At 38.9% G+C, this 72,089-nt stretch overlaps 2 protein-coding genes across 2 annotated transcripts in view; both read left to right on the top strand.

Annotated features, from left to right (window-relative positions):
* The window catches only part of CTSC (cathepsin C), a 16,494-nt gene extending 4,371 nt beyond the window's left edge, over positions 1-12,123 (top strand). The window contains exons 3-7 of the mRNA XM_062514218.1: positions 4,940-5,106; positions 5,518-5,673; positions 7,640-7,755; positions 10,262-10,393; positions 11,134-12,123. Coding sequence (XP_062370202.1) covers positions 4,940-5,106; positions 5,518-5,673; positions 7,640-7,755; positions 10,262-10,393; positions 11,134-11,636 — 1,074 coding nt within the window. The 3' untranslated portion in view covers positions 11,637-12,123. The remainder of the gene's footprint in view (positions 1-4,939; positions 5,107-5,517; positions 5,674-7,639; positions 7,756-10,261; positions 10,394-11,133) is intronic.
* A 14,865-nt stretch (positions 12,124-26,988) lies between these two features.
* Positions 26,989-45,483, top strand: RAB38 (RAB38, member RAS oncogene family). Its single transcript, XM_062514211.1, has 3 exons — positions 26,989-27,208; positions 34,829-35,109; positions 44,924-45,483. The coding sequence occupies exons 1-3, from the start codon at positions 27,004-27,006 to the stop codon at positions 45,074-45,076; spliced, it is 639 nt and encodes a 212-aa protein (XP_062370195.1). The 5' UTR covers positions 26,989-27,003; the 3' UTR covers positions 45,077-45,483.
* Positions 45,484-72,089: the final 26,606 nt, after the last annotated feature.

Raw genomic sequence — 72,089 nt, 5'->3', positions numbered from 1 at the left:
AAGTGCCACTTCTGCTACTTGAACTCTCAGTGTATTTTTTTCTAGTATTAATGAATTAAGCTGTTAGTTACTGACAGGAATGCTGTGGACTTGTCTAAGTGGTGGCTTTATCAGAGGTACTGTACTGTGTAGATACAGACACAGCCCATTTGGCTATGCATGTTTCAGTGAGTTTTTAATAGCTTTTTGTTCCTGTGGCTTACTAAACAAACACCCACTGAAACATTTGTAAGGTCTTATTGCCTTTACAAGGTATTTGGTCTTTCACCTGAGGCCTGTGGGGAAATGACTTTATATATCAGAGTAGTGGATTGGGTGAGCTTATCAATTCTATTTTTTTCCTCAGTTTACTTTAGTATCTGAAGTAAAGGTGCTCTAACAGCGTTTTGTTGTACGTAGAATTAAAGTTTGCCAAATTAAATACAGCATCCTTCTGCATTTGTGCATTCTGCTTCTAGCACAAAATAACTTGTTTCATGTGTGCTTCTGAAACATCCCTCTACTGAACTTGGATGTGAAATTAGTGTACTTACTGTTGGCAGAAGCTTGATCATGTGCTTCTGCTGGATGATACAAGGATTCTTTAGGATTATGCAATATATAAAGCTTTGAAGAGATGGTGGTTTTTTTTGTTGTTGGTTTTTTTGTTTTTTTTTTTTTTTGTCCCAAGGGATGGCAAGAGAAATAGGAACAGCACAACATAAAAAGCTAGAGTGAGGCTGGAAGTAAAATTGAGGCTAACTTGTTTCAATTACTTGATGTATTTGAGGTATTTATTTATTGTTAAGACTACCACTTGAAGATGACAGTCTCATAAGTTTCTCACTGTTTGTCCCTTAAGCGAAGTGATTCTACTTCTGACTCCTGAGATGTGCTTTAGCAAAACACCAGAAGTCTCACACTTTTTCATATTGAAACATTACAACTACTTCAGAAAAAAAATAAAAAGGGTAGATTTTAGAATATTTCACCACTCAAGTTATTAATCTTTTCCAAACTGACTTGGTGACATCTTTGTCATATCTTTTTCTCTCTTCCCTGATGCTCCTAAATTTGGTTAAAATCAGGAATGCTGTTCTGAAACAGCCTAGATAAGTAATAGCAGTTGATGTTGAAATTTTCATGATATGGAAAAAAACCCCACAAACCTGGATGCATTTTATTTCATGTTGCTAAAGTAGAAGTGCTACAGTAGTTAATGCTATTTAATCATCCTGCAAATCAATTGAAAGTTAGCTTTAAACCTAATTTGGGCTTGCTTAACTGGCAGTGAGCAACTGCTGCTTTCCTAAAGTGTAAATCTGACACCACAAAACTCAGAATTGCAGAATGCTTCCTAGAGTAAAGAAAATTTACCTGAAGTTGATACGTGCTTGCATTTTGTAATGGGTAGCAAGATGCAGTAGTTTGTTCTGATATCATCTACTGTGTCTTTGTGTAGTAGGTCATCTGCAAGTCTGCAGCTCTGATCTCATTCAATGTGTAAAATGCATAGGCACACTTGTAAATTTGAGAGATAAGTCTTTCCACCAGGTTTAATATGTAGAGTAGTCTTGGAATACAAGTTGGATTATTGCCCAGACATTGCATAAATTAAGCACAGTAGATTTCAAAGAGGTTGGGATGGCTGTCTCTCCATGACACTGCTGAATTCCTGTCAAAATGCTGTGACTAAAAAGGTCTTCATCCTTTCTTGCTTTCCTCTTGGTGACATTAAAGATTTTTAAAGAGGTTTAAACAATTATGGTTTTTACTAGGACTAGAATTGAACATGCAGTTAGATTATGTCATGATGACCAGCACAGGAAAGACTTTATTAAAAGTGTGCTTTACTGAAAACCTTACCTGGGTTCAGACATCTAAAAACAAGCTTTGAAGTTGAGCTGTGTGACGTCTTTTAAGGTTAATGTTGGCATGGCTTGGCTAAATTTTGGCATTAGGCAAAACTGCATGAGTTGTCAGGATTGAGAAAAATATACTTTTGAGATAGAATTAAACTTTGCTGTTTTCAAAGCTCAGAATTGGAGCCACGGATATAGTTTGGGTACCTTTCTAGAGGAGTTATCCTAGATTGGTCAAGTCACTGGATGCAGTTAATGCTGCAGATGTGAGCATTGGCTGATGAAATTATCAGGTGACAGAGCTGCTGTGGTCTTAACTCAAAAGTGAAAACCATCCTTAAAGTCTGCAGAGAAATGTGTGCAAGCAGTTATCTAGCAGTTGCTGGTGATCACAGCTGTATGGCTGTTATCCTCCATGAAGGATGCTGTTCTGGGGTGGGCTCTGGATGTTTTGGGTACTGTGCTGGCAGCTTCTGTTGAGTCTCACCTTGTAATTCACATCCACCTGAGTCAGCTGTTGCTTGGTGTAATGGTGCCATATCCCTGCCTATGACTGGCTGTTAGTTGGGCAGATGTACTCGCAGTTGGTCCTCTAAAACTGGTACAGTCCAATTTCTTAGCAAAGTTGTTTTAGCAATTATTTTATGATGTACCTTCTGGTAAACAGTGGACATGACTTTGTGGCATTGATGAGGTTTTTTTAAAGGCTTGTCTGCCACTTGTCTGCATCAGTGGCTCTCGATTAAAAGTTGAGAGGGATAGCAAATTGTGACTTTATGTAAGTATATTTTAATTTCTTAGATACATTTTTTTTTTTAGTTGAAATTCCCTTTATCCAAATGTTATTTGTGTGTTATGGTCTCAAAGTCTCCATGTCCACTTTTCAAAGTTATTTCAGTAGTAGCTAGCAGCTGTTACTCTGCAAAAAGATAGATACAGAGGACTTGAATTGTCTAATTTTAGGCTTCTATACAGACTGTCTGAAATTGGCTTGTGTCTTGTTTATGTTGAAGCACTGCTACTGGCTGTCCCTTTACCTCCGTTCTATTTTGTTGATACATGTGAACTGAAAGAACATAGCAAGAAATTCACTACATTCACTTTTCCAAAAGAGAAGTTGCACAGATGGTGTGAGTGCTGTTTTGGTTATCTCTTTGCATCTTTAGAAAAGCAATTAATTTTATATCTGGGAAGGGAGAGGGATTTCTTGGAGAAAACCAAATTTTTTGTTGTTTTAATTTGCTAGTTAGCAGATAACTCATTGCCTTTTATTTTTCTGTGAAGATAAGCCCTGAATCTGTGTTACTTCTTTTAATTCAGAATAACACTATGTAAGGCAGGATTGTTGCAGAAAACAGGCCTGGTCCTCTGATAATCTTCAGGTATTCAGATTGAAGGCCTATGCTTATTGAGAGTGGCTGTACTGTTTTAATCTATGGCAGCTTTTAGATAGGAAAGACCAGGTATTAATTTATATGGTCACATAGAGCCAGAAAAGTGATCTCACAGTAAATTAGATGTAAAGTCAGTACCTGTTGCTTTTGGAAGTGCCTGGATTTCTAGTTCTGCTGTTGTGAAGAGGGTATTTCTCAAAAGTCATCTCTGGACTTTGCCCTTGGTATTTGGCCAAGTGTGGTTATTTCCCACATTGCACAATCTTGCATAGTAAGAAAGGAAGACTAAAACAAGGCAACAGCTCAGCCTTCTAGTGCCCTCACCCTGCTCCAGTCAGCAAACACACTTGCTGGGTGTAGATGATGCCTCTGCATCCTCTGGGCTGGGGACAAAGCAAATTCCCAATGTTCCAAAACAGTCAGAGGATTAACCTTTCATTTTATTCCGCTGATTGATAAACCTAATTATTTCACTGTAAGTTCTCCTTCAGATTTCTCACAAAACCTCAAACCTCCCAGTCTCTTTAATAATCTTTTCCATCTTGGGGTATTTCCATGACTGTAAGCCACCACCTTCTTCAGTAAAGAAGTCGAGTAAACATTTTGTTGAAACATAGTTACAGAATCCCTCTAGGACTGTACATGTGCAGCTCAAATATGATGAGATTTAATGAGGTTTTCTTGGAGTAGAAAACTTGAATTCTGCATAAGTGATTTTTTTTTTTTTTTGTGATTAGAAGAGTAAAGTTAAAGCCTTTGTTGCATGGGGTTTTCAGGTGCCTTTGTAGTGTGACACAAAACACTACAACCTTACACAAAACACTTTAAGAGATGAGTAATGAGTAAAGAGCCACACACACCCCCACAGTGAGACATTGTTGTCAGAAAATTGCTAATCCAGAAAATTTATGTAGCTGTTAGTGGTTACCTGTTGTATGAAGACACATTTTGCTGAGTATATTGAATTACTGCTTCTCTTCAGTGGTAAAATGAAGATGTGTGTGTCTGAACAAGGAAGTATTAGGACTCAGGACTTGAGGCTTTCGTAGCAGTCTCTGCTGTCAACTTCAAATGAGCTCTTGTCAAGGGATCATAATTTCTTAGTCTCATTTTGATAGCCCCTGTGAAATTGTTTCTTGATGCTTGGCCATCACAGCTCAAACCTAAAAAAGTGGCTGGAGGTTTCATGTTTGGTTTTGACTTGTGAAACAATAAACATAAAGCATAAACAGTACATACATTTTAAAATAGAAATAGCACATGTCTTCCCGTGAGATTCCTCTGACAGGCTTGCCATTCTCCCCGTGTTTGAGTCTTAGTTTCTCAAACTTCTGTGGCAATCCAAAGTTAACTTGACTGATCACATATTTGGCATAAGAAATCTCAGGGCCTTGAGGAAGAGTTTGAGTACTAAGAGGTCTTTTGCATCTTGCTGAGAAAGGAACTGTTGAACCCAAATGATTAGCACAGGTTAGTTGATACTGATACGAATGCATACTTTGTTGCTAAAAGTGCAAGTCACAACTCAGGTTACTTTTGCACCTGTTTGGTAAATAGCAATTTCTTCCATCTTCTTAACCTCTGGAGTGTGTTTGACCACTTCCTGTGAAACACAGGGAGGAAGCAGCTGTGAGTGGGTGGGGAACTGTGCCTATGCTAACAAATGCATCTGCTCAGTACAAGCATAACTTCTTCACATTACAGTACAAAAAGGAAGGCCAGAATGTGACCAGCTACTGTAATGAGACCCTACCAGGATGGGTGCATGATGTACTTGGCCACAACTGGGCTTGTTTCACAGGACACAAGATTTCTTCATCTCCATCTGATGTTCACATCAACGAGCTACCTCTCCAGAAGCTTGGGGGAAGGTAAGCAACAGATAAGTAACCTTTTATTGGAATAAAATATTTCATAAAAATGCTTGAGGCTTTAGCTAAAATTGTAAGAACCAATTCCAATACCGAAGGCAAAATTAATGCCAGTGATAATGTTAGAAATAAACCTGAATGCACAAGAGCAGAGGAGGGTTTGCTTGTTTCATCACAGTTTCTCCTTCAGTCTGTGGTGAAGCCCTGTTATAAATCTGGCATGTCTAAGGAAGATGGTTACATCTAGTCTGTCTCAAGTTTTAGAAACCTTGCCTTGATCCAATAATTCCATGTTTCTTTATCAGTACCTGTCAGAAGACACATCCAGAGTTACATCCTAAATTTAGAGAACACCTGTAGTTTCAATCCCAGTCCTTTCTTACTGTTTTATTTGGTTCCTTTTGTTTGCAGCCTCTCCCAAAGACGTTATGTGCACAACTTCGACTTTGTAAATGCTATCAATGCTCACCAGAAGTCATGGAGAGCAACAAGATACAAGGAGTATGAGAATTTTGCCCTGGAAGAACTGACTAGAAGAGCTGGGGGTCTCTATTCCAGAGCTTCAAGGTAATAAGATGCTTTGTTCAGCAGCAAACCCCGCTGCTGCCAAGAGACTGCTTGTATTTGTCCTGGCTCTTAGCTGTGTTTAGTTCAGATGTTTAATCAAGTTTCAAGGCCTTCCAGTTCATGTTCATGGGGTGCAAACATATTTTTCATTTGAAGTATTTTTCTGAGCATCTGTTGTCCCAAGCAGCTGGGACAAATAGAGTCACCTCCCATTTAGTCTTGTCCAGTTATCTCACTGTCCTGTCTGCTCATCAGGTGCTTGCCATAGTCAGGAGTTTCTGCTTGTGCATCATCTTGGTTCTGCTAGTTCACAATTGCAGTTGAAAAGCTGTGAACTGCTTTCTGCTCCTAAATATGAATATCAAAGATTTCTGAGGGAATTCCCTGGTTACTTTGATAGTTTGTCATGCCTGCAACAAGAGTCCTCTAGCAGGAGTAGAGTGTCTCAGTGAAGAAACATGAAAGTAGCTCTGAGAATGCCTTCAGGGTCTTGCAGATCACTTAGCTGAGAGTGGGTAATGGGATGGGTACATCATCCGCTACAAAATTTGAGAACTAGAGTTTTTTGATCTAAAGAATCCCTTCTTTATAGCTATCTTACCTGCTGCATAGTTTTGCTTTCTCAGTGCTTGGTATTTCTGTGAGTAGGAATGCTACTTACTTTTCCAAACTGTAGCAATTGTATGTTGAAGAAGGTCCTACTATAGAACAAAAATGCTGATTTGTGTGGCAATACCATGCATATGTGGTTTCATTGTATAGCTAAAGCCACCTTGTAGATGATTTTAAATATAGTAGTAACCTATTTGGAAGCTCTCTTCCACCCATGCAGTACCTAGACAGTATTTGGTTGGCCCTCTCCTGCTTTCAAAACAGACTCCAGTGTCTGGTGTCTCTGAATAGCACCTGAGGACAAACTTAAGTTTATGTGAAAATTGAATGCAGGAAGAATTGAATGCTTGTCTCACTGATACAAGCGTCACTTGGCTGCAGGTGGTAGGTAAGGACAGGTAACATTCAATACTTCTTCAAAAGTCATAGCAAAAACTTGCTTCAGAGAAGTCTCCAAGGCAAATGGGACTGCAGTTAGTGAGCTATCTGTGTAAGCCATGCCCGTGCCTGAAGTGAAACTGCAGTTGCTGTCAGTGCATGCTGCCAAGGCGAGATGGTTTCTCAGATATTCTAGATACTTTGCGATTGCAGTGAAGCAACTGTTGCAGAATTGCGTTGCTACAATCTGAGAGTTACCTCAACACTTCAGATTGGTGCAAAAGTACTTGGCCTCAGCAGCTTGTGGATGTTAAGAAAACTCCCCCGTTGGACCACCCAGGAGCTGCTCTAGCACTTGCACCACCTGACCTGGGACCGAGGCCCCACACCCACAGTCACACTGGGGTTCCTTACCTGCTCCACCCCATGGGTCCCATAGCAGAGTCTCAGATATCTAGACCCCTAAAATAATTTAATCTTGGTGCAATAACTAAATAATGAAAAGGCAGCTTGAACTGGGTCCCTCTGAGGAGGGACCCCAAACAAAGGACCCCTTGGGCTTTTATACCCCCAGCATTAATAGTGGGAAAGTCTGGGATCCTCTCTGAGTGTCCTGTCACCTAGCTGAGCCAAAGGTCTCTGCTCTCTTTGTTATATACAAAAGGATTTTGCCACCCAGAGCTCACTTTGAAGTTCACACTGCAACTTGCAGACTGAACTACCTGCATAGAATGTATTCCTCAACAGTGGATAGTTAATAGAACAGTTCCCTCAGGGAGCAATTTGAGTAGGTCTTGAATCCTGCTCAAGCTTATCTCTTTATATAAACGCTCACTCGGTTTAGATGGAGACTGTTTTAAATTGCAATGTGAAGCAAGTCCAACTAGTAGAAGCCAAAGATGAAAACTGAGTGTTATGTAATTGTTTCCTTGCCTAGAGTATGATACATTTCTCAAAAGCATTTTCTCCTCTATAGATCAAAGCCCGCCCCTCTGACATCTGAGTTACTCAAGAAAGTTTCAAGCTTGCCAGAATCCTGGGACTGGAGAAATGTGAATGGTGTCAATTATGTCAGCCCTGTTCGGAATCAAGGTAAAAATTAATAAATAAAACCTCTGAATTCAGTGTTCTAGAGCTCCTTTGATGTAGTTTGCAATTTGCTGCTAACCAGAACGTTTAGCCTAGTGTCTGGTAGCTGACAGATTGCACCTTTACCGTGAAAACGTGGAAACGTTATCTGTTTATCTGTGGAAACTGGGTGGAGTTGTGGCTAACAATGCTGTACCGAAATAGGTGGTGGTACTGGCTTGTCCCAACAGCACTGACTTGCTGAAGTGAAAGCCAATTACCACAGTATCCTGCATAAACACAGCTGTCAGGTTTTGCCCAAACAATCTTAGCCATGGTTTTCTGCACACTGACTAAACTTACATACATTTAATTTTTTATTTAATTTTTTTTCCCCTGATTTCTTTAATGGCAAATTATCATGTAGCTTTAATAAATCCTTACAAATTTTTTTACTGCCTCCAAATCTTATAACCCTGATAAATTCAGGTGTTATTAACTGGCTAATTGTAAGGGGGAAATATTAATCACTATGAAAGTTGCAGACAATGACAAGTATAAAATTCTGGTAAGAACCTAAAAGGATACCATGCTGATATGTGTTGACTCTGTAGGGAGTATTTATAGCACTGTGGTGTGAGATTCCCGAATTAGATGTTTATATAATGGAGGCTAGGAGTGACTTCCATTAATGTGTCCCTTCCCTGTGCCACCATTTGCAGATAAACTTACATCTGTTGGTATGTACCTGGTGGCAGCTTTTGGGGGAAAGAAACATAACATTAGCATGTTATGGTGGGGAAGGGATGACTTAAATCACCAAACCCTCATTTATGGCTTAGTTATTCTGACAAATTCTGCCAGCTGTACTCGTGATAGCAGAAGCAGCATAAGAAGTCTTGTGGAATTTCTAGCTATGTGGAAGCACTAAAAGATGGCAACAGGAAATTATATGGTCCTCTGTAGGTGTGAGTCATGTGTTTTCTCCTGATGTGAACTATGAATGTCCCAAGGGCTTTATCTTCCAAACAATTGGACACTTGGTTCCAGACTTACCCTTTCTCTGTTGTGTTGCTTCAAAATTTCTCTAAATGAAAATAAGCCTGTTGTTTCTAATAAAAGATCTTCCTACACTTCTTATGTAATCTCAGGGTCCATGCTGAGTATGTTAAATGTCTGTGGAACATACATTCTGCTCCATCAAATTAGAATTCTAGCTTTCAGGCTTAAAAAAAAAGCCAAACAAAACCTACAAAAGAGGTCCTTTTATGGACTTTATAAATACCACTGTGGTAACAGGAAGGAAATTTAGTAGTGAATCCAACAGACTTCAGACTGAAATGATTGTGTGAATTGTGTTTTTCATGTTTCTGCACACATAATGCAACAAAGTGTTCTGCAGTGTGGCCCATCTCAGATGCTGAAACTGTACAGTGAGTGGGAGGCATATTTCACTGCTTCACTTTGCCCTGCTGGGAAGAATGTTCCTGTTCAGGCTGATTTTGTCCCTTCTCTTCAGAGATGCATCTAACTGAGTGAAGGTGCAATTTCATGAAGTCTTGCTGTTGTAATAGCTCTGCTTTTGTACGCCTACACAGTTCAAGAGAAAGTATGTTGTCTTGTTCCTCAAGGCTCCCTCCTTTTCATAGCTCTGCAATATTTGGATTTTCCGTTGTCGGGAAACAAAAGGAAATCAGGCATCTTGATGAAAATCAGTAGATAAAATAGGACATCATCCAAGTAATTGTTCTTCCTGTGAGGCTTGTCATTCCATTTCCAAAGGCTTTTAATGAGTGAAAGGAAGGTTCTAGAGAGTGAAGAGGCCTAAAGCCAGAAGCGATACTAAATTTTGATGCGAAAGTAAGGAGACTTAACTCTGCCAGGAAGCAGAAGGGAAATTAAGGTGCTTCTGAAAAGCCAGTGTACAATTACATACCCTTGAGAAGCCAGGAGAGCATGGATGAATCCACTATATCAAACGTGTTATTTATACCACTATTCTGTTAATAGTCAGTTATTTTAAGGGTAGCTAAAATAGTAGTAGAGGTGGAATGTATTTTTTCAACTGGAAATTACAGGACTAAATCTGTTGGTAGGTTGAAATAAGAACAATATTGTCAGCATTCACTTCAAATACTTCATTGCCTCATAGCATATGTGCTCCATAAAGGGTAGATAGAACCTTCTCAGCCCTGTTTAATGCAGTGTCCCTGAAGGTTCATTCTGAAGGAATAGGGTAATTGGATAGCTCTTAAATGCTACTGCTGGAAAACACTGGAGCGGTACTTTGCCTCTTATTCTTGAATAAGCTCAGTGTTCCCTGAGAAGTTCTTAGAAGTGAGTTTTGAACTGCATGCATAAAAGTTAAATGAATATTTAATGTTTTTCATTCTGTTGGTGTTCAAGTTCTAATCACTGTCTGGTAGGTTTTAACTCTTTTCATTGGACTTGAGGAATAGATGTACCTGATGGCAGGTGATGGCCTTGGTTGTTACTGACTGCTCCTTGTTCCTTTTTCTCCCCTTCCCAGGCTCATGTGGCAGCTGTTACGCGTTTTCTTCCATGGGTATGCTGGAAGCAAGGATACGTATCCTCACAAACAACACTCAGAAACCAGTGTTCAGTCCCCAGCAGGTTGTGTCTTGCAGCCAATATTCTCAGGGTAAGGACCCTGGTAAAGACATTTTTCAAGTAGTGATAATGCTAGAGAAGGAGATTGATTTGAAAATTTCCATTCCTTCCCCATCACACACAGGTTGCTGTTTTTGTTAAATATATGTCAGGCTATACTTCAGTGTACTTCAGTACTTCATTTGAAATTAAAGAATAATAAAACCAGAGTTGTCAGCCCACCTCACTGCAGCAATGGGATTGAACAAGGAGAAGTCGCCTTGTGCTCAGGATGTAACTGAATTTTACATCTACCTGTGAGATGGGAAATACTTAAGGAGTAGGGTTCAAAATGTAGCTGATTACAGTGCTTACCTAGAAAGAATGGAAATAAATATTCTCCCAATGGTATATTCAGCAGGAGGGAGAGATGAGCAAAAGCAGTGACTCAAGTTTCCTAGAGGACTGTATCTTTATTAAGACAGATCCTTGTGCTGCATATAACTAGCTGTTCTTTCTGACAGGAATTCTCAGGAGCAATTGGATGATAAAGGGTCCAAGTACTAGTGTTCCCAATATAGCTCCCACAAATGTGGATTTTGCCTTGTGTGTTTTAGAAAGCTGACTAGTTAACTGGAGTATTAGGATGATCTGGGTCACTGAAGTGTGTTCAATACTGTGTTTGAAAGAATTATGAAAGATTTAAGTGGGAGAGTCTCCCGCCTCAAATAATGGAATTTCCAAGGGAAGAATTAATTTTTTTTCTTTTCTTTCTTTCTTTCTTTTGTTCAGGTTGTGATGGTGGTTTCCCATATCTCATTGGTGGAAAGTATGTCCAAGACTTCGGTGTGGTGGAAGAGGACTGCTTCCCTTACACAGCCCAAGACTCTCCATGCCTTTTCAAGCGCAGCTGTTACCACTACTACACGTCTGAGTACCACTATGTTGGTGGTTTCTATGGAGGCTGTAATGAAGCCCTGATGAAACTTGAACTTGTTCTGCATGGGCCACTGACTGTTGCCTTTGAGGTTTATAATGATTTCATGCTTTATAAAGAGGGGATCTACCATCACACTGGGCTGCGGGATGATTTGAATCCGTTTGAATTGACCAATCATGCTGTCTTACTGGTGGGCTATGGTAAAGACCCAGAAAGTGGTGAGAAATTCTGGATTGTGAAGAACAGCTGGGGCACCTCATGGGGAGAAGATGGCTACTTCAGAATCCGCCGTGGCACTGATGAATGTGCAATTGAAAGCATTGCAGTGGCTGCAACTCCTATTCCAAAGTTATGATGTAAAGATCTTCATCCAGTGCCTTGTCCTGAGCCATAAGAATGTACTAATGATTCAAGATTCTGATTAAAATTTGTCCCCTAGCATGAAAGAAAAGCTTTAAGGAATTTTTCCACGCTAGAGCAGTTTCCATATGTGAGAAGATGAACACTGTTAATTCTACTCTGTGCACTGGAGGCTTCCTCTCAAGTCTGACAGTAGATCACCCAGAAGGGTTGTTTTGGTAACAATGGTGATTAGTTACTCATCACTGGATATACCTTCAGTCACCAGTTACATTTTTTCCATGGGAAATCCTGACCTTTAGATGTCAGAGGGAAGTGTCTGCTGTGATAATCTGTAACTGTTTTGAAGGGACACTGTAGTGCCTTACTTCTCATAAATCAGGAAGTCACTGCAATTTGGAACCTAAGTGCGTATTGGGCAGGGAATAAGCAATTATGCTGATGAAAATAAAATTCTAAAGCTCTAAGTGTCTTGCAAAAACTGCTTGTCAAATCCTAATGACAATAAAAATCAATTTTAAGTTTCAGGCTGTTACTAAATGTTCTAGTTCTGGATTTTATTGCTATGCTTCACAGTTGATCATTTCAGTGTTCAGTAAAAAATACCCCACTCCTTTAGGAGTTTATATTTGTGGAAAAAGTTAGTTCTTTTGGTGACCTGGCTATGAGTTTTGAGATTCCTGTCAAGAACTTTTTACTTCAGCAGAATCTAAACTAATGGGAAAGAAGGATGAGAGGGCAGAAGAGCTACTAATCTTGCATCTGAAGCTGAGATTATCACAGCAGCATCCAGTAAGTTGTCCCGAAGTCCAGTAGTCCTTGCTGTGGATGTAGGACAATTCATTGAGTAAATTTGCTAATTCCCTGGTAAGCCTGTTTAAATCCTTTCTGTTAATCTGTTGCCCTAATTCTTACAAATATACAAGGTAGAAACACAGAGTTGAGAGGGGGGGATCACAGCACTTAGAATTAACCATTTTAACACAGTAATTTGTTAGCACAGCACTGTTAACACAGCGTAGGTCCTTGCTGTTCACCTGAGGAAACAAAAATGGCGTAAAGGTGAGTGTCAATTTTATGTGTAGAAGGTAACTAGTGAAGTTCTTCTATTAAAATGTGACCAAAGTCTAGTATTTTTCTGTGTAAAATACAGTCTCATGGGTGGTTTTTTTAAGTGTAGGGAAATCCAAAAAATGCAGAATAATGGAGCAGTTGTCTGTGATTAAACTCCCATTTAACTTAGGAGGGAAAGCTCACTTTTACTTCAGTAGCAGAATTCCACAAGAAATCTTGTACTCTAGTTTGCTCAGGTTGAGGGGCAGAGAAAGAATAGCTTCATGGCTTTTTCAATCTCCTCCCAAAAAATATTAAGACTGTTTGATAGCATGTTGACTATGAGTCAGCAGTGCTCTGACAGCCTGGAGTGCCAGCCCTGTCCTGGGGGGCATCAGGGACAGCATCACAGCTGGGCAAGGGAGGGGATTGTCCTGCTCTGCTCTGAGCTGGGGCAGCCTCACCTGCAGTGCTGGGGGCAGTCCTGTTTGCTACAGTATAAGATACAAAGCTATTGAGAAAGAGGGCCATGAGGATGGTGAATATGAGGAGTGTCTGGGGTCACTTGTTCTGTTCAGCCTCGAGGAGACTGAGGGGCAACCTCACTGCAGTTACAGTTTCTTTACAAGGGGAAGAGGCGGGGCAGGCACTGATTGGTGACCAGTGCCAGGACCCAAGGGGATGGCCTGAAGTTGTGTCAGGGGAGGTTTAGGCTGGGTATCAGAGAGAAACTCTTCACCCAGAGGGTGGTTGGGCACTGGAACAGGCTCCCCAGGGAAGTGGTCACAGCACCAAGCCTGAGAGAGTTCAAGAAGTGTTTGGATAATGCTCTCAGGCACATGGTATGACTCTTGGGGATGTCCTGTGCAGGGACAGGAGTTGGACTTAATGATCCTTGTGGGTCCTTTCCAACTCTCCTTGTTCTGTGAAGATGTGTTTGGAAATTTAGAATTTGTGTTTTGCCAGAAATGGAACAAGTACTTCTGAAATAGCTCGTATTGTGCATTGGATTGTTTAAGCTTAGGGAGTATGGGAGTGAAGGGATGAGCTAGGTTCCTGGATTTTTTTTTTTTTTTATAGCTGTAGAACATGATATTAGTTTGAGAATAAGAATGTAAAAGCTAGATGTTTCTTTTTGCTATCTTTCAGCCATTAGGAAATTGATTCCTCATCACCAAAATGTTGCTGACACTACGGTACTATGAGTATACAAACACTTGCTGTTCACTGTGTGTTGTATCATGTTAACTACATGTGTTTTGCATAACATTCTATGTTATTTTCTTAGCAATTCCCTCATCAGTCTGTCACTGCTTGTGTGTGGCAGCTGCACCGGTGCTAATAGGAAGATGGGAGTGTTCCCAGAGTGGTCTGTCACTGTCACTGCCCCCAGTGATTGTCATCAGATGATTTTTGCCTCTGGCTGACTGCAGTGTGTGAATGTCCCCGTTTCCTGTATTCCAGAGTTGCACAGAAGAATGTCAGTCATCCTGATGAGCTGCTATGTGGATGTGGACATTTTATGTGGCTTCTTCCTATAAACAGTGCATTAGCTGAAATGGAAAACATGTCATCGCTCAGAAGAATAACTGTAGGGTTGGCAGATGCATCTTGTAGTGAACATATAAAGCCCTAATATATTTGACTTATCATGCAAGGTTAATAGATAATGTCATGACTGATAAGTATTTACAGGGGAAATAAAGCTTATCATCAGCCCAGCAAACAGAGATATTGGAAGTCTGGTGTTTTGAAAATTAGTCCATATGGAGGACAGGATACATGTGTTTCAAAGTGAGTGCAATAAAACTTTAAAAATTATTAAAAGCTGTGGTGGAGTCTCCATCACTGGAGTGGGATGATTTTCCAGTTTGAGGTCTGCCCCTGACACCAGAATTGCTCAGAGACTCATGCAATTGGTTTATGAAGGAGAGTTGGCAGGGTCGTTATGACTCCTCCTGAGAACTTGAAACACAAGGTGACATTTAACTTCCAAAGTTGTCAGTCTGACTTGGAGTGTAAATAAAATTCATGTAAAGCAACAGCAGAGATTTTTTTTTCTAGATTGTTCAAAGTGCTGAATTTATGACAGAATAATTTTAAAGTTGTGTTGTTCCAGGAAAACCAGGGTACCAATGGAGTTTATTTAAATGTCAAGCTAGGGAGAATATTATAGCTTGGTATCTTCTTGCCTTTTTTTTTTTAAATGACTCATAGTTTATCCACTGCTTTCTTGTCCATTGCTGGAGCTTTAAAAGTAGCTTGTAAAATGGAGCTAAGAACATTAGACTACTTTTTAAAGTTCTGCTAGCATCAGACTTCCTATGATCTCTGAAAATACTAAGATATATTTCTGAACTACTTCAATCGAGATGTGATTAAAACAAGGCTGTAAGTTATTGTATTGTTAATGGGAAATTTCCAAGGATGTCAAATGCAGAATTTTGAAAAGCATTTTTTCCTCAGTTTTTGTATTTTAAATGGGACATATGCTGGGGGAGGGGTGTTGTTTATTTTAGAAGACAAAGAGGAAGATGGACCAAGGAAGCATTTTCTCAGTGGTTTCAGTCTACAAAAGAGCATCTTTTACCAAGATTTTTAGTTTTTAATTCATTCTCTTTTAGGAAAAACAAACCACCCATCATAGCATTCCCCCCCCCCCCCCCCCCCCCCCAATCAAACTATTAATTTCTTCAGAAAAGCCATTTCTGTTATGTGTTTAAAATCCTGGTAAAACATCAAAGCCATGACTGATTTTACTTTTCAGCTGAATGGGTGAGACTGATTTTACTCTAGATGGCCTGCAAGGATGGAGCTGCCTGATACCACTGGAACTGTCTCACTTTGGGTTGACATAACTTAGGAAATGGTGTGGTCTCCACAGTGTAATGAAGAGCATGATACAATGCCAGGAGCCTCTCAGGTGCAACAGTGGGTGAGGAGGGAAGATTTTGGGGGGGTTTGCCCCCATCTGCTAGTGACTGTGGGAATTTCAGGGCATTGCAGGAGTGGTGCAGGGACAGCTGGGGAGGATCCAGGCTGTGCAGAAGGGGTCTATCCTCACCATGTGTCTGGCAACACAGCTTTACTAATGTTCTCATTTGCACCATGAGAGCAAAATAGCACTTGAGTTGTAAAGTAAAATGTGTCCGTGAAGTCCAAAAGCCTCTGTGTGTGAACACTCTTGTACCCAGAACAATTCATGGCTGACTCTCATTTTCCTTACTGCAGTCCATTCATTACACATGTAGATGTATGGAGTTACTTTAAAAGAAGTTGATCTCAATTTGGACGTTGAATCTGAAATTTTGAGGGTGAGCCTAAGCATATTTAAAAGAAAACACGAGTCCTTTCCATATCCTGAGCAATTTGGGCAGCATGTCATAAAAAAACAAAAGGTGGAAGCTTTGACTGCAGTATGAAATCACACAACCTACTTGACTACCCCTTGTGAAAAATGAGTTTTAAGTGAAATACTTCTGTTCCACTGAGACCCACAGTATCTTATGTGCTGAGGAGAAGGTATTGGAGACTTCAGCTCAAGCAAGCTGAAATTTCTCTGCTGGTTGCTATGGCTTCTGGATGAAGCAGTGTGAGCATGTGTATTTGTATGTTTAGGTTTCCAAAAAAAGTATGAAGCATTTAATGGCAGTAAATTATATTAATAACCTGCAACTTTAGGAGGTGATCAGGTACAGGATATTAACAGAGCATCAGTTTTTATCAGTTCCTGCTGAATGACAGGTGGTGTAGGAAGAGGAGAGGTTGAAGCCTTTCTGCCTAGCCTAGAGAGAAAAAGGCATGTGCATATGCAGACTTTTTCTATATCTGTAATAGGAAAGGCACTGACATGTACTTCTGCCAATTATTCCTAATTGTTTCATTTGGATCAGCTGGCTTGATCCAGCAGATGCTATTTAGCATGAGATGCACAAGCTAAATTAAACTCTCTCATGGTAACATTTTACTAGACTGATAGTTTAGCTCACTCCTCTTCAAGCACATTTTGCTATTTGCACTTTAAGATACTTGTGCATGTTTATGCTTGAAGTGATCCTTGGGACCTCTGACTTACCTCATTAAATAGAGAATACTTTTAAGGGCTGTGTAGAAAGGCTGGTATCACTTTAGCGATATGACAGGTGATAAATTATAAGTAATTTCGTAATCACCAAAGATATTAAAAGGGATGTCTTTGCCCTAGGAGTACTTCAGAATCTTGAAAAACATTGAACATTCCTAAATGTCTAGCAGTTCTAACCTTGAGGCTCTTTGTGTTAGATGGGAAAAACTTGCCAAAACCATTAACTAACTGTAAAGAACCCTTATAATGATATTTAGCAAAGGATATATAAAGATACAGTATGTGGATTTTTAAAAATTTCATATAATTAACTTTTACACTACTCTTTTATTTAACGCTTGTAACACTAATATAAAATGATGGGCCCTTCTACCATTCTGTTTAGCATTTTGCTGGAATAAATAGGATTTTTGGTCTGGACTATACGTGGGATTCCTTAAGGTTTTTCTTGTCATTAGCTCTGATGACTGAAGGAAGCTGAATATCTCAGAAGGCAAATCTTCCTGAAAGTACACAGTCCATGATCTCTGGGAGGCCTTTACTTCACCTGGGAATGGTGATAGCCAAACCAACTCTTTCCTGACTTTTGAGTCACTACTCTGCTCTGACTGCACCACTTCTTGCTCCCAGACTTATCTCTGCATCACAGTTCAGGAAAATCTGGAGCCCACTTAAAATCCTGATCCTATTTTGGGATTCTCAATTTTCCCTGTAGGTGTTTAGGCGTAATCAGGAATACTCCAAAAGTTTGACATTTGAGTGACTAATTCTGCAGTCTATACTATATTTTGCTTTCATGAAGATTTCCTTCTAAATCACATACATTAATAAGGCTGCTGAATTTTGTCACTCAGTTACATTTCTCTCTGCTTTTCTGAAACCCTCTATTAACCCTGAGATTATCTGCACGGTTTAAATTTCAGCAGGATAATACCTGTATCCAATTATGGGAGGGGAAAAAAAATCTATTGCAACAAATGGACTAAAAGGCCAAATCAAACACATAAAACTCAGTAGTGGGATGATAAAATAAATATAAACAAGTAAATGTTCTTTTGACAGAACGTACTTATTTTCTATCTGCTGCTTTGAGGAAAAGTAGAAATAGGTTGATTGCATTTCCCTGATTGTTGGGGACTGATTGTTAAGCTGTAACATTGAAAGGATGACTTCTCTTTTTTAATTAAAGAGGCTGGCAAACCAGAACTTGAGCTCCATCTTTTAGGACTGTAGAGGTTTGTAATAGCAGCATTAAAACTTCTCCAAATGGAAAATGAATGGGATCATCAGAGTGTGTAAGAACCAGAAGGGATGACAGCAGATTAGTTATAGGAAAGGCAGGTGCTGATGGCACCTGGGTTGACAGCAAATTAATTTCCCAGCACATCTGCATGAAGTACATTGAGACAGCCAGAGCAGGAAACAAAGAGTAAACTAAATAAAGCAAGGGACATCCTTAAAAACAGACGATCTGAAGAAAAATAATCTTTCAGTGGTTTGGATTGGTAGGGACCTTAAAGGTCCAACCTAAAGGTCCCTCCTCTCCTGCCTTAAGCATGTATACCACTTGATACCCCCGGTGGCACAGGGCCTCATCCAACCTGGCCTTGAACATTTCTAGGGATGGAACATCCACAACTTCCCTGGACAAAATGTGCCAGTGCCTCACCACTCTCACAGAAAATAATTTCTTCCTAAATGTGAATCTCTTTTTTAAATTTAAAACTCTTCTCCCTTGTCCTATGGTTATTTACCCATGAAAAAGTCCCTCTCCCTCTTTTTTATAAGGCTACTTAAAGTACTGGAAGGCTGCAGAAAAGTCTCCCCAAAGTCTTCTCTTCTCCAGGCTGAACAGCCCAACTCTCTCAGCCTGTCTTCGTAGCAGAGGTTCTCCAGGCCCCGATCATCTTTGTGGCCTATTCTGGGCTCACTTCAAGACATGGTCCTTGTTTAGAGGACTCCAGAACTGGACACAATGATCCAGGTGGAGTCTCTCAAGGGCAGAGTAGAGAGGCAGAATCCCCTCCCTTGCCCTGCTGGCCACACAGCCAAGGACATGGCTGGCTTTCTGCACTGTGAGCACACATTGTCAGGTTATGTCCAGTTTTTCTTACATGGGAACCCCCAAATGCCAATAAGAGGTGATGGTAAGAAGGAGGAACCCTCTTCAACAGTTTCTAGGTGAGAAGGCTAGATGCTCTAATAAGCAAAACCTAATGGTTCATGGAAGTGGAACAGATATGAAGCAGTACAAGGTTCCTACAAAAGCAGCACCTGAAGACTTACCTAGGGATGACGAGATGGTGTATTCTAAGTAGCTGGCTTTCATTTCCTTCCTGTTACTGCAAGAAAACTTGGCTAAAGCACTGTGATATATGTGGGTATAGATAAGCAAGATAATTTAACACAGAGCATAGCACTTGTGAGATGCTGGGTGTCAAAAATGTTGATGTATGTTTTAAAATAGTTACTTTCCACTTCTCTAGGTGCTGGATTGAGTTTTGTTGCATTGCTGCTAGAGGGAAGCAATGTTAATTACCACAAAATCTCTGGCTTAAGAGTTCAGCTACAGGTCTCCAAGTAGGTCTTCCTTTCCTCAGTGTTCATTTATATGCTGTCTTGAGCCCATGAACAATCACATATGGCAAAGCCCATGTTTACCCTCTAATCTGTTTACACCCTTCCCTTCAATCCCACTTCCACAAGGAAAAGAAATGCTGTCTCTACTAGGACAGGTGATGGCCTCTTCTGTTACGTATCAGGTAAAAAATTCATAGCTGGAAGTCTGGTTACCAGTTGGGAAGGCAGCTGTCTCACTGCTGAGATAACTTGCAGAATGGGAAGGGTGTTTTTTGTTTGTTTGTTTTTTATTTTGTTTCAAAAGAGTGCTAAAACCTGGATAAAAGTATTCAAAATTGTGAGAAAATTAAATTTTCCTAGTATTTCTGAATTACTTAGGGATTTTTTTCCTATTTTGAAATGTATTAACAAAAAAGCTCCAAAAAGACAAGATTTGAGAAAAATGCAAAGTTTCAGCTGCATATGCAAACAGAAAGGACTGGAGCTTATTTTACTTTCTTGCAGTTGAGAACACTGACAAAAATCCCAGTCTGGAAACCCTTTCCCAGAGGAGCTGAGATGCACACAGTGTTACTTATCCTCCTTATGTCTGTTTTTTGTTTGTCTTTCCTGCTGAGATAAGGCTTCCAGAAGCCTGGCCACCGTCCAGGGCTGGAGCAGTGTTCAGCACACAGGAGCCTTTCTCACTGAGCCCCAAAGCGCTTCTCCAAGAGCAGGCTAAATAACAACTAGTGAAAGGTGGAAGGAACCCAAGCACAACACTGTCTCTATAAACACCCTTATTGTGTCTTCCTTGTGTCTTGGGTGATTTCTGGAGTGTGTTGGTGGCACCTTATGTGCTGATGAATGGGCTGATGAGGAAAGATGCTCTGCTGGACCACATACTTACAAACAAGGGAGTGCTGTACAGGGATGTGAAAACTGGGGGCAGGTTTGGCTGAGCAACCCTGAGAGAGTGGAGTTCACGTTCCTGAGAAGAGGGGAAAAGGAAAAATTCAGGGTTCAAGCCTTGATTTCAGGAGAACAGGCTTCAGCCTATTCCTGCTTGGGAAAATCCTCTGGAAGGCCCTGAACTGAAGAGGCGTCAGGGAGAACCAATTGATTTTCAAGAATAGCCTCCTCCAAGTTCAAGTGTGGTTTATCACCACATGTAGGAAATCAAGCAAAGGCAGCAGGAGACCTCCAAGGATAAATAAGGAGCTGACTAAACTCAAAATTTAAAAAGAAATATTTAAAAGAGATGGAAGGGATAGGTGACTGCAGATGGATATATACACACTGTCTGAGCCTTGGTAAGGTCTGATTATTAAAACTATTAGAGAGATACTTTTCTCTGCCCAAATTAAAATGCAAATGAGACCATATGCTGAAGAAAATAGTATGAAATTTATTTAACAGTAAATGTGAGGCAGAGAGAGAAAAGGGTATAAAAAGAGACGAGAAGGGAGAGAAAGTGAGTGACAGAGAGACAGATTAAGCAGAAAAATGTCACCACTCCATGGATTCCAAGAGCATCCCATTGGTCTCCTTCTTGTCCTCTCAATCATATAGTCCCACAAAACATAAATTCAATGGACTAACATAGGTTCAGCCTGGGTGGGAGCACCTAGGTTCCTCCCCTGTTATCTTCAGAAAGAGAAAGAAGGAGAATCCATGGAACTACAGGCTGGTAAGCATCACCTTGATCACAGGAAAGGTGATGGAGCAAATCCTCCTGGGAGTAATTTCAAAACACAGGAAAGAGAAGGTGATTTGGAGTAGTCAGTGTAGGTTTATGAAGGATCTATTATGTCTTACCAAATGGATAGCCACTATGATGAAATCACTGGGTGTGGATAAAGGGAGAACAGTGGATGATGAGTGTCCTGTCCAGTTCTGGGCTCCTGAGTAAAACAAATGAGGATAACTGAGTCCAGCAATGGAATGCAAAGATGATTAAGAGCTTGGAGCACCAAGGAGGGACAAGAGAGCTGGGATGGTTCATCTGGAGTAGAGAAGGCTCATGGAGATCTTAAAGAATCTGTAAAGAATACTGAAAAAATGAAAATTCTTTTTAAACATAAAAAAAAATAAATATTTTTATTGTCAAACACTGAAACACATTGCCCAGAGATTTTGATGTCTTCATGCATGCCTTTACCTGCCCTGCTTTGAGCAGGGTATTAAGTTCAGTGCCTCAGTGCTTCTGTCATATTTGAAACGACAATGAATACAACTTACAAATAAACTCCTGATGAACTTTTATCAGGTAAAGATAGCATCTTCTGTTGTTTTGTTCCATGGTTTCAATTTACATTTACAAGGGAAATTATGTAAGCCAATGCATATTAATTTAGGATCTACTTTTACAAATTTCCCTGCACATGAAGTTGGTGCTTCTGTGTGAGAACCATTAAAGGTTGATAGTCTTCAAGAACCAGACTTAAATCTATATGAATTGGACACAAGTTTCACTGATGTGATTCAGCCCTGTTCTTAAAGAAGATTTTCTCTGTGGAGGACAGAGACTACTACGGTAGACTATTCTCTAAATTCCTCTTGTGAGGATTTCAAATTTCCCCTCATGTGCGCGGCATAACGCAGGTTACTAATTATCAGGAATATTCTAGCTTGACTTAGACATGCCTGTGTATAGCACTGTAACTGTTTGGCTCTCACCACACAAATACTCTTCAGTACCTGAAGAGGGTTAAAACTGCTGCACTGTCAGTTTGGTCCAGGCTTTTGTTGGTAGCTCCATAGTAGCATTCCTGCAATGAGTGCGATACTTCCATCTGCAGCCTCAGAGAGTGCTCTTACACTTCACTCATTGAATCTGAGGTACAACCAATTTCCTTTGGAACTGGCACATTTCAGACTAAATCTGTGCTGTCTGGCCTCGGGGACAAGCCGTTTTACTTTTCCTGGAGTGTTACTGACCCCCCTGTTATTAGATTTTACCCTTGGCAGACATTCTGGTCCTTGCCTTATTGCTTTCTGAGTTTCACTGTGTTCATGTATTCTCAGGTGACTGTTCAAATACACTTACTGTAAAATGCACTGCAGTCCATCTAAGATTTTTGCTGCAGGCTCCAAAGGATAGAGTTTGACTTGGATTTTATTAGGCTGTATGGATCTATATAAAAAATTATCCTTGAGAGAGGGAATTATATCAAATTATTATTAACTTTTGAACTTGTTGGAGTAGAAATGTATTTGCATCTGAGCACTGACCGTGTTCACACAAGGCTGATGGATATGGAAGCTCTGTTGGAATATGCAATAAGTAGTCAAACCAGGTCCCTTTATCAGACTAAGGGTTACAATTGTGTGAGAGCCACAAACTCCCACTCTTTTAACACAATGATTCGTACACCACTGGGCTGTTAACTGTGTAGCTGACAACATTGCATTTATTCCATACTCCAGAAATAACTGGAATAAAACAGTCCAGCAAAAATCTCTGTGAATAATGTCAATGTTTTGTATTTTTTTAAGTAGTATATAAAATTATCTTATGATCTGTGATATTGATTTATATGTATGTATGTATATATGTATATATACATGCATACACATAGAGAGAGGTGTATTAGCATATCTCTGGATTATACTGTCATTTGTATCATATTAGGTAAGATCAATATGATGGTGTAGGTCACTCTCTGTAAGACATTCAAAGCTACCAGATATAACAATAGATGTGGTGTGAAAACCCTACATCAATTTAGAGGACAATCTTTTGAATACATGCATTTCTAAGAATCTGAATTTTTCTCACCAAAATACAAGAAAAGATGTAAAACTATTAGAGAGTATCCAAAGGAGGGCAACAAATATGGTGAAGGGCCTTGAGGGGAAACTGTAAGAGGAGCAGCTGAGGTGACTTGTTCTGTTCAGCCTGGAGGAGACTGAGGGGCGACCTCACTGCAGTTACAGCTTCCTTACAAGGGGAAGGGGGGGGCAGGCACTGATTGGTGACCAGTGCCAGGACCCAAGGGGATGGCCTGAAGTTGTGTCAGGGGAGGTTTAGATTGGATATCAGGTAAAGTTTCTTCCCCCAGAGAGTGACTGGGCACTGGAACAGGCTCCCCAGGGAAGTGGTCACAGCACCAAGCCTGAGAGAGTTCAAGAAGTGTTTGTACAATGCTCTCAGGCACATGGTGTGACTCTTGGGGATGTCCTGTGCAGAGCCAGGATCTGGACTCAATGATCCTGATGGATCCCTTCCAACTCAGAGTCTCCCATGATTCTGTGGATGTCTTTCTTTTGACAAAAACTATTGCCTTGCTGTTTCATTATCTCCGACAACATTTACGTTTTTAAAACATATGTTGATAACAAGTCTGGTGCTCAAGGTTGATGTCCTTTGCTGTGGTATGTGCCACACAAAGAGGAGTGGTAGAATCCAGGATGCAGTTATGCTTCCCTTGATTCTTGTCAATGTAATTGCACTTCAATTTTATCACTTCTCTCAGAGAAGAAGGTTACCACTAATGACAGAGAAATAGTGAGGAATTTCTGAAAATTATTACTGTAAAATGAGTTTCACTTTTATGTGGAGCACAACATGGCTTGTTATGCCTTAATTTGATGGAATTTTTAAAAATGTTATTATTTACAATTGAGATGTATACATTTATCATCAATTCTGACAATTAAAATAGAATTTTAATAGACTCTATTATTATTAGTATAGCATTAAAATAGAATAATGGATAGGCAGAAAATACAAAAAATAAAACGGCGTAGATATACACAATGTCACATGGAATTTCAATTATCTTTTACTATGATTTTATAAGCTTTAAAATGTATGCATACCAGAGAAAATACAGGCAAATGGAACACAAACACAAGTATCAACCAAATTTCTGCCATGCTTTCATCTTCTTATTGCCTGGACAGCAGAAGGGTAAGGTCTGGGAGGCACCACCTGGTTCACCCAGCCTAACAAGTTACATGGTGTCAGCTGAGCCCTGCTAACCACCTACCTGTGGGTGGCAAATTCAAGCTGGTATGGTTTGTATTTCCTGTCCTTAAGTGTGGTCTCAGCTGGGTGCACTTCCCTGGGCACCTCTGCCTGCAGGAGATCGCGGAGTTGCAATCCTGTTTGCGTGCATGAAGGGATCAGCTGGCACCATCAAACAAACCTTGCGGTGATTCTCTAAGCCATAACCAGCTCAAATTATCTGCCTTCCCCCATGACAGTGCTGCAGCAGGGCTGCAAATTAATGATAGGTCCACACCTCCCCACCCCAGTGCCTTCGGATGGCAAGGAGGCTAAGCCAGTACAGATACGTAGTTCCAAAAAGGTGGAGCAAGGCAGGACATTTCAGGAGCATTTTAGCAGATGGTGTCTATAAAAGCCAGCTCACAGTGAAGTTAGGAGTTCTGGGTACAGCTTTCCATCTGTAAGATGCTTCAGTGCATACTTCACTTTAGCTCAGCAAATCGTCCCTCCTAACTGCAGTGATCCCTCCTCCGTGCTCACCCCGTGTCTGACCCCCTCACTGAAGGTCTCGCTGGTCACCCTACTGCCAGCCCAGGGTGACCTTGGCTAAGCCTGTGAGGAGTTCGTTGTACCAGGGTGCTGCTGGGGCCAAGAATTTAGCCACATTCAGAGAAGAATTGGAGATTTAAACAAGTAACACGATTATCCAGAGCTATTATAGCTAATGCTAACAAAAACTTTGGAAGAGAGATAAAGCTTCATGCTTCTGGGTGTAGGCCAGCCTCTAACTACACTTACTGATAGCCCAAGACCTCCAGTTACCAAACACCTGCTTTCAGGAACCTTCCACACACTGTTCTCTGAGCAATGGCCATCATCAAAGAAGGATGAAACATCAGATGTAATTTAAACCTCTTAGCCTGTTCTTTGTTTAAGCTCTAAAAGGGAAAGTCTTCAACTTTAGAGGGTAATGGTGAATGCTTAGAAGTACTCAAGTATTGGATCCTCTCAGGTAACAGTGGTCCTGTAAAGTCTTGAACAGCATGCCAGAACTACCAGTAATAACAAAAATAGGCTTGAATCATGCAAATATGCTAACTGATCAAACTGGTTTGCCTGTCAAGTTGTTGTCCATACCTAACAAGGCTAAGCCCTTTGAAATTTCTCTCCAAACAGGATACAAATGACAGTTTGTTTTTGGAAGGACAGTTTATCTTATAGAAAAACAACAAAAAAATCCTCTTAGTAAAAAAAGGTTCAAGGAAAATAAGACATTTTTCCTCTCATGTTGCATATTTCCACTTTGCATGTGTGTGTATGTAATATATATATGTGTGTATATATATATACATATAAATTCAAAATTTGAGTTTAAAGACCAATTATAAAAGATTGCATAATATGAATGTTCTGGTTTCTTTGTCGACAAAAATCCACATTTTTTGATAAATAACAAAATTCTAATGCCATTTCAGTCCACACTTGTATAAGAACTTTATCAAATAATATTACAATAAGTAAAAAATATGGTTTCATTTTATCAAGAACATCAATAAATATAAAAATTATTCACTGATAAGTTGTGCACAATATTAAAATCTGTGGATTTGCTTTCAAAGCTGTTAAAGAAATCAAACACCTCTAGGTAATGGGTAAAGTTCTCTAGCTAAGCAGCCTAGGTAAATTTCACTGGGTTCTTCATTCAAAATATCGGGACAATCATGTCAGTGGAATGATTTACTCAAATGAGTTCTTTGCAGGTTTTATACCACTTGTTTTGGAAAAAAGATGACTGTTGAGACATTGGCATTCATATGCTCTAATGCTGTTACGCTTTCATAACTTCTGATTATCGGAGTAATGAGATAAAACTGAAGTGTTTGCATTTTGGAGTCCAGCTGTATGAAAACAACAAAGCATGAGCTACATGCTGCATTCAGATGGGACCATGCTTATAGGCATAGAGAGAATCACAATTATGGTACCAAAATTTAAAAATATCTATCTGCTACAATTAAATTTGTACAGCCCTCCTAGTATCAGGTCACAGGTAAAGCTGCTGTATATTGTTATAACTGTTATAACTGCCCCTTCTAGTGATGTAACTGCCTTCACACTAATTTACACGGATTGGAACCTAATTAAATTCCAAGGCTAAAATCATACTGGTTTAATTTTTGCACTTTAGTGGAGACATGAAACCTCTGAAGGGGGTTTTCTGATTTCTGGGGTTTTTTTGGTTTTTAATTTATTTTTTTTTTTTTTTGTCGTAAAGACATCCGGAAACAAACATAGGGTGATTTATTATCACCAAGGCAGTGATTCCAAATTTAGTGTGTGCAAAACTAGTGCACAACAGAAACACTGTCCTTTCAGCAAGGAGCAAAACAGAGTGCAGGACTGCTGCATGAATTTTCCTGCAAAGTCCTTAGCAGCCAGTCTAATCCCAGACACACCTCGTGCTGACCTTTACACACATACGCACAAAACTTTCTGGGAGACTTCCTTCCCCCAGTCCTTATTTACTCCATCTCCCAGCAGGGCTGCCTGCTGGACCTGGTGATCCTGCTTCCGTACGAAGGGAGAGAGCCTCCACCTACCTTGCTCTCCTTCCTTCCCTCCCCAGTCCCTCACCCCCTCTCTTCCCCTCAAGCTGGCAGGATTCCTCGGGCAGAGCATGCAATCAGTTTGCAGGGAGCAGCCGCAGGAAAGATGCAGAAGCACAACCAGAAGGAGCACCTCTACAAGCTGCTGGTGATCGGCGACCTGGGAGTGGGCAAAACCAGCATCATCAAGCGCTATGTCCACCAGAACTTCTCCCCCCACTACCGGGCCACCATCGGGGTGGACTTTGCTTTGAAGGTGCTGAACTGGGATGCTGAGACTGTGGTAAGGCTGCAGCTCTGGGATATTGCGGGTGAGTACAAAGGGGAGCCCCTTGGCCCATTACAGTGTTCATTTGTACTGATCCGAAAGCTGGGAATTGCCACTGCCTGTGCAGTGAGGGAGAGCAGATTGAGGAGAGAAAACTTCAAGGGCAGGTTGACATTTTGGAGGCTCCCTAAAACCAGCAGACTCCCAAACTAGGGAAGTCAGAGAACCAGAGTGGAACCTCTTCTAGCTGATTTTTGTCCCAAGCCCTTAGACGTATTCAGGGACCCAGGCACCTCTCTCCAAATGCCCCATTTGTTTCCCTGCAGCTGGCAGTGCTCGGTTTTGGCTCTTTGGACTAACAGATCTCTGCGACAAGAGGAAGAATAACAAGAATGTCCTGTTAAATCTTTTTAATTTGGTGGAATAGATGAGGCATTCAGTAAGATGATTAAAATTACTTTTATAGTTAAAAAATAAAGAAAATGCAAATCTGAGTTAGTTTATCTGAATATCTTCCTTCTCCCTCTCTCTCCTACCTTCTCTCCTTCAGTCCAATGAAAGCAAAGTCTTACATGTTTTCAAAAGAAAAATGTTTCTGTTTGGCAATAATTCTGGTGGTTAAAATATAATTACTCATATTTAAATACCCTTGTTTCAACATCAAGTAAAACAAAAGACAATTTACCCTCTGCAAGGAGAAAAGAGTACAGAAGTCCAGATATCCCCACATGCTAACATCATTAAAACCCACACAATTTGACATTGTTGCTGTCAGTGCTTCAGACATTTTCAGTTTGGCTTCAAATCAAACACACAGCACTTTTTCCCCCACCCCCTTTCTGAAAATCAATCATATTTGTTTCAGTCCACAAAATAAGTTTATCTTGATAGCATATATCCTATGATGTAAATAATATTTTTTCATTTAGTGAATGCAAGAATCAAATGCAACTGTAACAATAGATTACTGCATAAAGGATGGCATTTGAAAACTCAATTAATTAATAAGTTACTTTCATTAAGTGGAGAATAAAGGTGAACATCATATCAGCTTTTAGACAACTGTACCAGCCTGTGGCCTGAGCTGTGGGCTCATTGATTGAGTCTGGAACAGCACTGGGCGAAACTGGTGAAATGAAAAAATTCTTGACATTCTTATCAGTGGAGGGAGTGCTTTTCTTCTGCACTGAGCTGTCTCATGTCTGAGCTCTGAATTTGGCACTGAGGTACTAAAACTTATGCAACAACACCGCTTTATGCAAAACATATAAACTCTGCTTTTTCACACACTAATACAGTCTTGTGTGTGGTTTTGTGCTTTTAAAATTTTAAATACATATATTCTCAGTTTTCTTTATTAAAAGATGGAATAATGGGGAAAACATTTATTTTTCTGTTCACCAGTGGCTGATTGTTACAACAAATGCATACACTGCCGGAAAAACTTTTCTGCGTGAGAAAAAAAGCATTTAATAGTAAATTCTGAATGTATCAGGGCCTTAAAGAATGTATTTTGCATGCCTTGTTTCAGAGATTTATTGCACTACTAATCATGTGCTGGCAGATCATATGATGTAGCTTTCAGTCAGGCAGCAGAAGCAATTACACCTAGTTGTAGGACTGAATGACTAGCATGCTTTCTGAGTTATCACACATGACAGAGAGAATTGCAGCACAGTACTAAATTTCATATGAATTGCCCAATTCTAAGCATCATTGTGAAGGTCAAGACAGTGGTCTGTAATAAAAAGAGTTGCTGTTTTAGCTTTAGTGACTTCTGCGTAAGGAGCTTTAGCTGTTGCTGGCTGTACACAGAGAGCAAGTTCTGTAAGCAGCACACCAAATTCAGATGATCATGGTGCAGGCATAAAAGTTATCACACATAAAGCATTTGGCTGGTGAGAGAAAAAGAGGTTCAAAACTGAAAGAGAAGTAAAACTGATTGGAAATATGGAGAGAATGGAATTGGTTTCTCCTGGCTGTGGCTGATCATGTATCATCATTTGCAAAATACAAATGAGCCATGAGAACAGGGAGGAAAATAAAATCTCTGGTCTAAGAACATCTTTCTCTTTTGGTGCACTCTCTGTTATCAGGTCAGGTTTATCTTTCAGGGTAAGGAAATAAACTTTCAGTCTCTGAGCAAGTGGAGGGATGTTGGCTTAGTATGCAGGACTCCTTGAATTGAAGCAAATTCTGCAAATACACCAATAATATTTCATATCAGTAATTACATATGAATGCATCTTTATATATGTATGTATATGTAGATACCAGGTAATATTTTAGCTCTTATATCCCCTTCCCCTCTCCATTAAAAAGGCAGTGAACCAGTACCAAGCATGTGCATATTCCTCCTTGCTTTTCACGCTGTGGATCAGTGGGTAGTAAACGGTTTAACAATATAGAAATAATTTTCTTAAAAATATTGTGAGTAAAGCCAGTGTCAAGCTTATCTAGATTATTAGGAGGATTTATGTTCATGGTGATTTCATTGGAGGAGCAACATTCCAGCTGTGGTAGGACCAAGCAGTTTAGCCTGATTTACCCTTACCATACATAAGAAGAAAACATAAATTTGGTTCATCTGGTGCTATCTAATTAAATGTAGCTGATATTTGTGTAACATATTTTTCTGTGGTTTTTAGTTTTGTAAGCAAAACTATAGTACGATCTAACAGCTAAATGCTGAAACTGCTTTTATTTAGATGAGAGAGTAATGCCAAAAAACCAAGGATAACTAAGTATTACAAAAATTAATTCAGGGATAATGTAGGCCCTGTGTCACACATTGTTGCATTAAGACAGTGGTTTTAACACAAATTATATTCTTGAAACTGTGGGTGTTAGGCAGGAATAGTAAGATTAACCTTTATGCTATATGATGTTATGGTGTTCGTAACAACACACTGTCTTTAAAATCTATGAACTTGTATCTGATTCAGTGAAGTGCCTAAGTTTGAGATGACTGAATGCTTAGTGTTGAGTGTGGGAGGAGATATGCATGATAAAATTCTGCTTGTCTTTCTTCACAACAATTCCATTTTGTTTCACCTTATGTCACAAATTATCAGTTTTGGTGCTCCTATTAAAGTGTGCCATCACCTCTACTGCTGTGTCATACAACATTAAATCTTGCTCCTCAGTCAGTTTCTGTCTTTATTTCTTTATCTTTTCTGATGTCTTTGTGGGGATAGCCTTTAAATTCATTAAAAAATTGTTAGAAGGAAAACTTTAAAGAAACTGAATCATACTTTGCAGAAGGTTACTGTGGATGGGGTTGTCCCCACAGATGCAGGCTGGCACACGGCTTCTGAAGAAAACAGCTGCTGCAGACAGCACATCTGGGTGTGCTTGCTATTCCCTTCTCTGCAAGGCTGCTCTCTGTGCTACTGTCTGTGTTTTGTGCCCAAACAGCCCAGAGATTTCTCTGAAGACCAGCTTTAGCCATAGATTTTCTGCATGGAAAAGCTTTGAGCATCAGAGAGCAGAGAGCACCACATCGGATCCTGCTCCCCGCTCCTTTTCCACAGCTGTCTCAGCATCCTTCTTATGACTCCTGCATTTGAGTGAGCTGGATTATTCATTGCTACCAAAAAGATTTTGGTTTGTGTTTAAAAGTCTGGTTCTCATCTCATACAGATCTGGGTTGATGCTTTGGGGAAAGAACAGTTCCCTTTCCTTTCCCTGTCACTTTCACTTTCAGAAGCAGCAGTCTTCCCACAGTTACAGGCGACCGTCTCTGCAGTTGTAAAGTTTTTAGGATTGCTATGCAGCAGAGGGAGTAAGTGGAAACCTGTTCACTAATGCCAGACACAGCACATCCTCAGCATTTTAGGCTTTTGGCAGCTGCTAAGCATTGAAGCACATATGCATAAATAAGATAGTCATGGTGATTTCTAGGCTAACTTACCTTGAAATTACTGTTCTGCAAACATAAATAAGTCTCTTTCTGTGAGGGTTTTATTTCAGTAGAGGTTGGTCGAATCTGTGGGCCAGATCCTGCTGACAGTCTGCTTTTCCTCATTCTGGGGTGGTGAACATCAGCTCAAGGGTTGCTTAAGCTTCAGTCCATGAAGACAATTATTTGAATTCAAGTGTGAAAATTCTGAAAGGTATTTTGAAGTGAAAGATAAAAAAAAAAAATTGCTTAAATCTTCAGAATTTCCAGCTTCTCAGTGTTGGCTAAAGGATATCTGTAAAGCAAGGTGGTTCCCAAAAGCATTGTCTCTTAGGACAGTGGCAAGAAGTAGAATGCATCATAAAACTCAGCACTGGAAAGTTTTAATCAATTTTGAATTTCAATTTTTGTGCCACATTTCAGATGCAGTGGTCAAGATGGTGAAAAATATCTGAGTTTCAGCACTACATCCTTACTTTTTATACCTTTATTGGAGATGATAGTGGTTAGTGAAAATTGTAGATTACTGTACAAATTTATGTGGGGTAAATTTTTTTAAACTATGTAAGTTCACATGCTGGTTGCTTTAAATCCCTGAACTGATAGCTTTTCCTGCTACAGAGGTGCCACTGAGATTAGGATAAATATGAAGGCAGCAGCCATTCAGGCAGGGAGTGCTTCCCTTTAGTAGAAATCTTGCTGCTTTGTTACCTTGATCTCACTGGGTTCACTTCCAAGTAGAGTAGGATTCATCTGAATTAACAATTAGACATTTCTTCTCAGTCTTCAACTACAAAGGGACCCTAACCTTCAGTGCTCCCAGTTAATTTTTTTTATATCTAATTTAGGGCTGATAATCCCAGCATATAGTACCATCTCAGTGGGCAAAGGCCATCAGAATTGCAGGGTTTGATGCCAAATGCCTTGTAAGGGATGCAGTAAAGTAAAATGAGCCAGATCAAATATTTGCCAGGCTTCTGACCCTTCCAGTGAAAAGCAAAACCAATCTTCCCCAGTCGCTCTTGCAGTAAAGCAGTTTCTAATGTTCAAGGCTGCCTGCGAGATACCACTGAATACCTAATGGCTGATCTATTTTTGGCCTAATTCCTGCCTAAGACCTTGTGTTGCTGAAAACCTAAGGCCAATTTTGACATCTTTAATACATCAAAAAGTGCCTATTTTTATGAGTAATTCTGCTAAATGAAAAGGTTTTAGGAACCCCATCTATTAATATGAGATTTTGTTCTTATGAACGAGAATCTGTGAAAACAAGAGTACTTCTGCATCCTTAGACGTATTATCTAGTTCTCCAAGCTCAATGCAAATACTAGAGATCACTTTTTCCACAACTTAAAGTCATTATGAAAATGTCATAAAACTAAAACTCTGATTTATAAAGCTCCTCTTTCTTTCTCCATTCACACTTGCTTAATGTCTTTCTGTCAAGTATATTGATACATTAATCATAACAATGGAGAAAAAGACCACTTCAAAAACAGTTTAGACAGTTAATCCAGCAGCTGTATTCTTTCTCTTTCTTTCAAGTGGTTGGTGATGGAAATTGGTTATCCCTGTCTTCCTGCAAATGTTGCTTTTACAAACGCATTGGCTTTTCTGTGCAGTGAAAATCCTGTCTATCTGAAAAAGCAGCTGGAAGCCAGAGCAAGAATCAGTGTCACACAATTTGTCAGAAATCTGTGGGCCACTACGAGGCAGAAGATCACAACTTAGGAACCTTTAGCCTTTTATTCCTTCAGTAACTTCCTTCATGGTAAATAATTTCATGCTGCAAAAGAATAATTTAGTTGATGTTCTGTGACACCATGTCCCACCTGTCTTAGTGATCTGTGTCCCAATAAACGTGTTTGAGGCCTGAGTTGAGCTGCTCTTATACCTCCTAGAGTGTAAGCAACTCAAGAACTTTGTATGAGAAGTACAAAGCATCAGTGAAATACAATATCCATCAAAAAACTATTTGTATATGTTGCTGCTTACCTCACTGCTATGTTTCTAATCAGACCATGGCTTTTGGTGGAAGGCACCTTCTTGCAGATGAAAAGAAGAAATTCCCAACAAGGAGATTATTGAATATCACATGATTTAGCTATTCATCTGATTAGCTGACTGATAGGAATCATAAGACATTTGAATAAAATATAGATGAAAGAAATTTGAATATGACCTCTTCTTTCCCAGAAATAATCTATTTCTATCTTGCTTTATCAATAAGACACAGTGTTTCTTTAAGATAAAAAAAGTTTGACATTAATTTGGAGAAGACAGGCTTCTTCTTTGGTTTCTTATCATGTGAATGACTTTCTCCTTGCTGCCACAGTGCTTAAAACCAAAGATAAACATCATGGACTGATGGTGTTGACCCCCTAAGTGGTTTCAGTGCTATTTCCATTAAATGAAAGCGTATGGTCTAGAAGCCCAGCAATCAGCACTTTTCCCTTCTCTGCCCTCCTTTACATTTGACAACACAATTTCCATCAGATAAATTCTCCACAGGTAACCTTCCTGGGGTTGGAGGCAGACTGCCAATCTTCTTGTCTTCCTAACCTACTCAAAATTGCTCATGTTGAGAAAGTAAGGCTAGAAACAGGCTTGCATTCAATGCTTCTATTTCTACAGCGCTTTTTCCCAGTTATGTAAGCACGTACAGGAGTTATCTTGCTTAAAAACTGCTATTGTTGTGAAATGTTTCAGGAGCTTATAATTCTTCTTTGGATCAAAGCTCTGCTGTAGACATTAGTAGAAAAATCTATTTTTTATTTTCAAGAAAGGTTCTGTGTAATTTATTTTTTCAGAGTTCCCATGAAAACAACAGATATATTAACAAATCCACAGCTGATCAACTTACCACATCCTGATGTCATGTGTTAATTTGTTCACACTTTTAATCATATGAAATGATTTACATATATTTACAAAAGTCCATGTTTGAATGTACTAATGTACTGTTACCTCACAAAACTTCTGTCCCTTCTCAGAAGGCACTTTGAATTCAGCAAATAAAATGATGAAGCTTTTGAAGAGATCTAGTATGAAATTCTCCTCACAGATCTTTTTGCTGGAGCAATGCAGCTCTTTATATTGCTACTGCTGTGCTACGTAGAGCACTTTTCATGTTTGTAAAGCTTTAAATTCACCCTCCTCACCTCTTTGTTTTAGTCTGCCAGTAAAAGTAAACTTGTAATTACTCTGATGCCTGGTATGGCTCCAGAGTTATATTATGTTACTGGTGGTTATTATGATTTGCATGAGAACATGCAGGATCCTGTTCATGCTTGAGCAGTTTGGTTGTGTTAGGTGTTTTAGACAAAAGACCATAGTACCAAGGAGCTCCCAATCTGGTACCTATATTTTTTTGTGACTCTTGTTGGGAGTCCTATAATCTACCCAAAGACTCTTGGTACTGTTCACGGACTGAGAAATCTGGAAGCCTAATAGGACCATAGACTTATTATTCGCTTATTACACTTATTATTCACTTATAGTGAACTTCATTAAACTTCCTTGGTTGTTGAGCTGAAAATTCTTTTTTTCATGCAATACTCTCCTGCATTTTAATACAAATTATTCTAGCATGGTACTTACAGTTATTGAGGAAAAGAGTAGTTTCCCAGGGATTTATAAAATGAAGTCCTGCACCCATTAATGTTATCTTAGAAAACCTGCTATGTGAAATACAGACCTAGACTGGAAGCAATGATTTTTAAAGGTCATGTTTTTTCCCCCCTCCTACTTTCTTCATTACAGGACAGGAAAGATTTGGAAACATGACCAGGGTGTATTACAGAGAGGCTATGGGGGCGTTTATTGTCTTTGATGTTACAAGACCTGCGACGTTTGAAGCAGTGACAAAATGGAAGGAGGATTTGGACTCAAAGTTGGTTCTTCCAAATGGCAAACCTGTGCCAGCAGTCCTATTAGCAAACAAATGCGACCAGGGAATAGATGTTCTTATGAACAACGGCATCAAAATGGATCAGTTCTGCAAAGAGAATGGGTTCGTGGGCTGGTTTGAAACATCAGCCAAGGTAATGTTTCCGTTTCTTTTCAAATATTTCTAAGGACAGAGAAATCAGTTCCTAAAATAGTTCATTTGGTCTAAATGTGCACCTTGAAAAGCTCCTCTGTTGGTGGTATTAAAGATGGATTTTTACATATATAGTATGCATTTCTATTTCTTCCAGGTCTTTTATTGCAACATTCTGAAATGCAGCTGCTGTAATATGATAGGTCAGCAGTAAATATGTACCCAGTCAACAGGTTACTGTACAAGAGCCTGAGGAGGAAGATGACCCTAGGCAAGGCATAAAAGCTACGTCTTGTGAATGATATGAGGATGTTTTTCATCACTCTTAACACTGAATATTATCTCTGAATATTTATATAGCCACTTTGCCCAAGAAATGCTGATTTGAGACTATAGCTTCATTGCCTCAGATTTCAGAAATTAAGTCAGTCTATTGTAGTGCTTTTACAATGTTCGCTGTTAAAAGCCCTCATTCTCAAAAGCCTTTTCAAAAGAATCACAGATCTGGGGAGGAAGGAAATACCAGTGGTCAAAGTGTTGAATGAACTGCTCTGAGGTTCAATTCTTTACTTTGGTACAGATTTCCTCAGTGCATGGAATATTGAGATAAAAATCAGACAGGGCACTTAGACTTTCAAATTATAAAGGCCAAAAGTACATTGGTACTGTAGATCAGTTTGAGATGTCTCAGATAATTTCACTTCATGCAAGATTTGGAGAGCTGGCATGTGAAATATTGATTTGAACACAGCAATTCAGTGGATATTATGTTGATTGTATCCTCCTATTATGAAACCTGGTGTCATCATTTGTATCTCTGGGGAACTTTTGGATGTATGAAATGTGAACAGTTTGGTTCTGGTTTAACCTAGATTTTTAGTAGTCTGAAAACCAAAATGCTCCATTTGATTGTTTAATTCCTTTTAAACCTATAAGGTACTTAAGATCTTTTACAGTGTTTTTTTGTTGTTTTACTTTTCTAGTCTTGACACCTTCTTTAAGCATTAATATTTAAAAGATGTTTTACTTGTAATCAACAGAAGTAACAGCAGGGGAATAGCAGCATGTCCCAGACTGCTTCAAGCACTGCATGAGCTCTGGGCTGAGACTGCAGATTTACAGCACTTAAAGGGAGCTTATAACAAAGATGGGGATAAACCTATTATGAGGGCCTATTTTGATAGGGCAAGGGGTAGTGGCTTTAAACTAAAAGATGGTGGATTTACACTAGAGATAAGGATTTTTTTTTTTTCCTGACATGGGTGGTGAAACACTGGAACAAGTTGCCCAGACGTGATGGATGCTCCATCCCTGAGAACATTCAAAGCTAAATTGGATTTGGCTCTGAGCAACCTGATCTAGCTGAGGATGTCCCTGCCCTGGCAGGCAGGTCGGACAAGATGACATGAAGAGGTCCCTTCCAACGCAAACCACTCTATGATTCTATGATTCTATGTCTTTGTAATGAATGTCTTTGCTTTCTTACTGAATGTGTCTCAAATCTAGCCACTGTTTCTTGAAGATGCTATTTGTAGGTGAAATTTTGGTCTAGGTAAGTGTGTAAACTATCCTGCTGCACAACAGGGTACATCCTATTCCTTCATGTGCAGCGCCTGGTTTGTATTCAGGTCTGTGGTCCATCTGCTGATTTGTGTTGGGTGAGGCCAAGAGAATCCAGTGCTCCTCTTTATGATAAACTAAATTTTACTGTAAGAATGGAAGCTGTACCATGAATTCCATACATCAGTCCCCAGCAAGCACATGTCCACCACTCAGAAATGACAGCCACATTTATTATGCAAAGGGCCACTGCACATCATGACAGAAAATTAATATGCAAACAATTTCAATTATCACAGAGAGGTTTTATGATGATGATGGAGCCAGTCTGGGGCAGAACTATAGAAGTATAAAGGACATAAATTTTTTAAAAGTCACAGCAGAGAAAATTTTTCCAAGTTTCTCTAAGGTGCATAGAATTAAGATTTTCTGTTACTTTAGACATGGTAAATATCTACATTCTTCTTATGTTATTTAACTCCAAAACCCAAGAAGTCCTCAAATTGCCAATGTAATAATGTAAGAACTGAAAAAGAATCCAGCTATGACAGGACTTATTTTCAAACACCACCCTGAAGGGAATGGTGAGAGTTGAGGGCACACAGCTGCTATCAGACTGTCCTCTGCTGCTATACACCAGAGGCTAGGACCTGTTCTGAAATCTACACACCTGATTTCCACCCATAATTGGAGGCTCCTGACTTTAAAATTATACAAAGAGTCATTCCCGTAAAGATGGTAGAATCAAAACATTTGAACTAAGTTAGATCAAAATAATTTCTCCACTTGGTCTAAGTTCTAATGTAAACCCTACATTTCCCTTTCTAAACAAAAGTTATTATTACTACTATTTTAGAATTATGGATATTATACTTACCTGGTATCCTTTCAGCCTAGGCCATCATAAGTAATTGAACTTGGGTCTGGGAAAAATAAATTATTAACTCTGTTTGCTTCAGAGAATAGAAACTCCTCTGAAGCAGAATAACACAGACAAAGGAGTCATCATGTTGCAGCTAGAAGTTTTAGCAGTTAAAAAAAGTAATACCCTGGAATAATTAGATCTCCAGAGGTTTTCTGGAGATGTGCTTGGAAATATTAAAGCCTTGAGAGCAAACTGAATATGATTTATGCATTTTGGAAAAACAAAGGTGATTACTTATAAAAATAATATCTTTTCATTCTGGTTGCCTTGTAGAAAGTAGCATGCTATATATGTACCTACCATATTTCAAGCTGTCAATGGTTTTAAGCTTTTGGCTGTAGCACTGAAAGATTACACAAAAAAAAAAAAAATCACTGTATTATTCCCTGGTGCTATTTTTGTAGATTAACAGCTCCAATATAAGACACTTGAGCCACCTAATGCAGTCCTATGTGTTATTTTTGATTCTTACATTAATCTGAAGGAAATAACCCTCTTTCAGGCTTCTCACTACAAAGACAGAAGATTTTGTTTGGATAGTTTTCCATGTGAGAAAGGCCTTATTGGGCAGCACCACTCACAGTATAGTCACAAGTTAGACTGTTGCCATATATCCGGTGGTGAGTCTGGTCTCTTTTACATCTGCATATTTACTTCACTCATATTGATTGCTGTCTAAGAGCCACATCCCCAGATAGTCACCAAATAACCCTTAATAGTAAATTCTTTAACAAACTTCATGACCACAACTAATGCCAAAGATTCATTCTTTTAAAGGAAGGAAATTTCTTCTTTCTGTCACACGTTTAATTATCCTGCACATGGCCAGAGCAGCTGAGAGCTCCACTCACATTTCCAAGACTTTAAACTGTTTTCACCACCATTCCTAGTTCAAAGAGGTGAGCTTTTGACTTGGATTAGAAAGGAGCAATTTCAAGCTTATTATCACTTTATAATGAAAATGGAACTTGTGCAACAAAACAGACAAGTCAGGCAAAACTAAATGTGCTTGAAAGTGCCTAATTCAAAAATAACTTGAAATACTTTATGACTGGCCATGGCTGTGCTGTGATTATGCCTGAGTTCCTCTTTTCCCTGCTGTAATTCTGCTGTCAGTTACACAGAATTAAATGAAAAGACATTCATGTTTTGTCCAAATTGCCTGGAAAGGCTGGTAGCTGTGCTTTTCAGAGCATTACAAAACTAGGTTAAGCACACAGCTCCTTGTCTCCTGAGCAACATGACCTGGAGACTGATGTGCAGTCTGAGTCTCTGGGCTATTTGGATACATCTTATTTGGACCAGGACAGTGTTCCAGAACATTTCTGCCTCTAAGAAATGTAGATAATAAGATGTCCTTTATTCAGCTTTTGTTTGACAAGCAGTCCATGGTGTGTCACCATAGACTCAGAATGAGTTGATTTGGAAGGGACATTAAAAATCATTTAGTTCCAACCCCCTACAGGGCCCAAATGCTGGACTGACAATCAAAAGTCCTCTTTGCCATTGATCCTCTGTGTTACCTTCAGAAAGTCATTCTCTCCACTGTTCCAGCCTTTCTTTCAAAAAGCAAGGACAATAATTCTTCCTATCTTACCTGGGAATTATGTGAATAATCCAAGCTCTACTGGACCTTGTTTAAATCACAGATTCTTCAGTTCTTTTGACTGGGCAACTATTCTGAAAGATGAAAAAAGCAAACTATGCAGTAGACTTGCAGAGGAACGGGATAAGCAGTTCTGGTTTCCATAAAGAAAAACAAGGTTTGGACATTAATTTGAATTAGGCTGACACTCTAAACTAATCTGCTGATCTGGTAACTTAAATCCAAGCAATCCATTTGAGACTGCCAGACCCAGTTAGGTGTGTGTGGCTCCCTAGACTGTCTTTTTAATTCACTCAGAAAAGTCCAAGCAATCTCACTGTATAGTCTTAGAAAATATTTCAGATTCTGTCATAAAGCAAGAAATAAAGCTGACACTTAAGGCAGGAGATTTCATTTCAGATATACAGTCACTCTATGCAGTGTACTCTGCAGAGTTTGTTTCCTGTAATTAAAAGGATTTGATTCTGATTGTCCTATATTAGAGCTGTCCTGTATCTCTCTGGGTCATTGTTATGAAATGCATTATTTAATGCTGTCCCAAATCTGGAAATTCAGAGAAACACAATTTTTTTTTGATCAGTAAGTCATTAAATGAAATAATTTTGTTGCAAGATATTCAACCAGCTGTAAGAATTCAATCACATCAATTATCTTATTTTCAGAGTTGCAGTCATAGCAGTTCACATCCATGAATTTCATGTTCATGCAACCAGATATCTTTTAACTTGTATAGCTGCATTTTCCTAGAAAAAACACTGAGGAGTACAGCACACCATCTTAATAAGGCTCTGTTCCCAGTAGCTTCCAGGGAGTTCTGCTAAGGGAGCATGTGGAGCCTTTCCCTCAGAGTGCTAGCTTGAGGGGAATGCAGGTTAAAGCATTTTTCAAGTAATTTACTTGCTCCCGGATTTTAGTGCAGTTTGGAAATAAAATGTGGAAGCTATGAGCTTCTCATAGGCTCCCATCTAATACCTGAATATTTCACAATTTGCAAATGTTTGCTTATGGGAAGTCAATTTCCTTCATCTGCAGTAGTAGTCTAAGGTCATATCTCTAGGCAGCACTGATTGAGAGCTCCCCAAGTGCTCTGTGCCTGTGTACACACTGTTCTTCACCCTGCTTTTCAAGGTAAGACTCAGAAGAATCAGATTCAGTAACAGGAAAAAACTGTCAATGTAAAAAGGGAAAAGCATTCTATCAGAAAATGACCAGATAGTCAAATCTAAGATATGCTCATGGTAAAGAAACAAAGAGTTCTTTCCTCTGAAAGTGAGACAGGCCCTTAAAACTTGCCAGGGCCTTCATTCTTCTACAAAGAACTAAGAGCCAGTCTAGTCTGTGGGAACTTATTTCATATATTAAAATGGAATGCCCTAAATGTTAATGTTCTGTGTCTGCAGCGGAGAAGGCAGATAAGGTAATCCACTATGCAAAAATGATTGCTGAGCTTGTGTACAGCTTTGAGTCACATTCGATATTGTATTTATTTTTCCTTTAGTTAATTGTTGCTTACAAGACATTATTTCCAACAGCAATGAGTTCAAGGGTTTTAAGTAATGCAGCTCTCATTCCCTGCCCTCTGTTGCTATCCTTTCCATAAAACTACCCTTTGAAAGGATATATTTTAATGAGATCGATCTACAAAGCAAACACTAATTTTGTTTATGTCCTCCCATGTTCCTTTTTGGATATCAGAGATCACTCAGAGTTATTTTCTTTGCCTTGTTTTGTTTGGTGATTGAATAAAGAGTAGCATGTTCTGATTTTCACCTTTTGCATTCCATTTTTACAAGACCAGGAGAAAGACTGGAACATGTAGTAGTAGGCATTGTCACAGAAGCAGGGTTCAGGTCCTTGCTGTGGCAGATTTTGGCAGGTTGATGTAGGATAAATCACTTAGGTATGGATTCACAACTCATCTCTTGCACTGACTGGGATAGTGTCTCAGATGCTGGGGCTTCCTGAGCCACACAGAAATGGGCCAGGCACCTCAGTGGACAGGGCAAGGCAAGATACTTGGAAAGGCTTTTATAAAGGCTGACACATTGAATCAGGAATACAGGACTGATAGACACGATAATATGGGTAAGATTCTTTTTGGTCTTGCAGTAAAAGCTCTCTCTTGGGAGAGAGCTTTTCTTGAGAAAGGAAAGTGTTGCATTCTTACCTTATCATGTGAAGACTTCATCCTATGCCATCTCCCACATTCCAACTAGCCACCACATGCTGGACCAAGTTTTATGTAGCTCTGCATTTTCTCCTTTTGACAAATGGCCTTACCAGCACTTCCCTATCACAGAAAGCTGCTGTCCAGATAAACACATCAAAGATGCAGTGCTGAATAATACCAGGCTTAAAAGCAATACAGGGAGACAGAGTGTCCCCCGTGTTTGGAGAACTGTGAAAGTGGCCTCAAAGGAGTCTGGATAACAGGCACTACAGGTGTGAGAAAAAGAGAATAGAGAAAGAAAGAGAATAAAGAAAAAAAAGGAGAGGAGAGGAGAGGAGAGGAGAGGAGAGGAGAGGAGAGGAGAGGAGAGGAGAGGAGAGGAGAGGAGAGGAGAGGAGAGGAGAGGAGAGGAGAGGAGAGGAGAGGAGAGGAGAGGAGAGGAGAGGAGAGGAGAGGAGAGGAGAGGAGAGGAGAGGAGAGGAGAGGAGAGGAGAGGAGAAAAATAAAAATAAATCTGAAATTCTGTAATCATCACAATTCCTGTGGTGTTCTTTTATAGGACAAAGCCATATAGGAGGTGACAGTTATGGCATTTCAACACTGAAAGATATTTTTTTCACTCCACCTTTATTTTCTTGCTTTTTTTAAAACGTAATTAATTCCATTTTTAGGTATAACTGGTGCAGTTTCCATGTCTCAGTACCATTAGTAGGGTGTCTGTGATTATTCCTCTCTGTCCAATCTTGCACTCTGATTGTTGGTTTCTTTGTGTTTGAGTGGATTTTCACTTTTTCTTTTTTCTCTTTCCTCCCCTTCATTGCCTTTCAACTCTTCATGCTCTCTAAAATCACCAGGCCTCTGGATGTCTGCGTTTGGATTGCAGATCACCTTCTACTGTCTGTAGCTCTTTCACTAGCCTAGCAGAATATAGATTTTTCTTTTGCAGAACACACTGTAGGAGGAGAGGTGGAGAAATCAATATTTCATTAGTCAGACCAGAATACAGCAATGTCTGATCTGCAGGTCTAGGACGCCACAGGATTAAGGTGGTAACAAAAGGCAATAGTAGCATCAGAAAGGGAGTGGTCAAGGCAGGGACCTGGGACAGCAAGAGTTTCTTTTTTGGCATGACCACAGGCTCCTTGCAGCAGATGCCTTAACATATTCCTTCTCATCTATACTGTGTGCCAGTTGTCATCTGAACCACGGGAGCAGGCTGGATTCAGATACAAACTCAAAACTAGCTGTGCTGTCTGCCAGCGTCACCCTTCCTCTTCCTCCCCTTGTACCCCAGCTGAAATTGCCATCCACACAGCTTAAAGAGTTCATATAAATGAGAAAATGCCTCTCTAGAGTCAGGACAAGCCTTTTTATTCCTTTCCTATTTTTTTTTTTGTTGTTTTAGTACTGGCTGGAGCAATTTTTCATCTGCATTTTTAGGCTCATGTCTGGCACATGGACTTCCATCTATCACCAGCAGGGATGAGGGATGGCCACCTTTACCCATTTTTTACTTTTGTGGGCTTGGCTCCTTCCTCCTCTCCCAGTGCTGTAAAATGGTAACCTCTGACAAAGAGGGTTGCTGTTAATACAGCTCAATGAATTTGGGCAGAATCTTAGATAGTCCCTAAGACCTTATTGAATAAACACATAGTGCCATTTCAACACAAGCAGCACATGGGCAAATGAAATGCTCACCAGTCCATCAGTAAAGACAAACACAACACAAAAGGTTTTTACATTTCTGTTTTTGTGCACTTAACAATCCTGTTTTTGCTTTAGTTTTCTTAGCAGTACTGAGTGATATTTTTCATTGTCTTGTGTTTTTTTTCCTAATAAAATTTCACAGTGGTCTGAAAAGGGTTTTTAGTGCATGCTTGAGGAATTTTCTAGTCTAGTCTGAGAGAGCCATGCGATACAGGCAGAATTTCAGCAACTCAGTACAGAGACGATTCCCAGTTTCATATTACTTTCTAGCTGTTACTTTTCTAAAGTATTGAGGGTTTAAAACTTACTGATATTCTTTACATACAAAATATTTAAGTTCATGTGTGTCATTGAAGAAGCCTGTGAAATCTTGCACTAATTAACATTTTCAGTTAGATCCACAGATTTCAGCCCTTTACTGTGGTGCAAAGGGATGGACAATGGAATTTGTCGAGTTTTGCCATTGATTTCAAGGGGTTTGGACAAAGTCAGTCTCACAGAATCCATTCCTTTAGCATTTGATTTTCTTATAAATGTGTCTTTTCTACTGAAACACACAACTCTCTTTCTTTTATAGCTAGTTTATGGCCTCAGTACAGCAGGCTCCAGATTGCCATCCAGAGGGACCTGGACATGCTTGAGAATTGTGACTAGATGGCATTTAAATGTCCCTTCCAATCAAAATTATTCCATGACCCAGTGATTCAGCTTGAAAACCTGGGTAGTGTTAGGCTGGAAATAAAGCATTATCTTTACTGAGCAAGAGTAGTGTGTGCATATATACAAATGAATGCCTATATATTTGTATGCATTTCCATATGGATGTATGTGGCTGTGTGATACATTTTCCTAGAAGACTGAAGCTACAATGGAGTTGCTATCTCCCGCCTTATAAAATAAGTAATCAATCCCAATAGTTACACTAGAAGAATGCTTTTTCATGCCAGAAAGTCTGACTTTTTATTCCAAACATATTGGTGTCTGTTATTGAAAAAAATAAATCTTTACTCGGTACTGCTGCTTATTTTCTATGTTGTGTTGAGCTGTGTCTCACTGATCAGGCTGTTTCAGCTTTACTTATTCTACAAACAGAGTAAGGGCAAGTTAAATATGTAGTTGATATCAGGCACATGTAGGAAAAAATGTGCTTTCACTTTCATTTTAAACCCCTAGAGTGAGGATTTCATTTCTACAAATGAAACCAGTGGTGATATATCTCTTCTGAAGCATTGCATTGGAGATGCAGTGCATTGGAGTCAGCTTCAACCAGAAATAAAGGAGGACTCCAAATCATACAGAACTTTTTTTACTGTTTTGTGAGTAATTTGAGATTGTGTCATTTATTCAATGAAACTGGTCCACCACAGGTTTCATTGTGGGCATTGCATACAGAAATCTTCTTGAAACTGTGGGAAAGGCTTTAAAAAATAAGTTCTATGCATGGCTGTAATTGCTGGTAGGTAATTAACTATTTGGAAATGAGTAACCATTATTCAAACAGTGAAATATGGTCTTCGCAGCTTTACTTCAGTCACTATTCTTCAACACCTCTCTGGCATTTGTTTTTTTAGTTTATTGAAGCAATCAAATCACCAGGAGATTGAGGTAACTTAAAATCAGCTCTGTACACGTTTTAAAAGAGGTATGAATCATGATATATATATAAAACTTAACCAACTTCAAAACTCCAGTAAGCACTATTTAACACAGTAAATTTTTGGAAATTGTTTATTAAGGTAAGTAAACTTTTGATGTTGCTGAGAGAAAAGTTTAATTATGCACAGGAAATATCCAGTATGGTTTAATTAATATTGACTAATCAACCTTTATTTCTTTTTCACTTGCAGGAAAATATAAACATCAATGAAGCTTCCAGATGCTTGGTGAAACACATAATTGCTAGTGAGAGTGATCCAGTTCAGTCTGTTGAACCAGATATTATAAAACCACACTTGAATTCCTCCAAGATTGTCAGTTGTTCAGCTTGCTTTAAATCCTAAGAGACTTCCAGACTATTACAAGAGCTGAACAACTATGATTTGCAATTTATACTTTATTCAACAAAACCAGCCTGCCCACATTGTCCCTAAGCAGGTTGTCATTTTCTCAAAAATATATTTAAATTTAAAATTGTCCTTTTTTTTTTTTTTAGCTAACATTTATTATGAAGTGTTCATTGATAACAGCTATTCAAAGCTTTCTTTTGCTATTGGTCAAATAAGACTCACAGTGATGGCTGTGTTTTCCTATTTGGGTGGCACCAGTGATACCAAAACCCATTTGTTTCTGAAAATTCCTATTTGTGATGTGACTGTGGCAGCACCCTACTTGTCCATTGATTTCCAGGAGGTTTTCTCAATACCTTGACCAGGCAAATGTCATCATTGCACTTTTTGTCACTCCTCAAACTTGAATGATCATGTTTCATATGAGGAAGATGATGATGAAAATGAAAATCGACCTGTTCAGAAAGAGACACCAAGAATGCTCACAGTTAAATATTCCCATTGCAAGTTCAGTCTCCTGGATATAGTGACAGGACTGAACATGAAGAAACATTTCACATCTTTCTGTTCTCCAGAAGATCTGAGCTTCTGAGACTGATGAAGAATTGGCTCCCTCTTTCTGAGGAGTTGCATTCTCATAGTTGATAGCATCATCTTAGATGAAGCAAAAAAGGACAAGTCAAGTCTGAGGTGTGACAAAACAGGCAATCAGGGGTACAGTCTCCTGGGTGAAGCAGATCAGGGTTCTCAGAAAGGGTTATCTATTCTATAAAGCTGGCATTTCCTCTGGAAAGTCCGCATTGATTTTTTTTCCCTGCCTCCCATCCCTCATGCCACAGATATCCCCATGTGTTTAAACTGTGAGTATTCTATAAGTCCTAACATGCATCCCTTCATTATGCTTATGCTCTTGGAAAATTCAGTATCCACACTGTTACATAACAGCAGAACTTTTCAGGAATCCATTTGTGTTAAGTAGAAGGGTATTTGCTTTCTGAAAACATTCTTCTAAAATGTATATGAATGATCACAGGAAGCAAGCGAAATGAATCAGTCTTAAGACACACTTCTGGAAGATGTGAAGAATTTATTGAGCCATCTGTGGAAATTAAATTGTTGATTTTCAGCATCTCATAGCAAATGCAGGTTGGTGGAGTCATTCTGAGAAGTGTGTCTAGACAAGTAGTCTTGGCATCTGGCTGCAAGCCCCTTCAAGACAAACTTTGCCTCTATCCTGCCATGGACAAAGCATGTGCTTTTTCTCTTCTTACTCAGATTTTTCCTTCCTAAGCTGTGAACTCTCAGTTGCAGGAGCTGTCTTCAGAGATGTGCTCCTCTTCTTAGAGAAGTGTAACAGTATGGAAGGGAGGAGACAAAATCTCATTATGCCTTATGTTTGTAGATGTCACTGCAGTATTTCACTGAACACTTAGTTGGCAAAGAGAGAGTGAAATTCTCAGTCTAGTGAATATCCACTGCTTAGGAAAAATGAAAAAAAAAAAAAGAAAAAAATTCCTCAAGCTGACCTTATACTGTAAGACCTATTTCATGTGCCTGCAAAACTCATCCTACTTGGCAATATAAGGTTTATGTTTGAACTCAGAGTTCTTTTCCAAGCTAAATGATTCCATGACTTTGTGCCTCTTTCACCAAATGCTTTTTTACTATATAGGCACTGCAGACAAGAGGTATGTTTCTCTCCCTGGAGAGCCAGGGACAGAGAAATAGCTCTTTTTGTGATCTTTCTAAAGCCTTCAATTTTTCTTAGAGAATTTTGGAATAAGAAAGCAAGGTCTCTAGTTTTAAAAATAAAAATTCACATCCAGAATTAATTGGCACAGACATAGATGTATGGGTACATATATAATGAGCTGGCTTTTTTGAGAGTAATCTTCAAGTTGTCTTGGATGCTGTGTTATCCTTCAATACCTGTGTTAAACATCCTTTAACTCCTGTTGTGATCTGTGTCAAATACCTTAAGCTTCCTGCCTCAGTTTCCTCATCTGCAAAACAGGGATCCATGTACACACCTACCTCACAGCACTCCCTGAAAGTTACTGTTGGCACCAGGCTTTGGGGATACATGTTCTACAAATGCCAAGCTCTGATTCCGCTCAGAATGAAATACGAGTGCCCTCTAGCATAAATACATGGTGCTGCAAAACCTTAGTGTTCTAAATCTATCAAAGGCTTGCCTGTGCTACAAAAATCAGCCTCAATTATTCCACCTCAGTTAAGCTGGTCAAGTTTATAAAACAACGTGTGACTGCATGGGATGATCAGATTGGCTGCAGATGGACTGCAAACGGAAACTGTGGCTGCACAGATGTCATGGTACTAGTTTAATAATCTCAGCAACAAAGCTGCAATTCAGATCTGGTGCCACATCAGTTATTTCAAATTTAAAGCATCATTTAAGTCAAGTCATATGGTGCCTTATTAACGATAACAATTCATATCCTGAGCCAACACAGTGGAGAACACAAGGAACTAGATATTTCAGATAGCTTCTAAATGGCTAATTTTTCATGAATTGAGCCCTGTACTTCACTTATGAACCTATGATCTCAGGTGAAGCAGAAGAAATTGCCATTTCATCCAAAAATACTTTTATGCTTAACTCACAACAAACCTAACAGTTCCTAATGTGTTTTGCTTATCTTTATATCACCTTTATTTGGTGGCTTCTAGCAATACTCACTAAGCATAATGGGAAATGCCACAAGACTTTGAGAGTTATGGCTAAAGATCTGGTATAACAGTAATTGAAACAACCCTGCATAAATAAAACACCTAAATGGCATATAGACATGTTTTTGTTCTGCATTCTATTGCATAAACCTGCTTTAAAGTATGGGTTCATTGTCTGTTCCATAATATTTCTGTTGTGTCAGGTTCTACTGCAGTCACTTCTTGGGCAGATTTTCTCTGGTAGATGGAGGACAGTGTGGCCAATTGCTAGACTAAGGACTACACAAGATGTAAGTTCTAAAGTCATACACATTTACACCACGAGAATTAGAACAGTACCACAAAGAACCAGGCCTCCTTAGGAGGTTACATAATCACATATGTACATTTTTATTTGTACTAAAGTGATAAAGATCTGTCAAGTCTTTTTCTATAACATAAGAAATGTCTGAATGCAACCTGAATATCTAGCAAACAGAGCTAGAGGAGGTTGTTGTGGGCAGGCCAGAATAAAAGCTTTAACTTAGAATTAATGAGCTCAATTTGTACCAATACCCTTTCAAGAAATGTAAAGTTTAATTATACTGTGTCAGTCCCTAACAGCTTGGATTTCCTTAGGTTTTTTATGCATTCTATGCTATGTCCTCTTTGCTGGTCACCAGGGACCAGGAATCTTAATCACATGTCCATTTCAAACTTAAACATTTTCCTTTTCTATTTGCAATAAGTAATGAATGATGAGTCTCTCTTGCCTTGCAAATGGGCAAAGGTCCTGCAAAGTGGAATTAAAATTCATTTTCATTCTAGTTCTCCAAATGCGCCTCTCTGGGTCTCCCAGCACCTTAAACTACATGTTGTTGAGCAAGGGAGGTGCTGGACATGAGAGATACCCCAAAACACTAAAAGAAAGAAAATGGTGGTTGAACATCTTCACCCCCAGACATCATTTGTAACACCAGTAATGACAGAATGACTTTCATTTCTGTATTTGAAGCTCCATACAAAAAAAAAAAAACAAACCAAAAACAAAACCAAAACCAAAAACAAAATAAAACAAAAAAACCTCATGATCCTAAATACTTTGGGCAGCATATGCATATTACTGATAAGAAAATGGATGGAGTGAAAGGTAATTACTCAGAAATTTGTGAACCAGAAAGATCATAATTTATTTTACCAGGTTCAGCTTTCAAGAGAAAGCCATTAGGAAATCTGAAAATCGGGCTTTGTTATTCTTACACACAATTTTTTTAGGTAATGTATTTTCAGTAACTTTTTATTCAGGAATAGCTGTTCCAACAGTACTTTATGAATTCAGCTTGAATTGTTGTACATCAATTATTTCATCTTCAGATTTTATTTTGTGTTTTAACCTACCTAACTATATAAAATGGGGAAGGAGGGAGAGAGGGAAGGAGAATGTACACCTTTAAACAACAGAGTTGTTTCACTTCTTGAAACAGCTTTTCTAGCTGGTAAACAGATGTGAGAAATTAATTTACAGTCAATTTCCAGAAAACAGTCAGTCAAAATGTCCTTTACTGCACCAATATCTATGCATGTGACCGCAGGTTCTATTGTAATAAAAGATGGTATTTCTGAGAAACCATGGAATATGAGTAATTTGTAAAATTCATTCATTAACCAAAGTAGGCACATACAAGTAGCCATAAACTAATTCACCTTTCTTCATATGTAGCCAATATATGACATATATATATATATATAAGTCTAGTTTAATAATTTATTTTAAACTGCTTACTTTCTTTACAACTCCTATTTTAAAACATCCAGATTAATGTTTGATTTTTGTTAAAGGGTTACATATCTGAGACAGAAACCTTCTACCATTTCTCCCTATTTCCACATGCAACTTTTATGACTCCAGCTCTTCAAAGAACCTCAATTCAAAGTTTGATTTTGTAGGCAGAATTTTTGGCTCACAAATAGATGCATCATCAGTTTGGAGGCTCATTGGTAAACACAGGCTCAATTTTTGGAGTTCTGGCTGGGTAAAAAAATGGCCTACATATGTCAAATGGGCACCTGCATGCCTAGGATATAGTAATTTCATTTTTATTCATCTGTCTGGACAAGCTGACACCTGCAGCAGTTTTGCACACTCACCTTTTCATGATTCCCTAGAAATTGTTTTATAAATTAAAAAAAAAAAAAAAAAACAAACAACCAAGAGGTGAATGAATTCAGTGTGAGTCTAGTACTTATTTTACAGTTTTCAGCTTTTCTGCTACAAAAGCAAAAATAAAGCATTCTGGTTTCATTGACTTTTTAAATGATGCAACCTGACACTTTCATACCCCATGGCTGAGGGTGCTGCAAGACCCTCAAAAATCCCTAGGATTTGGTGGCACAGTTGCTGCTACACTGACCACATCTCTCAGCAAGGAAATATAATTGACTGCACAATTTGGGAATGTTAATTTCCTGAAAATTATCCCCTTTACAGCTGCAGTGCATCAGATGCCTAAATAAGACTGGAATCTCTGTGTCCTATGCTTCCAATGCAAAAATAATAGTTTACAAAGATGAGATATTAGTGTGCCACAGCACACTACTCCAAGGAGGGGAAGCTGAGCAAATGAAAATCTCCTGGTAGTCTTCTCTGCAGGTCAACAACAGAAAATTCTTCTAGTTTGGTATTTGCCTTGTTTCTTCAGGAAATGAGCTTTCTGTTAAGCTAGAGTAGCTCAATTCCACAGCAACTGATAATAGTTGCACCTGGCTTCTACAGAGTTTGCATAGTTATGGAAGTTTTGATTTCAGAAATGGCATCTTTGTTACAGGTTTAAAAGTCAGTGGTGCCTAACTAGTGGTACATAAAGGTTAATTTGCTGTAGCATGCAACTCCCATGAAAATCTATCCATGTATCTTCTGTTTCCATGAATCCATGTGTTTGGTATTCGCAAATCGTGCAAGGGAAGGGCCACTGCAAGGTGTTCCTTTAACATTGATGATTCAGCCACATCCAAAATCCCGCAAGGAGATGAACATAATAAATGGAGAAGCAAGGAATAGCAAGCAACCAGGGTCAGGGTGAACAGAAACATCTGGGACTGACCCAGGATCAACTGAAGAAGTATTGATACTTGACAACTTCCTCAGCAAGAAGTTTCATGAAAATCTGACACAGCATGATGTTTTTATCACTTAGAGGTCTATGAATTTTCTAGGGCACAAATTGCTGTTTTTACCCTGTGCTTTGTGTGCCTTGAATTTTGCTTTTTTACTGGCTACCTTGCCAAAAATATCTAGTTTACTTCAGGATTTCTTTCTCTTTGGCCTTTGGTGCCTTCTTTGGTGCCAGTCTCCTTGACTTGACATTTGGTGAGGAGCTTTCATCAGAATCATTAAGACTGAGGCTGTTACTTTTTAGTTTCTGCCAGGTTTCTAAGTTTTTTTAATTTATTTAAATGCCAGCTATGCTCAGACAAAGGGCACATAGCCTCGTACTAGCTACTGTGAAGAAAATTAATTCTATCGCAGCCAGAACGAGAATAGACATTCATCCAGATCACAGAGAACAAGAGTGTTGGTGTTGTTTATTCTGGAGAAGTCTCTAAGGTGACCTTTTAGTGGCCTTTCAGCACCTAAAGGGGGCTACAAGAAAGTTGGAGAGGGACGTTTTACAAGGAAGTACAGTGACAGTGCAAGGGGGAATGACTTCAAACTGAAAAAAAGTAGGTTTAAATTTGATATTAGGAAGAAATTCTTTATTGTTTGTGTGGTGAAGCACTGGAGAAGGTCACCCAGAGAAACTGTGGATGCCCCATCCCTAAAAGTGTTCAAGACCAGGTTGGACTGGGCTCTGTGCAACCTAATCTTTTTGAAGATGTCCTAGCGCATGGCAGGGAGATTGGAAGAAGATGGTCTTGAAGCTCCCTTCCAACCCAAAGCATTCTTTGTTTCTATGATCCTATGATTCTATATTCCATACCATGTGACATCTCACTCAGCAATGAACTAGAGAGAAGGTTGGGGGGGGTCACTGCTTGATTACTTCCTTGGCGTTGGTTGGTGGTGAACAATTGTTTTCATTTCCAACACTTGTTTTTCTTAACTTTTATTTCACTCTTATTTTCCTTTTCATTACAAATCATTGTTGTTACTGTTGATCTGCAGGCACAAATGAGTTAGGAAAACAGAGGCAATAAGGGGCAACAAACAAAAAAATACAGCATTTTGGGGTTTTTAACCTTTGCTTAATAGTAATGTCAGATTGCTGAGTATATGCTTACACATGGAAAAAATTGTGTTACATTTTTTCATGTGCACACACTAATAATCAATGTTAGAGTCTGATCAAAATTTTTATTTTGCACCGGTGGTTCTGGGTAACTACCCAAAAGTGATCTGTCATTATGTCTCAGCTTGTCTTTCCCACTTCAATCAATCAGAAAAGATTCACTGCCTGGGAAAGGTGAAAAAATTTGAGACACCCTCAACATATAGTCACAGTGGAACAGAAAGAGGAGGAATTCTGCCAGCAGTCTTGCTGATGAAATTGAGAAAGGAATCGAGCTGAGACGAGAGGGAGGCAGTCTCTAGAAATGGTTGCCCCTAATGGATTATACAAGCTCTTCATTCAGGTAGTTCAGACAGTAAAAAATCCAGCCGGCAGAAAGCCTTCAGGGAAATTGATGAGTGGGGTTGCCTGAGATTAATGAAAACTGCACAAATAGAGCAAATTGGCAGGAGTAGGGGTAAGAGTCTGCTCTTTCATAGGTCTCATAGTTACTAATATTAAGAATCTGACATTGCAGTAGATGGCTTTGATGTTCTAAGGTCTCCAAGGCCAAGAATTATGCTTCCTCCTCCTGTTTCCATCCCTATCCGAGTGCAGACATTAGACTAATGGAAAAAAATGAAATGCTCTGTCCAAAAGAGGCTTATAATCAAAACACTCAAAAAGCTATAGATAGTGATTGGAAATATTGCAAACTCTATGACCAGCATAATAAAACAAGACGAATATTTATCATGTTCACTAGGTCTACTTCTCCGTCTACCCATTTCATATGCCTCTTCCTGAAGTGTTTATTCATCTGGCTGTACATATATATATATATATATATATATATATATATAAATGGCAATCATGTTAGGGTTTCCATCTCAGTAAGCTCACATGCATTGTTTGCCAGGGTCATCCTCCATGCTCATGCCCTAAGCTGCAGTCCTGTGTGGGAATGAAGAGCAGTATACATGGAAACACCATGTCTTGGGGCAGCTGGGGGCTTGCAATTTTGTGGCAAATCCTCTCAGCTGAAGCTTACATACTCTGCTTGTTCAAGGGAAATAAAAGCCCCAGGCAGTGCTTTGGGTTTCTGACAAGTGGAAACAAGGGGTGCAGTCACACAGCCTTAGCCCAAGTATGTAGTAGAACAGGAGATAACTCCTATCTCCTGATACAGCCAGCACATGGGAACGGGTCCAACCTGCCACACAAAGCAGCAGTTTACAGCTCCCGTGAAGCCTCACCTGAGCTTTGATAGCACAGCCCCACATGACTCTAAATGCAGACTAACCCCCCACTGACTGAACTCTGAAGAAAGCCAGATCTAAAATGGGATTAAATCACTTAGTGGAAGACAAAGTTGAATATCCACCACTGTAGTCTTCAAAACTCGGGAGCAGCTGCCAGCCCTGAGGTGTCCAGCTCTGCAGTGCCTCAGCTCCTGGCAGCAGCAGTGCTCCAGCTGCCTAAGCTCTGCCTCCTGGCATGCTCATGGATCACCCTGTGCTGACAAGACTGAGCAGTTCAGTACCCAACTAATTCTCAGTTTTCCTCCCCCCACAATTCCTTTTCTCACTTTTCCACTTCCTGCTCTCTTCTCCCTGCCCCTCCTGCTGTAGGGGCAGTGGGGCAGTGGCTGTGTGGTGTTTGGTTTCTGGCTGGGGCTGCACCAACACTTCCATGGAGCTCATAAAAAATTGCACAGGATCTTATGTCTCACATTCCTGGCCTGCTGCAATAATCGACATGGCCAAAGGTTTCCTGTTTCTTAATAAATCCTGAACTATTTGATGAAGGGTGAAAGCTTCATCAGAGCTTTTACAAGCCTTATACCTCAGGTCAAGAATGCCATGGCCTGGTGATCTGGGGATTGTCATGGAAGTACGGCTAAGAATCAAGCTTAAGATGTAGAGGTGCAAGGTCTATAAAATCTATAAAATATCCTCTGTGGTTTTATAAGTGCTGTCTCTCTTCATCTTTATATATCTCCCCTGTGTGTTTATGCATCACAAGTAAATTTTGTGAATAGAAATGAAGTAGTTGAAATTTGCATTTCTCTAAGGCCAAGTTTGATTTAAGAGATACAAAAACTATAAGTACATCTGGATGCACATTGGTCCTCTGCTCTGAAAATAACAAAAGTATTTGTGATGTAATCTACCATCTAATAAAGAAATTAAGGAGGACAACAAAATTTTTTAAGAACGAACAGGGAGAAATTAATTTCAAAATATCTCAGAAGTATTAAGAAAGGTATAAAGGATAATCTTGCAGTGGAGATTCATAAAAGGATACTCTTATTAAGTAAATAATTGGAAATATGAGCATGTACATATGTCAAATGGATGGAGCTATCAGCAGGAACATGGTGGAACAATGTGATGAGATGATTAAAGGAAAACATGGAATATAGGAAATAACAGGATGAAATTTTTTAAAATTACAAAGACAACAATGCAAATTCACAAGAGAAGCAAGAAGGTGTTGTAGCTCTTCTTAAGACTCTTTGAGCAAACCTGCATCAGCAATACCAAGTGATCCCAGGCAGATGATATTTATAAGAGGGGAAGTCATTGTGCCATGCATTTGTGCAGATGGCACAAAAAATCATAGACATTTAAACCATGTCTCAGATTTGACATGCTCGTTGTCCACAGAATAGGTACACACAGTGTATCTGTTTCCAAGAACTGAAGTGAAAAGAGAATGAATTCTGGAACTGTGAGAGCCCTGCAGGGCCCCCTGAGCTGTTGCTGGGTGTGCTACTGTTATACAAGGGACACACAGAAAATACAAAATCAACAACAATGCTATTCAAGTATTCAAAGGTCAGGAGAAAAAAATGTCCCCAAATACAAGCCTATTGGTTTCAGAGTAATGAGATTCTTAAAAAAATACATATATAGACCATTCTTTTCTGATTTCTGAACACTGAAGGCTTCATACAATGTTTTCTTCCAGATTTTCTCATCAAATAAAATCTGGAATGACTTTTTGCTAAAAAAGGGAAATTAAAATTCTCACAGACCCATATGATTCCAGAAGCTGGAGGCCAAGCAAAAGTATTGCCACTAACTTGTGTTCATTAGTGGCTTTCAGTGACTGTCCAAATTCAACTGCCATTTCTGAAAATATTTGCTTTAGTACAACAGTACAGTACTTTACATATATATATTATATATTATTTATAGAAATAATACTTTGTGTACACATAGTACGCATGAATGGTATTATCTATATAGCTTGTTTAGTACAAATATAGCCAATTTTTATGCTAATATGGTTGTAGGGATGCTGAATCTCCTAAGAGAAGGAGATTCCTGACAGAAAACCTGCTCCTCTGTGGACTCACGTCCATGGGCCAAGGTTCCTGCTAGGACCTAGCTCTGACCCTAACTTTCCATAGGCTACAGCTTCTTTCAGAGCATATCTGCCTGCTCTGAGATCCTCATGGATCTCCATGGGCTGCAGGGGCACAGCTGCCTCACCAGGGGCTGCACCAGGGGCTGCAGGGGAATCTCAGCTCTGGTGCCTGGAGCATCTCCTGCCCTCCTTCTGCACTGACCTTGGGTCTGCAGGGCTGTTCCTGGGACATATACTCACTCCTCTTTCCCAGCTTCTGTGCAGTGTTAAATTCCTTTCCTCAAATATCTTCTTATAGAGACATCACCAACATCATTGATGGGTCCAGTTTTGGCCTGTGGCACATCCACCTTGGAGCCAGCTGGTACTGTGTATATATGTGGGACATGGGGGCAGTGTGTGGTGTCTTCTCACAAAATACAGGCCCCTCTGACCTATAAAGTCAGAAAACTAGGACAGTTCCTGAAATTGGAAAGCAGATAGCTCAGTGGAAGGTAATGTTTTACATCATAACTCAGCACATTAAAATATCTTCATAAAATGTAAGAAATGACAGTTCATTGTAGTCTCTTGGGAAGTACCAATCTTAGCATGCTACAGAAAGAGTGATTCTTTCCTATTTCTTGGTGACTTTTATACAAAAGCTATAGGGTGAAGATCAGTGAAAAACACTCTCTTAGATTAAGCTTCAAGTGTGTCTTTCTTTTCTTAAGGAAGACAGAAATACCAAGGGGAAAGATTCAGCAACTGAGCTGCTGAAGTGTACCCATCATTCAGCACATGAACCAATTCTGTAGGAATTACCCTGTAAGGCATTTAAATATCCATCTCCCAGAGGCCACACTTCAACCAACAGCTGTAACTGCTTTTTTGCACCCTTTCTTGTGCCCATATTTTTGCAGTGACATATAGGGCACCAGTGAATGACTGGCCTCAAAGAAATCTTCACTAAAACCTGAGATGGTCTGGCAGCCACAAAAATCATTGTCATTGATTGAGTCATTAGGCTGTCTTAGATTTCAGTCATTAATAAGAAATATCATTTTCTTGTAACAATGACAACAAAAATAATTTTTAACAAAGCAAGAATCTCAGGGCAGCAAGGCAGTATAAGAGCCAGCGAAGACTTTATGCATATTCAGAGACCAGAAAAACTAGAGGGAAAGGAATCTACTGAAGAAGAACAAGCAGCTTTAGGTGTTCTTGAGATAAGAAAAGTTGGTAGTTGAGGCAATATCAAGGACTTGCATTTTTCTTGCTCTCCCTCTGTTGCTTTTTTGATGGTTAGTAAGAATAAGGCACTGAACCCTTAGTCTGAGTGCTGATGGACCTTATTATGTTATGCAGTAAGTGAAATGAAGACAGCTGAAATCTTTTGGTGTTGGGGAGATAACAAGCCTTCAACCAATAGGAATCCATGGTAATTGGGCAACCATTTTTTTGGCCTGCAGAGACCATGCAGTACGGTGTGTTAGGAAAATTGTTCTCCAGTAACCCTTTGGAGCCATGCAATTTGACAATCTGAGTATTTATATTTTAATTCTCAGCATGATGTAAAATATCCCTATGCATAACATGTGGTGGGTTGACACTGGCTGACTCTATCACTCTATCACTCCTCAGCTGGAGGGGGTGGGGGAGAAAATATGTTAGAAAAGATCATTGTTCAAGATAAGGACAGAAGCATGACCCAGAAGTTATTGCCAGAGGCAAAACAGACTTAACTTGGGGAAGTTTATCAAATTTATTTCCATTTATTAATAAAGTAGGATAGCAAGATGTTAGAACAAATCTTAAAACACTTTCTGCCCATCTCTCTCTTCTTCCCAAGATCAACTTCACTTATTTTTTTTTTTTTTTTTACTTCCTACCCTCAAATAGCGCAGGGGGATGGGGAATGGGGTTTGCAGTCAGTTCGTAGCACTTCATGTCTGCCACTCCCAACTTTTCCAAGGATGCCAGTATCCACTCTGAGCTTGTTTCCTTTTCTGCCTTTGGACTGAGGAAAACAAGAAAGACATCCCAAGAGAAGAATACATCATTTTGGTCTGTATTAGGCAAACAGGAACAGTCTTTGGATATGATTTGACACTGGATGTGGCAGAAACACACATGACCAGCACAAATAGCTGCCTGACTTTCAGGCAAAAATTTGGGTGAGATGCATTATCAAGCATTCTAGTAAGTCTGCTTACAAAAAATAAAACTGAAGCCTAGAAAAGTTTAATTGAAAAAAAAAAAAAAAGGAGTACACCATAAATATGGAAAATTAGAAAAGATGTAAAAATTCCCCTTTTTCTAATAATCCTAGGTTAACAGTAACTTCTGTAAGGAAATTATATATATATATATTTAATATTTTGAGAGAATATTTTGGTTTTCACCAGGAACTACAGCTTTTCTGAGGCAGATGAATTTAGATTACTCTTGTTCATATATTCTTAGTTTCCTTTAGTATTTGAAATTATTTCTTCCTTGCATCTTCTTTGATGCCCTTTTACAAGACAAAGTGAGACATCATTTTATGGTGGTTGTTTTTCTTATTAGGAGTCAATATGTTTTTTCTTGGCTCTATCTTACCTTCTTCTATGTTATCTTTCATCAAAGATACTAACAGATAATGAAGATGATTTTTTCCTTTCCAACTGAGATTTTACCAATATTCATGTTTCAACACATGGTCCCCTCCAAGTCATTTGGTAGAATACGTACTGCCATTTCTGAATGATTATAAGCATGGTAATATTTTCATAACTCATTTATGAGGTTTCATCTAGTTAATCTATAATAACACATTCCATCAGCCAACAAATCTGTATAAGTTTTGCCTTTGTTGCATTCTGTTTCCCCCATCTTTGTCTCAATGGTTGTCCCGTTTGTGATCTGTATAGTTTTGACAGTTTGTGGTTGACCCCATTACACTGATCTCCTTGATGACCACTTGTATTTTGATGACAAAGCAGATGTATTAATCATGTAACACATCTGACTTCTTTTACCCTTTTATATTAGCCCTCTGGAAAATCCTTTAGCAAATTATATCCACATGTTAAGCTCCTCTGAACAATCAGTCCTGCTAAAATCTTAGCCACCAAAATCCATTTCTTTTCCTTAGAAATTAGTCTCTTAATTTCTAGCAAATTTTCCCACCAGGTTATAACCAAATTATATGAACATTTCATGCATGAAGAACACTCGTTTTAGTACAGACAAGTGGAATTAACACAGAAGCTGTCAAATTATTTGAATTGTAAGTACATAACCGCAGCTTGCAAGTTTGAAAAAACTTCACTTTTCTTTCTTTTTCCTATGTGTGCAAAAATAACTTGGAATATTTAAGTCCATCCCTTCTTTGTGGCTTCTCCAGTGCTCAGAGTTCTGCCTGACTGGAAGACCTAGAAATAAACTCATTAAGGAGGGATTTAGAAAGAACTGGGTTATAACTAGTGAAAACTACCCTTCTTGCTCCACCAGTCAGATGTTAAGTGAATTAGGAAGAAATATCAAAAGTACTGATTTCTTTAGGGCAATTTTAAGAATTCAATTACAACAGAGTTTCAAAGCTCACAGATCTGCTAATCCTTCACAGGCCTAAAGGTTGCTATTGCCCAAACACAAGAGTATTACTCAGTATATGAACCAACAGCCTGCTTAAGGGGATAAAATCTCTGTTATTATATATCTTTACACAATGAAGGTGGCCCTAACAGATTTTAATCAAAAGTTACAGGTCTTTTCTCAACAGATTTGTGGTATATTTACTGACTGAACTCAAGTACGAGGCCACAAAAGTGTGATAGCAATAAGTTTACACATCTACTTTATTGCTGGATTTTATTTCAGTTATAAGTGGCATTAATACTTATCACTCTGTATTACAGGTCTCATGGTGGAACTACTCTTACAGGGGGATTTGAAATAACAAAGGAATAATTCAATATGTTAAAATATTTTTTGAGACTTTGTAGGGGAATTTTTTTTGCAGGTGCTGTGAATAGTTCTCTGAAATTATTTAGTTTTATTATTCCGGCTACCAGAATCATAAAAAATGCATTAAAATGTTAGATCACAGTATTTTTCTGATAACGAAATATCTTGTACACATATGTGTTGCTTGCAGTGAATCAGAAGATTATGAAATGTGATTCATGAAGTACTTGTGCACCTAGGCAAGTGAACAATTTAACCTACTGCTGTAAAATACGGTGGTTTTCTCAATAAGTCATGCTGATGGAAAAGCATCTCTATACAGAGCATACAAAAAAGAAATGCTGACTCTGTAAGTGATCTACCACGCTACATTAAAATGCTGACTTTAACTCCCACTGTGCAAGAAACACTGTGGGATTTGTCAAAAGACATTCTCGTGGCATTCATCACATTGATTACTTCATAAGGTTTTCCTTTCTGCCCTTGTTAAACTGTAAAGGATGCTGCTGCCTCATTGTCTGCCCTCAGGGCTCAATCCACCCACACATCTCGCAATGTCTGGATCCCACCAGGTCAACAAAATCATAGAATCATAAAATAATTTGGGTTGGAAGGAACATTAAAGATCATCTATGTCGAAAGACCCGACCATGAGCAGGAAACCTCCCACTTGACCAGGTTGTTCAGAGACAAATCCAACCTGTCCTTGAACACTTTCAGGGCTGGAGAGTCCACAACCTCTCTGGTCAACAAAGAGCAACCTGAAAGAGAAATCTTTTTATATGACAGAGTAGCATGCAGAAGTCTGTTTAGGTGAAGTCTCAGAGAAATCTCCTTCCAGTTTCCCTCCTGAGAAGTCATATTTTGACGTCCAAGAGAGATTTTTCTAGGACACACAGAAGCATTGAACTCAGTTACATTTACCACCAGTTTTAGAAAGTGTAATATTTTCCTTTTCACGATGCACTGAATATACTTCTCTCCTGTATTGCATTGCCTCTGAGCTGCAAGGGGAAGAGATGGAAATAGGACAATTGCCTTGAGATCAGTCTGGTGTCTGTCACTGACCCAATAATCTTCCTGGGAGCATATTACATTTGAATTTTTGGGGACAATAAACCTTCAAGAAAGAAACAGATTTCCTGAGGAGAAGGATAGCCATCTAGATCAGCATATAAACCTTATGATACAGTCATTACTACCAGAAGAAAGAACCGAGGCTTGCCAAGGGGCCTCATCTCTAATATATTATATCCAACTTCATTTTAACACAGAAAAAAAACAAATGCATGTCCCACTTCCCACAGAAAGATGTGTATCTACTCTTTTTTCTCAATATGGCCCCATTTGCCTAATCATACCTTACTGCATGGAAAAGCAAATGTTCAATGGTTCTGCACTAGCAGACTTCCACTCTGTGGGCTGTCCTCCACCTGGTCATGTTTCTTTGTGTATGTTTATTCTTACCAGGGTCATCAACACAAGATTGGATGTTTCTGCCAATGTTAACAGAAGAAGGTGTGCTGCTGTTTTCTCTGTAGCATTTTTTTGCTTTCCTTATCTTAGGCAGGAAAACAAAGGAGGCTAGAGTGCAAGAAACCATTCCAGCCTCAAAAGCTTTAGACCATTAGTAATGCTGGAATTAAAAGATTAAAAAACTTGTTTCAAATGCTAAATAGTCATGTTCTCTTATTAACGTCACACTCTACTATACATTATGCCATACTTTGTAATGCATGGATTCAACCCACACAACCTGTTCAGAAAAGTGCTTTGGGCTTGTGTTTAAATTTGAGTGCTTTCCTAAATCAAGATTCCAGGAATTATGCTCTCATTCATTTCCTCTCTCATTTCCCCCAAGCCCAATTCTCAGTGCCCTCAAATATGTTTACTTTGAAAGTCACACTTTAAAACTCAATGTTTTTATGAAGATCCAGAGCAGACACTTAATGTAGAGACATTCCCAGCCATCATATGCCCCAACGCTTCATTGACTCAGACCTACTGGGCCTTAAAGGGACTCTGCACTTGCAGCTCCTCCTGAAGCATTTCTGTGTGTTCCCACAGAGGCATTTTTAACATCCATCTGAGTTGCCTACACTGCATTGCTGGATCTGTAACAGACTCAGAGACAGGCATTCATCACTCCTGCATTGCCATACTCTGTTCTTGCTGTACTGCGGAGAAGAGCCTTACTTAGCACATTAAAAATGCAAGGAACAATTAAAGAATCCCACTCTTAATGAGGTAGTACTTCTCCCATCAATTTTAAGCAATGAATATTGCAAACTCCCTTTTCAAGCAAGTTAGACTAGTACTCACAATTCTGCTGTCAAGGATAGAAGCTCCTGCTGAAATGTGCTGAGCTCCTGACACTTGCAGGATCTGCACTAAGCCTTGGGTGGCTGTCACATCTAATTAATGTCAAACCAGACCAGGGATCCTACCTCTAAGTCACGGTCCTTGGCCAGACAGTGCTGTTCTAACTAGAATACATGGAGTGTAATTCATTGAAAATGCTAAATATAGGATGTGCCAATTTAGGAAGGGGCAGAGAGAGCTAGACATATTTTCATTTTAAAATGTCTAATATTTTTTCCCATGGAAACCAATGTATGTGAAATGATTTAAATTTGTGAAAGTAGTATAGACCTTGGGGGAATAAAACCTTCATCATATGAGTATGTGTTCATCTCTGACAAAACATAAAATCAAAAAAGGCACCAGAGATTATACAGCATTAATTGCTGCACTAATCAAGTGAGCTAGCAGTGTGTAAAAATTCATCACTGGTCATTCTAGAGGTAGCTACTGCAAGTGTTCAAGAGACTGAAATAAAGCCTTCTTCAACTTTGTAAGCAAAAGGATTGTGAAGCCATGATGTTTAGACCTAAACTGATCTGGCTGGATTGCATGTGCTCCTGCTGAATCAAAATAATTCAGGAACAAGGTTCAGTACTGAACCTCAATGTTGAGGAAACATGTAATTCCTATTACCAGAGTATATTCAATCCCTTTTCTAATCAAGTTGTATATTCAAATTTTTAATAGCAACCTGCGTATAGGTTATATATATATGTGTGTAAAACCTTTTGCAGTCTTTCAGTTTAGATAATATTGCAGAAAAGGAACAGACTATTATGAATAAAGTTACTTCTTTTAATGATAACTTTTGAAAAATTAGTAGAACATGGTTGTTTGCTGATAATCTATATGAAGGTTGTATGACTTTGCTCTAAGTATGGACAGAGATCTCATATTGTGCATGTCTATGAAATTCTGGTGGGAATGACAAGAAAGTAATTGGCCCATCACTGTTCAAAGAAAATGCTTTCATTGTGTCAAGATTTGGATTCCTACTTGGAATAATTTAGGTGGGAAGTGACCTTTGTATCCCATTTAGTCCATCTGTCTCCTCAAAGGAGGTCTGATTTCAAATTTGGTGGAGGATTCTCAGGGTATTTACTGGTCAAATTTTGAAAATCTTTAAGTATGACAGTTCCACCACCTAACTTAGAAATTTTCCTTGTTGGAAATCTGGAAGCTGTGTTTCTTGCTGCTTGTCTTTGATTGTGCACTTTGGAGAAGGGTCTTGTGCCATTTTCACTACCTCCCTTAAGAGCATTTAGGATACATTCAAGGTGTCATTTCCTGAATTATTCTGCAGAGATGCTGATGCACCTTTGTGACTGGTTCAGGCAGCAAATTTAATTCATCTTTCTGGAAGCAAACTATGAACAGAAACAAAGATGTCATTACAGGGAGAGAGGATTTTGAAAGCAATGATCTCTCTAGTCTTGCAGAAAATACATATCTCATCTTGATTCAAACATTCAGTGAAAACAACTGAAAAATGCCTTCAGTTTAGGCAGCATCACACAAGATGATAATTGTTAAATTGGTTAAAGTTAAATGTACTTCCATTGCCAGTATTCTCAAGTCCAAATGGAAATGTATCCAAAACCCAAACTTGTAAGCTTCATTTCTACAGGAAAACTCCCTCAGGTGGAGGAGGTCTGTAACTAAGATGGTAATCTTCTTCTGCAAATTCACCATAATAAAGCAATTATTTTGCTCATATATTAAACTTCTTATAATCTGTGGATGGTAAAATCCAAGAAATTCTCACATTCCTTTTATACTCTGGGACCCAGAGCTTGGTGCAACACTCCAGGTGAGGTCTCCCTGGAGGAGAGCAGAAGGGAGGAATCAACTCCTTTGATCTGCTGGTCTCCCTTCTTTTGATGCAGCCCAACACAATTGGCTTTACAGGCTCCAAGAACATGTTGCTGAATCAGGTTTTTATTTTGGTCCACCAACTCCCCCTAGTCTTTCTACCCAGGACTAATCTTGACCTATCCTCTGCTCAGCCTGTACTTGTGCTTACTTTACTATGTATGCATGGAATTTTAATTTGTGATATGCCCCATTCCCCCATGCCTTCTATTTGGTATGTGTGGGTATATGTGTGAGTTTGGGTTTTGTTTTGGTTTTTTGTTTGTTTAGTTGGTTGGTTTGGTTTTTTGGTGTTGTGTTTTGTTTTGTTTTGGTTTTGGTTTTGGTTTTCTCCCTTGTTTCTTTGTTTGGGATCTCATTTATTTGGTTTTGGCTTTTGTTGGTGGTTTTTATGTGTTTTTCTGGGAGAACATATGCATACCTACTCTCCAACACTGCAGTCTTTTGTACTGAAGTCCTTTGCATTTGTGTTCAGCTTCCTGCACCTTGGGTCAGTGAGCTTTCCTGAATTCTTTGTTGGTAAAGAGGCCCACTAATGATATGGCAAAGAGGGCGAGCGAGGAAATGTAACACCATAGGAGAAAAATGCATGAGGAGGTAAGACCCACAAAACCTGAAGGATGTTACAGCTCTTGTATGACACCCAGACAATTCTACTTGCAGATTAGCCACTGCTAATCCCTTCAGGTTTAGTGAGTGTTAGGGACTTCAGAGAGGTTAAATTGCTATTACTAACAGTTCGGAGCACATCAAAACAGAAAGAAAAAAAGAGTGTTGCAAAAACTTCATTCGATTCCAGAGATGATATTAAGCAGCTGTCAAGTATTATCAGCAAGGGCATAACATTAAAAAGCATTTAGAACCTGTACACATTATGTATATGTACATACCTAAATATGTACAGCAATTTTATGCTTTGGGTTAATATTATATATAACATGTTCTCTCTAAATTAGCTTTGGTATTCCTTCTTTCAACCTTGGCTATACATTTTTTCCTGTAAGCTTTTGCCCCTACAGATTTTCAGTAGGACTCTATGCCTGAAAAAGCCAAATTTGATTTTCACACTAAGTTGCACTGTGACTGTGGTGTTTATTGGACCCCTATTGAGGCATATTAATGGTGGTCTATTCTCGTGCAATTACATCACCATTATTTTTTGTCATTCTCATCTCTATAGATTTTTATAAAATATGCTCATAAACTCAAGCAACAATCTGAAATTTCTGTATTTCCCATTCCTTTTAAAGGTTACCTAGAAACATCTGCAGCACAATAACAGTAAACTATCACATACCTGAGAATACTTGCTGTAAACTGCTCCATTGTGCCAATTAAATGCAGTATGAACTCTACACAGGGGAGCATTTTATTGCTTCATTATTGCTTTTATATAATTTTAAATCCTGTTCACTGCAGCAACAAACATTCAAGCAAATATTTAAAAAGCTAAATGGGGAAATGTAGAACAAGTTAATCTGCTACTGGAAACTTTAATGTGTGCAACTCCACATATAGCATATCTGTGTTCAGGGGGCAATAAAATATTTTCGAAGGCACCAAGAAAATGGCATATTTGCCTTTTTAATACATGCAGTTAAACATAATGGGAAGGGGTCTAACTGGTAGAGTGGACTGAGTTAGATGGCAACATGTACTGGTGCAACATGTATTGCAGTGATAGTTTAGGAGAAGCATAAAACTGCAAAGGTCCAATTCATGGTAACAAAAAACATGGTTGTGTGGGAGCATAAGGGATTACCTGTTGAACAATGAATTTTGCCAGCAGCATAATTCATCAACACCACAGCAGGTTGAAACTTCCTGTCAAAAATTGTCTTTGGTAGAATTCAGGTTTGAGCAGAAGTAGATGTTTTGAAGTTGCTTCCTTTTCAAGTTTCCAACAGTCTTATCTTGGAGAGTCAGAACTCTTGAGCTGCTATTGAAAAGGTGGTACAGCTGATGTTTTTCTTGTATGATTAATGACAAAACTGGACAATTTAAACAGCAGATGCTTCAAAACTGTTGTGATGATGGCAATTCAGTTTTATTAAAATGTTGTCTCTGCTCTTTCTGTTATTTTACCACAGGATTTTTTTGTCAAAGCCTTTCAGTTTTCAGTCTGCATGGTCATAGAATCAAAGAAATGTTTGGTTTGGAAAGTACGTTAAAGACCATCTAGTTACAACCCCTCTGCAATGGGCAGGGACACCTTCCACTACACCAGGTTACTCAGGGCCCCATCCAATCTGGCCTTGAGCACTTCCAGGATTGGGACATCCTGTTCCAATGCCTCACTACCTTCACAGTAAATGATTTCTTCCTTATAGCTAACCTAAATTTCCCCTCTTCCAGTTTGAACTCATTACTCCTGTTCCTTATCACTACAGTTCCAGATGAAGGGTCCCTCTCTGGCTTCTTTATAGGTCCATTAAATGTCCTGTCATGCCCTAGTACAAAGAGCAACCAAGGAAGACATAATTCATTATGAAGCCATAAAATGCTGCAAAGAACTATTTCTATTTCTGGAGTAGTTTATGCATAAAGGATTCTGTACTTTTAAACTAATTTTCTTTTTTTAGGATTGCACAATATCTGCATCAGATCCTCCAACATGGTGTTTCCTCTGCATTGTCATGTTCTAGATAAGTTTGGTCCATCTGACAAGACACAAATTGAAGAAATAACTGCCTGTCCTTGGCAGCAAGGCTGTGCCAATACTCCACCAGATTTCCCAAACTTACCTAGAAACCCTGTAAAACAGATGCAATTCTGTTCAAGAGGGAATAGTGAGTGGAAAATGCAATGAGGATATTAATGATACACGGAGTAATGCAACCCACTTGGCTCTCTCTGTGTAACACCTGTAGGCTTCCTGCTTTGAAATAAAAGTAATTATTACAGAAAAGCACAAAGCCACTTCCTGGCAAGAACATCTATTTTTGATTACACCACTTTGATTTCAGAATGCAGTGGCCACTTGAGGGCAATTCCAAAGTAGATGTGAAATAACACCTAATGAACTTAGCTAAGTTTCTGGTGATGACAAGGTCATAATATCACTTGCCATCATGAAATATCACATAACCTCATCAACTTACATTTCACTGTGTTTATGGTGCCAGCTCTTGCTCACCTAAACAAGGTCCCTATGTATCTATTCAGCACTAGTTACTACAGCCACCTTTTAGGGAGTTAAAAAGAGTTATAGAAAATTTATGGTGTTAAGAACCCAAAGGGTTTTGAAAGAAAGACGTAAGGATGCAATCAAATAATACACCAAGAAATCACAAGGTCTTAGTCAGAGGTCAAAAAGAGCACTTAATTTTGGCTTAGGGTAGGAAGGAAAAGGAGGAGAAGCAGCAGTGAACTTGTTCTGTATCACAGCCCAGAGCTTAGAAACACAGATTCAGCTGGATATTTCTGTTTACCAGTCAGGAAGAATATAGCTCATATGACATCTTTTCAAAGTGAAACACTGAAAGGTTGCAAGAGAAACAGCAAGAGAGAAATGCACTTGGTATGGTAACTCAGAATTGAGACAGTAGGGGGTTCTTGCTCCTGATCTAGTGTTTACTCACCTGAGCAGACTCTCGATCTTCCTACTCCCAGGTGTAAGCAAATTTTGGATTTCTTTTTCTGGATTTACAGATAAAAGGAAGAAATTCTTTACTATAATGGTGATGAAGCACAGGAACTAATTGCCCAGAGAAGCTGTGGGCTCCCCATTCTTGGAGGTGTTTAAAATCAGGAGGGATGAGGCTCTGAGTGACCTGGTCTAGTGAAAAATGTCCCTGTCCATGAGAGGGGGGGTGGGAACTAGATGGTCTTTAATGTCCTTTCCAACCCAAAGCATTCTATTACATGATTTTATTATATTTTCAAATAATTTAATCTGCCACAGTGAATGGCACCATTTCATTTTTTCATTTATAAAAGACTATTTGAATATTCACTGCAGTCTCCCCATGATTCCCCCATGATCTGAGAGGAACAAAAGAGGAAAGAAGCAGTCATATTATTTTACTACCCGTTTCTGCCCAAGAAAAATGTGGACACTCTTTCTGTATGAGGTGATTATAATTGAGCTGAATTAGATTTTAACCTCTGAAAAAAAAACAGAAAAATGTAATTGAAACCAATAGATAATTTGCATTTTACTGTGTGATACAGGTCAAGACCTACCACAGGTCACTTCTTTAGTACTGGTTTACCAAGTATGACATCTGCAATCAGACCCCATGTTTTTAAAATAATAGTTTTACCCTACTTGGTTGGCCAGTTTCTCTACAGGATACAAATGGGGGGTTCAGACTTGTGCACCACAGATGAATTTCAGTTATTTGTGTATTGAAACTATTGCAATACTCTGATAGTAGCTCCACTCACACAAAACAAAGCACATATCCAAATAATTATGCATACATAATGTCAGGTCTCTGTTTCCAATTTACTTCATCCTGTGGCTAATTGCCTCAGTGCTGACTGCCTATTAGCTTGACTCCCAGCTGTATTCAGGAAGCCGAGTGGGAACGCTTGCATGAGCCTTTGAAGTCCTTTACATTATCTGCTAATCTAAAAAACTTATCAGCACAGCATTTGAGAGGAAGAAATGAATAATTATGAAAAAGCATTAATCTTCTTGAAGCTTTAGAAGCTGCTCTGACACAATAGGAGATGCTAAAGTGAGGATTTGTCGCCAGTCCACTTCTCTCAGTTCTGTCAGGATGCTCTTCCAACACTGAAACTCTAAAAATCCTGCTGTTTTAAACAATTCTCTAGATACCGATGAAGTTCAGTAGGGAGGAGCAACATGATGTTTTTGTTAACCTGTGTTGATCATCAACACTAATAAACTCTAGACTTGACTGGTTGAAGTGTTACAACTATACTTGACATTTTGTGCCTCAGACATTGTCACCACACCATGTTAAAGGCAGGTGAGAAAGTAGATTGGGAAAATTCTTGAGCTGTTTGACCCGAAGGTGGAACATTTATTTTCTCTCTTTCTTCAGTAGCAACAGTAAATGAGCAGAAAAATAGATAGATGTACTCACAGAGAAGCCCTAAATTCTAAACTTATTTCTGCTGATTATTCCCCTACAGTTATGTTTTCCTCCAACAAAAACAAAAGGTCTTACATCTGCTTATGTATGCTATGGGCTGATGGTGAGTGTAGAATTAACTAATAATGATATTGTGCTTCAATAATATTTTATTTGATTGGATGAAGGCTATTGCAGCATCCTCAGTAAATTCAAGCAGCTGCTCTGGTGTTAGGTCCTCCTAACTTTGATGAGGCTTGCAAAAAATACCTTAGGTCTAATAACAGCTTCGTGTGGCTCATAGGCTCAGAACACTGTCTCACCTTTTCTTCTGTCTTAGGAAACCAGGAAGGATCTGAGCTTTTGGAGAAACTTCTCTGACCTATAAGTAAGGAAAGCCAGAAAAGGGGTTTTGTTAGGTTGTTAAGGATATAAAACAGCATTCCTACTTTTCATTGCTTCTTGTCACTGCTTCAACATTCTTTCTGGCTTGGTTTGCTTTCAACACCATTCAGTTCTGTCAATGTCATGTATATCATATTCTCACTGTTCCTTTCTAAATCTATTGAGTCAGAAGCAGATCTTTCTATTAGCTGCTGGGAAGACCTTAGTGTTGGTATTTTAGTTTTCTTTCTAGTGTTTTTTTTTTTTTCAGTCATTTCTAGGCATTAGTCAGTCATATGTGAAGGAAGGTTCCTGAAGATGGTAAAAAGTTAAACACATAATTGTGATCTCTTACAGATGTTTTTATTTTTTCATTGTTGTTGTTTCCTTTGAACAAATTATCCAAAGTTGTTTAAACTGGAAGTCTGTAACTATGCTTTGTCAATGGAAAAACAAATTGATTTTGGTCCTGGAGTAAGTGATTCACCTTGCTAACACAGGAGTGTGAGTAGGAGGAAAATATACTAAAAAATTTCAAAATGTGTTCTTTCTGTTTGTCATGATTTATTTTCCTTCCCAACACCTTTTTACTTCATTTTAAATCTCTGCCTTCTCTTTTCTTCATTTTCCACTCTTGGGTCATATCTCTACTTCATGTGTTCATATCTTTACTTTTACATTTACTGTTGTTATCTCAAATTCAATAATATAATGTAAGTATGGGAAAGAAACAACTTTCTCTTTCCAAGTTGTTTGTATTTGTTTCCATCATGGATAGATTGATATGTGGATGGATGGACAGACTAACACATCCGTAGAGATATGTGGACCGTTGCAGAATACTATTAACATATCACATTAAAAATCTTTTTGTTTTGCATATTAATATATGTCAGATAAATGTTCTGTTATACACAGACTTGAAATTAAAATGAGAAAGAAGTAGGTACAGTGAGTCAGAATAAAGCACTGAGCTAGAAATTAGAAACAAAGTGTGTTTCAAGCTCCTTGAAGTATTCTCCTGGTGTAAAGAATCAACTTTTTTTGCTGACCAGTCCCACTTGCTGTGAGGGAATGGTGTGAAGCTATGCTCTTTTGCAAGTGATAACTTGTAATTCCCTGGGCTCAGAAAGTGAAACAGTCAGCTCTGCAGAGTCATTGGACCACAGGGCAATACTTTTGTGAATGGTTAAAAAGACAGAGGACCTGTGGTATTCATAGCATCTGTTACTTGAAAGCTGAGAATAAGTAGCAGTTAAGGTGTGATTTCTTCCATCACTAACTAATTTTTTGAAGGGACTGGCAATTTTTATGACAAATTATCTTACTCGTAATTAAGGCACCACTGTAAATTGTCTTTCCCTGGCATGTAATTTATGGTGTTCAAGCAGGGGAAAAAAGAAGAGTGGAGACTAAAGAAATTACCTTCCCCATGTAGAGGGAAAGCCAGTAGCAGGGGTGCAACTTAATCCTTCTGTCTCCCAGACTGGGTGGAATAAGAGCACTAGCATTGGTAAGAAGCTTCATACAGAATGAAATGAGATGCAAAAAGTTCCAAGACCCAAAAATTATTTCAGGTACATGCTAAATTGATGCTGTTAGAACGTGATTTTTTTTTCAACCTTGTTTTAAAGGTTGAAATAACGTTGACAGACTTATTCACACAGCATGTATATCATTCACAAAAAGTGCATGCTCACTATAATGCTTATGAAACTTACTTTATAGGCAGGAATAGGAGCTCCTTCAATTAGACAGTTCGGATTAAAAAAGTCACATCAAATACATACAAAAATTCATTGATGACATTGGACCAGCTTAATAAGGATTCAAGGAGCTGTTGTAATTTCATCTGTTTTAACAGTAGTGAACCATTCAGCAGAAGATACTTGTGAAGAAATCCTAATTATACAGCCTGAACAGTTCTTAAAACTTTCAGGATGAATGAGAATAGCAACCAGTTGCCATTCTAAAAGGAAAGGAATAAAAAGAAAATAATTGACAGTACCAGAACCTTGCTAGGCTCTGAAAAAACAGCTGCTTTCTTTCCAGGGTTACTCTTCAAAACATGCTGGCTGAAGAATAGTCTTTTCAGAAGAAAAGTTAGTATACTTTGACAGAAATAGCCAGAGATCTTCCAACCAGTTACAGCAGATGGCAGTTCAAAAGACAAAGGACATCCGTTTATGATTCATCTGACTTTGCAAAAGACTATGAGAATTTGAGATAATAGTGTCAGCAGAGTTTGTATTCCTCATAGGTGAGAATGGAGTCTCCTCCATCTGGCAAAAGGTCTAACAGTGATGCCAATTTGCCAAGTAATTCTCATTAATATTCAAGGAGTTACGTTAGGCGATATTCAGGTTTTCAGGGAGAAGTTACAAGATGTGGATGTGTAATGCTTTCAGAGAAAATGCTTTGCTTCTATAGAGAAAATCTGCTTTCCGAATGCTTTTCCCTTTCCTTTTGTAAATGGACAATGAAGAGCCAGGAAGTCAGCTAGGAAAAGATTCTTTCACAAACGTTTTATTTGAGTTATAGAAATTATGAAACAAACTATTGTTGGTGCAGTTGCAAAACTGCAGTGATTTGATGATAATGATTCTCAACTATTTTGCTTCTCCATTTGAAGCAACACTGACAGCTGAAAAATATAATTTGGCACCATGCCAAAATAACTGTGACTTTGTTATGAGAGGATATCAAGAAATTTTCCACAATCAACGATGATTTTATCTCTTGCCAGCTGGTCTCATGCATTTCAAAAATGGTATACTTGAACCCATTTACTAGAGTTAACTTTCTTCAATGTACATAGACCAGGCTGCATAAGAAAATGAAGTTAAATAACAATGACAGAAAGTTTATTCTCAGAATTTTTCCACAGATGTGCTAATTAACTTCAGTAGATTTAAGACATGACCTCATATAGGCAGAGCAGCTGTCAGATGACCACACAATTTTTAATGTCTTGTAGACCGAATAATTGTGTTTCTAGAGTGTAGACGAACCAAAGACAGAGGCAGAGAGGATGTGACTCTTTCTGGACATATATAACAGTGGGGATAATAAAGAATTATTCTATCTCATGGCTTATATATG

This window comes from Cinclus cinclus, chromosome 2, assembly GCF_963662255.1.
Source record: "Cinclus cinclus chromosome 2, bCinCin1.1, whole genome shotgun sequence".
Classification (NCBI taxonomy): Eukaryota; Metazoa; Chordata; class Aves; order Passeriformes; family Cinclidae; genus Cinclus; species Cinclus cinclus.
Note: the sequence above shows the minus strand (reverse complement) of the source record. Positions and strands in the feature narration are given on the sequence as shown.

Coding starts and splice junctions, on each gene's coding strand:
- RAB38 (XM_062514211.1), top strand. CDS start 27,004: ATGCAGAAGCACAACCAGAAGGAGCACCTCTACAAGCTGCTGGTGATC. Junction 27,209..34,828: donor GCAGCTCTGGGATATTGCGG/GTGAGTACAAAG, acceptor TCTTCATTACAG/GACAGGAAAGATTTGGAAAC. Junction 35,110..44,923: donor GGTTTGAAACATCAGCCAAG/GTAATGTTTCCG, acceptor TTTCACTTGCAG/GAAAATATAAACATCAATGA.